Genomic DNA, 72,089 nt, shown 5'->3' with positions numbered 1-72,089 from the left:
CGTCCATCATGTCGCCGCCCAGCGTGTTGGGCGGCGTCATGCGCTTCTCCTTCTGCCGCCGGTTGCAGAACCACACGCGCACCACCTCCTTCTCCAGCTGCAGGCTGTCGGCCAGCGACGTGATCTCCTGCGCCGACGGCTTGGGCTGCTTGTGGAAGTGCTGCTCGAGCGCGCCCTTCACCGACACCTCGATGGACGTGCGCTTCTTGCGCTTGCGGCCCTGCGCGGCGATCTTGTCGATGCTCGTGGGGCTGCCCGTCGTCGAGTCCGCCTCCTCGAGCCACTTCTGCAGCAGCGGTTTCAACTTGCACATGTTCTTGAAACTGAGCTGGAGCGCCTCGAACCTGCATATCGTGGTCTGCGAGAACACATTCCCGTAGAGCGTGCCGAGCGCGAGCCCCACGTCGGCCTGCGTGAAGCCCAGCTTGATGCGGCGCTGCTTGAACTGCTTGGCGAAGGCCTCCAGGTCGTCGCTGGTGGGCGTGTCCTCCTCGGGCGCGTCGCGCTCCAGGTGGTGGTGGTGCAGCGCGTGGTGCGGGCTGGGCTGCATGTGCTCGCGCAGCATGTGGTGCTGGTGCACGGGCACGGGGTAGCCGGCGTGCAGCGCCACGGGCGAGCCGGCGCCGTAGTGCGAGGAGACCACGGGCGCGTGCCAGCCGTGCGCGCCGTGGCCGTGCAGGCGCGGGTCGTGCTGCGGCGGCTTCACGTCGGGCGGCGCGTGCGCGTGGTGCGAGTGCATGGCCCAGGGGTCGCCGCCGCCGGGGGGCAGCGAGGCCCAGGGGTTGAGCACGGGCGCGCCGGGCGAGGGCGAGCCGCCCGCCTGCAGGTGGTGCTGGTACTTCATGTCGGCCGGCTCGGCGGAGCGCGGCGACGCGGCGTGGTACCCGCCCAGGTTGCCGAGGTCCAGCTCGCCGGGCATGTACGTGGTCGCCGCCATGGCGCCGTACCTCAGGTCCACGGTGGACGGCGTCTTGCCGGCTCGAAGGCTCTCGAGCCTTCAACTGGCGCCTTTGTTCGCGAAAACTGCGCGTGTATCGCGCTGCACTGCGGTAGCGGCGGAGGCCACCTCACATCACCGGTCGTCGGAGCGCGGAGCGACATGCGCGTGTTCGCGCGGCGGCAGCTCTCAGCGGACTGCGGTGGCTCGCGCAGTCGCGGCGCGCCCGCCGGCGGCCCCGCCCTGCGCCCCCCGCGCCGCGCCCCGCGCCCCGCGCGCCGCCCGCTAATGACGGTGTAATTACTGCGCCCCGCCCTACCCCGCGCCCCGCGCCCCGCGCCCGCTGGAGGTGGCTCGCGTTTCAGCGCGGACGAGCGAAGCTCACTACCGACGGCCTGTAGCGCCATGTTCACTGCTTACTTGCACTTACACATGATGAAACTTTGTTTCTATTGAAGAAATGTTCAAGTTTTAGATAGATATTTGGGTACTTTGTTTTTACCTTATTTACAAAATAGAAAAGTAAATATCATATTGGGAAATAAATACTTATACTTACTTATGATATTTAATTTTTGTGCAATATAATTTAAAAAGCTTATACTTATACTGGATATATTTTCAAGATAGTTTTTCTTATTCTTATAAGATTTTTTCAACCAGTAAAATACATTATTAAGTAATACCTTTTATCTATGATTGTTATAAAATTAATTTAAAAAAAAATATGAACATTAAATTTTAATTTTTTTTTAACTGTGTTTAGACTTTAGGCACATAAATATAAAAATATGTATCTAACTAGACAGTTAATAAATTTATTAATGTAGGTACATAACTTAGATTAATATTTTATTTTATTAGGTTAGGTCATAGAAAAATAAAATAATCTTATGGGGTTCTACCTACCAACTTAAAATTGTGTTGTCATTATTTAACATTTTATACTTGGTAGGTATTTTATTATCGCAATTTGATTAGGCACCTACATAGGTAACTACTCAGTCTACTCACCTTATTATAATTTAGTATCAACTTCGTAAACATACCTATTGTGTAGCTAGGGTTAGATGGTTAAATATATTTTTTTAAATAAGTACCTACTAAGAAATAATAAAACTAATTTACCTTATTTTGCGTTCCATTTTCATTCCATTTATTCTCCTGCTATTTTTTTTTGTTTAATTAGGTACTTACACAAACTTATTTTTTTATATTTCTAGTTAGTTGTTTAGTATCAATTAACTCAGCGCAAAATTTTTGGATATCGGACTTTGTGAGCTAGATCGATTAATAAACTAAATGTAAGGAGAGAATCTTGCTATATCTACAATTTACCATCAAGCCGTTTTTTAAGACACGTCGCGTCGTTACCGTACTAATGCAGCTGTTTGTAGTGTACGCAGAAAAAATAACATAAATTTAATAATAATAATAATAATAATAATAATAATATGTGGGGACATCTCACACACGGCCATCCGACCCCAAGCTAGGTAGAACCTGTGTTATGGGTATCGGACAGCTGATATATCTACACAAATACATAGATAGATAGATACTAAATATAAATATCAACACCCAAGACCCGAGAACAAATATCTGTGTTTAAACAAATATCTGCCCCAGCCGGGAATCGAACCCGGGACCTTCGGCTCAGTAGTCAGGGTCACTAACCACTACGCCATTCGGTCGTCAAATTTAAATTAATATTTTTTTTATTGAAACATCAATAATTGGGGCATGGCCAAAATTAGTACTACTTACCCTACAATACTTAATATTTTTAAAGAGAAATAAAAATGTAATCATATAAGTTATTTAAATTGCAAAATCGTGCCAAATCAACTTTTAAACGACGCAATTATTATGCATAATATTTAAGTACATTATATCATTTAAAATTAATTTAAATATTTTCGTTAAGAACTAAAAATAAAGCATTAATGTGTAAGTTCGTAAAATGCACAGCAGCAGGCATCATCCAATGCCTAGCACATTTTATAGCAATCTGAGGGATGAGACACAGATTTTTTTTTTATTTATTTATTAGGAAAACAAACTAAACTTTTGGTAGCGGAGGCCAAGATGCACTTTGGGTCAACGAGCCATCCAGAGTGAGTGAGTAAACTAATTTACAAATTGCAAATAAGATAGCAAAATTTTTATGTTATAAAAGATTCCACCTCTAAGAAAAACAATCCACATATTATAGCTACCTGAAAGCCTTTGTCAAGCAGTGTAGATTATGAAGTATCGTAGCTTCGTTTTATTAAATAAAAAAAGGGGAATTATAAAACGAGCGAACAAAAAAAAACTTTGCGACTGATGATGACATATTGTTTTAATAACTTGAGCGGTATGAATTTGAGTAAGCGAAAAATTAACTAAACTGACGACGAATATTGATTTATAATAAAATCCAGAACGAGCTTACAAAAAGTGGATTGTGATATATCCATTTCAGATATTAAAATTTTATCCGAGCGACTTAATTACTAAGTGAGCGACTGGAATTACTAAGTGAGCGACTGGAAATACAGAGAGGGCAACTTCAATATTAAGCGACGAATCGTTGCAGTCTTGTGAGTTGTAGTACGGCTCCTGATACCTATCAATGTTTCTTACTATTAATAAGAAGTTTTTTTTAGTTGACTGAAGCGTCTTATTTTATTTTTTGTTCATTTGATTGAAATAAATGCATGCATATTACTTTAATTTTACGGAGTACATTGTTTTATTTAATTACCCTTATATTTCAATAATAAAATTTCTCAACTAGTTAATAGAATATTGTTTCTTCAAATAGTTATTTCATATTATTTTTATTTTTTAAATGTGAGCTCATTATACGCAGAGTATCATCTGCTCATTAGTGTATTTTTCAAAGTGGTTTTTGTATTCGAAACACTTCATTTAAGATAAAATGCCGCTCAGTATAAAAAATACATTTGCCAAATATTGAAAAAAATGCAGGACGTAACGTTGACACTCAAACAAATATTAGGTCGCACAAATATTATGAAGCTGCTCATTTTGTATTTTAAGTAACTCAAATTAATGTTTGTAAGTTGCTGTTCTGTTGATTTCTCGTCACTCGCAGTCAGTCGCTCACTTAGTAATTCTATAACCCAAATTAATTAATTTTGACACTTAGAACTGTAATTTACAGTCACTCGTTTTATTGCTACCCATAAAAAAATATCTACCTAGTACCTAGCTACCTAATGATTTAGAAGGAAAGTGTTCTGTGAAAAGTGGCGAAGTTAGGTCTGCAGATATCTATGAAAGTTGTAAACTCCACAAGTCCCAGAATTACTTTGATTTAATATTAAAGTTTAAATAAATATACTTAACATAAATAATTAATAACAAAGTTTGTATTTACAGAAAAGAAAAGTAGGATCATATTTATTTATTAAAATGACGCAAGTAGCGCTATCTAGTATTGAATATTGGAACTAAACAACATTTAGATGGAAATGAAATGCAAATCTTATGTAAAATACTATTTGTTGTGATCGTTAATTGAATCTTTTAAACTTTTATTATTCAGTAACAGTTACGTGTTAAGGTTTTATAAAATTGAAAGTAAGTAGGGTACTTAGCGGGTTTTGAGATTCACATCTATTATAATATTATTACATTTCAGGTTCAATTTAGTTTGATAAGTATAATTGGAATATAATTAGTTTATTATAATTTAGAATATACTAATATTAATCATTTATGTTATTTGGATAAACAAATTTCGTTCATAATGTTTTCAAGAATATCTGGTGGTGACATCTAGCGTCGGGTAGCAAAACTAAAAACAACAAACTAAATAATTTTGAGTAAGCAATAATAATTTTAAATATGAGATGATGTTAAGACGCCTCCTGACCGGATTTCCTGAGCCTGGTGTCCGGTGGCTGCGTGAGGCGGGCGGGGACGCAGTGCGGGGCTCCCCGGCCGGCGGGACCTCGGCTAGTCCTGGCGATGGTGTGACTGATGATGTTTCGACTTTATCTATTCATACTTATCTATTTGGAATATTATAATAATTTAAAAGTAAAATTTTTGATTTTCCAATACATTAGTAGGTATATTATAAGGTAGGTTTATTATAAGCATTTAGTAGCCGCTGCTATTATGCCTACATTGTAAATTTTTCCCATTTTTTATCGAATATAAAAAAATATAACAAGGAAAAACTGTTTGTGGTAAGTAGGTAATTAGATATATTTGCGCATTTTCATGCCTAGGTACTTAGACCTATACGCGGGCATGTACACTGTACAGTGATGCTGTAAAAAAACATCGATCGTATGCTCGTAAATATGACTATGATATGAAATTCAGCGAATAGTTGACTGTGTTGAGGCCGTGGAAGTAATAATAAATACCGACTACACTTCCAAAGTTGAGGCTGACTGATGACTGTGAGCCCAGGATGAGTTTCTTACAGAATCACCGGCGGACTATTGCATGTACCTGCCTCGCATGCATCCTCGGCCGTATAAGGAACCAGCCATAAAGCCATCTTTATCTGATGTAGTCATGCTACACCTCTAAAAATAATAATTTTCTAGTAAGAAAATATATTGAATAAGATGGTAAATCTGTGAGATAATATTCAATTGCGCGGGGCGGGCGCGGATTGGTTCCGGCGCGGGCACGACGTGCCAGCGCAAGGGATACGAGGTCACTCTCACATTACAAAAAATATAGGTACGAAAGAGAGCTGTCATGCAACCGCTACGTTTAATACATAATATAATACATACCTACTCGTTTCATGAGTTAGCGTTGTGGTTACCGCCACCGAAAGCTTTGAAACCTCGTTTTCCTAAGCTGACCCACCTCTGACCCACACCTAGAGTGACCTCCTCAGCGTGAATTGATACAAAACGTGTAGGTGTTGCCTATAATATCACTTTAGAAAATACTTATTTTTTGTCTTCATTTAAATGAAAACTAATACACTTTTCTAGCGCTACTAACTGAAATTTTGGGAATATATCATCATCATCATCATCAGGTCCTGGGATCTCTAATCAGGGACATAGAGGTCGAAGTGTAGATTGGGAATTTATGGTAGCAGAAATATTGAATAAATCAAATATCTGATATTTTTTTCATCAATGTATGTCATTGATACAGGGTGTTGCAAAAACAGTATACTAAGCCGAAACCTACATGTGCAGCATGTTATACCTATCTAAGCCTGAAAATGAAAGCGTTTGTCAGAATTTCAAAATGCTGATAAACCCATGATATTATTATTATAGCACTTTCTTATTGAATTTTTATCTGCCTAATCCTTTTCTGGGGTATCCAATAAGACTGCGTAGTTTCAATATAAAATGTAGTAAATTATCGAATTGGTAACGCAAAAAAACTTTTAATAGATAATAGGTATAAATAAGTACTCATAAAGTCATAAAGTCAGAAAATACTTTTCTGAGTTGCGATGAAAACGTTTTAAACAAGACACAAGACTACCTACAAGTTTCTGCTGCTACCTATTAGCCTGCAGGCCATGCTCATAAAGGAAAGTCGCCAAAAATGATATAAATTACAATTAAACTTGTACTTTTACGAGTAGGCTCCGCCGACAATCGCTTGTAATTATTTTCAATGCGATATCGGTAAAGATGCGTGTAGGCCGCGGGGCACTACACGCTACCAAATCAATTTGTACCGCGGGCCCGACCGGTCGGCCGACCGATCGCCCGATCTGTGTGCCCCACGGTGACGAAACCTTGTTGAAGTTTTAAACCTACATTCTGACCATTCAATGCTCATGTATTAAAATAGTTGTTACTGTAAAGAGCTTCTCCGTTAACATTGATCTGCTAGCAAATGGACAACTAACGGCTTTACTGCATTAAAAAAATACATTGCAGGTTTGTGACCTTAGGTATTTGCCAATCCCTGTATAACCACTGCTCACCTATGAAGTACCTAATTATAGTTATTCCATACCTATCGCATTGCATAGCAACATAGATGTCGTGCGAGCATCGCAAGCTTCACTAGGCAGCGGGTTCTGAGCCACCGGCTCCATAATTATACGTTTAATGAGCTCTTACTCGATCATCAACACCTCCGCCACTGATATTTCTTATCGAATACCTTCCAGTGGGAGTTCTCGTAAGTAACTGTCTGTTTGTCTGCAGTTTTTGCTCCAGCTTGGTATACGCCATGTCTATTGTGATGACTAGTGATGAGTGATGAGTGAGGAAAATATTCATACATGATTCTTATTAGTTAAGTTTACGACAAATGTTATTGTGTTGTCATAAATGTAATCGACAAACATAAATTATTACCTAAGTTATTATGTACCTATGTACTACCTACCTGTCTCTCTACCTCTGAGGGTAGAAAATAGCATTGCACCCACTGAGCAGGTATTTTTCCTCCTGCCAGACTATAACGTCGACAGTCACAGCGCAAGTCATAGCGCACATCGCCTACGCAAACTGTCTGTGTGGTAAACCATACTTCTCCATGACTCCCGTAATTTAACTCTTATTAGACTCACGATAAGAAAACTACAAAGTAAACAGTCTCTTACTGTATAATACACAGCCAGCTATAGAAACATGCGAACTGCAAAATTAATTTCCCTCTGCTTATGACAATAGCTGTTTGTTACCTAGTCTATAATTATCACATTTGTTTGAAAGCCTTTGATTGAAAGCTTTGGTGACTGTGACTTATGGTGACAGCTAGTCATCTGTTTAGCTTGAGTTTATAAATATGAGTTTGCAAGCCCTTCCTGTGTTTAGTGCAAAATTAATATTGTACGACTATGTTACTTGTGCATACCTACATACGTGAAATGAAAAATGAAAATGTTTATTTAACGTAGACTTACCACTTCTATTGGTATGCAACTGGGCGTCGATGGCCAAAATCAATCGGGAGGTCATTATTGGTTTCCTGTTACGACGGGTGTTTCTGTCAACTGTATCCTTATCTTTAGAGTAAAAAAACCTTTTAATTTTTGCTAGTTTTGCGTCAAATTATAATGTAAATTACTTTAAAACATTCGCATTTACATACATGCATTACCCACAGTGAGCATTGAAAAAGTACCCGTGACATAAATATGGAACGGCAAAGGCAAGTGGAACTTTTTCATTTTTCATTAGTAGCATCGTAGGAGGAGCTGTTTTTTAGAGGAAAAAGACTGAAATACAATTAAATCCTAATTTAAAGTAAGGATACTTCCATTGGGCTCTGGCGCGAAAAGTCTTAATAACAAAACGTACCTAACATGTATATTGTAGTTTCATGTAGGAATCGGAAATACTATTTCTGCTAAAGGTCTACTTGTCTGAGTAAATTTAACTTCACAACATACAACTTATGTTGTAGTTGTATGTTGTGAATGCTATACCCCTGACCGTAGCTAGGCCACTTTAGTTTACGGAAAACGAAATTTCTGACACTACCTACTCCATTGACAGGTTCTCTTCTGTTTTTGCAAAACTAGAGCGACCTCGTGGCCGCTGCTGCAGCCCCGGCGGCGCCGGCGCAGGTCGGGGGCTCTTAATTACAAGCTGCTCGGTAATTAGCGGCTGCCACTGACGCGGGCAGCCACCGCGGGCGCTAGGCAAGTATTTGCCCAAGAAAACAACACTTTAAAAATCATATAATAAACAAGATGCTAGCGTCTCTATAGGTACTATGCTAAAAACATTTGTTTTATCATCATATTACTAGCGTAAGGACAAGGTCCACCGATCAACAAAATGGCCCCCTTGCCCTGGCCCCAAAATCTCATATATATATCTGTCATAATTTATTTGAACTGGGGCCAGCGTGCTGGTGAGTCTGGTGACATTTTCTTACGGCAAAATGGTCTGACGGGCGTATCCTTCCATTTGAAATCATTGTTTATCATAGTGACTCTAGTTCGTATACTTTTAAGAATAATATACATCATATCAAATATCTAAACAGACACTAGAAGCACTTACTGTAGTGGTACTCTCGACGCGCAATCCATTGTATCACGCTTGCCTTCGAGTCATTTGGCACTCTGGAACACGCCACCTTGCCTACCGTATTTGGTGGTTTTCGGGTGATCTATAATGTGGCAAGTTACTTGGCGACCCTCCTTGCGGGGTGAAAGAAGTGGCGGGGGCGAGGTAGCACGACATGCTACACACGTAGAAAAGTGTGCCCGGATTAATCTCGCGATAGCTTGTAACTATTTCTGACGTAAGTAAAATTTTATTCTATGAGTGTTCCCGTAAATGTCATATTTAGCTTAAAAAATATAGTTTGACAGCATTAAAATTTGGATGTTTACCTTCAGAATATCTACCAATTTGAATTTATTTATGTAAAAGTGTTTTATTTTGTAAATCAATTTCCATGTCACTTTCATGTTCACTCTCTGTTTGAACTTGTTCATCGTCGTCGTCATCCTCATCTTCATCATCGTTTTCATTAACTTCAATTATAAATCTAAGACAAAAACCAAAAAACATTATACCTACTTTGAAGTATAATGTACTAGAGTACGCCAGTCATATTAGTTCAGTGTACACATATAATATTTTATGTTTAATTTACATTAAATTATAAATAAATAATAACATACCTGTCCAATACATCGTCAAATACTCTATCAGATTTATAATATTCGTCTTAATTTTTTATGACGTGGTCGTCACAATTTCTCCACTTTTCAGGCGAATAATTAGAGAAAAGCAACTCTAAGTCTTTTATCTCTTTATCTAAGTTAGAGTCAATCAACGTTCTTGCGAGCTCGCCTTTCACGTACCGCCACACAAGTTCAATAGGATTTAATTCCGGGTGGTATGGGGGTAGGCGAAGCACGATATGACCATTTTCTTTCAAAATTTCATCAATTTTGTAATTTTTCTCTGTGTTTTGCTCATTAATTACTTTCATTAAATCACATATATTTTGGTTGCTTTCCTAGTTACAAGAACTGACAACTGACGCACTGTCATATGGACTCTTCGTCTTTGTTGTTTACTTTTTCGTATCTGACTGCGCAGTACCAACCTTTAGGCGCGTAGCATGACCGATCCGGTACGCTGTTCTACAAGAAGCCCCTATATATTGAGACATTATACGATTTGTTGTTTTTAACGTTATTTTGTTGACGAATTATAGATACCTAATAATAATATAACGATAATATTAAAAAAGCCTCAACACTCATCCTAAGACTAATGGTCTCAGGATCAATGATCTCATGTGGGTCGCACTCAAATTATGACAGACTATATAAGACATGTGGCCGCCTCGGCTGCGCGGCCGAGACTGCTGTAACAATGACATGCAGTGCACGCGTTCCCCTCCACCACTACCCCTCCCGCTACCCGCTGTCGTCTTGGGTACCTCGTCCCCTCCGCGTCTTTCACCCGGCAAGGAGGGTCGCCAAGCAACTTGCCAATCTATAGTCTAAATTCGGTTACGAACGCAAGTTGGTACTCTTGACCGCCATTTTGACAGTTGTCAATATTGAACAAACTGGATATACGCAATCGCTAAGGCAAGAAGAAAAAAGTAACTTTATTACTTGTATTTGTACTTGTGAGTGGCGATTTAGTGTGGTTTTGTGTGGTACTGGTATTTGAGACTAAAGATGCTGTGTTATGGCTTATTTAGCACTACGAATAGCGATTTAGCGCAATGCGCAGCGAAGAGATATCCGGAGGCGCAAAAATCAGCGGCGAATGGTGAGATATTTGGACGAAGCAGTGGAAATGGGACAGGCGGAGTTCGTCGATAATTACCGCCTCACAAAAGAACTTTTTGATGAACTATGTGGAGACATAGAGCCCTTCATGAAGGAAGGGTTTAGGCCTAGTCCACCACGCTGGCCTAGTGCGGGTTGGTGGACCCCAACACAAGCAAGCTTGTGCTGAAAGAGTTTATTTATTTATTTGAAGACCAACAAATGATACACTTGTTACATACATCAAGGCTACATAAATAAAATACAGTACAGGCCTCTGACTAGGATTAAGGACTGCTGCCGAAGCAGCAACCGGGTCCCACAGCTTAACGTGCCGTCCGAAGCACGGAAGCGTCCAGAAAAGAACCACTTGAAATTGGTCACCCATCCAATGGCTGACCGTGCCAGTTGTTGCTTAACCTCAGTGATCAGTTACGATCACTGAAGCCCGCTCGACTACAGACGCTTCGATAGTGTCAACTTGACACTATTCACGACAGTTTTTGTTATTTTTTCCTTTTCATTCATTCTTTCACAAAGTCGATAAAACAGTTTCAAACAATCATAACCAAATTTTAAGTGAAACCGAATTGTAACCAAATAGACTTCAAGAGTACCAAATCTAAATTGAAATTGGTTCTGACTCGAGCACAATATTAACGCAATATGAATAACCGTCTTGCGTATCAAGAGTAGCAGTACTGATCTAGTATTTGTCACCGACACGCCAAGAAAAAAATTGGCTGATATAAGTATATATAATGATGGGAATTAATAAAATGAATACAAATTTCGAATTCAGAGATGTTATGGCATGTATTATGCATAATACCTACCTATTTAGATTAATATATATGGAAGGACATATTGCCTACATAGACAACAAGTTTGCTGCAAACCTACTCAATATTTCTGTGGTTGTAAGCAAAATGTCACATTTAATAGCGGTAATTGTAATGCATTGGACATTCCGTACCTCTAACAACTTCATTATACAAGTCACAATCAATGATGCTAAACTACTCGTATACAAGAACGCACCATTCAAAGGGAATGCTCGATATGAATTCAAATGATATGTTATTGCATTTAGTAAACTTAAGGGTTTTATAACCTAAAGTAGGCTTGGCATGGGCTGCAGGTATTACCAATAAAAAGATATTTATAACTGCAAAATAATTATATTTTCACGTTTAAAAGACTGATACTGCACAAAATATTCCATTCGCCCGCGGCTCCGTCGACCAGCGACCGTAAAAAATACACTCGCCGATTATTGCATATTTCAGCCTTATCGAATTTACGATAAAGATCAACCTTACATCAGGCAGAGTCTCGACAAATAGCCGTCACCGTCCCGTCCCGCTCCGCCGCGCAGAGATCCACTCACCAACATTCAATGGCGATGGCAAATCGAATGCACATGAAGATGAGTTCAGTTAATAATTGGCAGTATTTGTCACCGTCCGCGCTAGTGCCTCCTCCTGGACCGGGCCCGCTTCATCAGGGAGGTGCTAATTTAAAACATATTGGGTTATTAATAACGCTCGCAGCGAGCAACAATGTCGATTATCAGCGATCCGAGTCGCGACCACCGCGCTCACCAATTACACCACACAATTTATTTACACAAGCCGGTGACCAGAACCAATTGCGTATCGACAGACTGATTAATGAGAGCAAAAGGTCACCGATGTTCCCCGATGGTCACAGGAAATGATTTCGTTTAAGACTGATCGCCTGTCAGCCGCGCAGAGGACATATATGGCTCCCTGGTCTTGCAAACCAACTCATGGATAACTATAGGAGATTGGCCTTGCTCTGGGTATCCATGTCTTTGTTTGGCGTTATTGTTAAATTTTCTCACAACATGGTCCCCAATTTCTAATCGTCAAAATTGGCATCGGCAAAACAAAATAAGCATCGCAAAACGATTGCATCTTGGCGGCGGCGGCGGCTAGCGACTGCGCCCGCGGCGATTACCAGCCAAGTTTATCGTCAACAGACCTCTATTACCTTTGATTATCGAACTTCGAATTTCGCTCGCATTCCGTAGGACGGCTACCGTATCATCTTTCATTATGTTGCTGCCAAATTTGTTGATTATATATCCAGAGTGAAAATAACTGTAGCCATTTCAGGTTGAGTTGGTTTTGGCGTAACAACGATTGGCGGTTGTGGCGTTGTGGGACTGAAGCTGAGAAAGTTAAATGCAGTTTATTTCATAAGAATATAATTAGTGGGCGGAGTTCAATCAAACGGAGCAGCGGCTCCCGTGCCGCCGCCGCCGCCGCCGCCGCCGCCGCCGCCGCGGAATGCGGGCACGAGCGGCCACTCATTATACTCACATGTTTTTGATTCAACTAAGGATCCCAGAGTTCCATTCAACGTTCCATACATAGATCTGATGATCAGGCAACATCGTATTAGATGAATACATAGAAACTCTGTATTCACACAGTAGTAAATAGGTAAATATTATGTGGAATTAAATTATATCTTACTGCCATCATGAACACTTTTACACTCATCACATATAAGTAATTCAATAGCAAGTATTCCCAATGACAATGTTGGTTTGTTTCAGTCCAAATTCTGTTTCCATTCTACCATCTACATTCTGTAAAATCCCGCAGCTTTCATTGAAATATCCAATCCATATCCAGTTAGTTTTCTGTCACCGTACCTAAGAGCGATGATGCATTCTACTTAAATTCACTGGCGGCGATTAGAACCCACTTCTCTGTCTTAAGAAACGGGGTTCACCCCACTGAGCTACCACCGTTAAACTCTATGGTTATGAGATACTATTCACTACGCGACTGCTTGCAGCTACAAGCTCGCGCTAAGCACTTGTGATGTAATAAGCTACTTAAGTTTCATGAAAACACCACATTTAAATAGGTGTATTAGGTAAAAGCTCAGTGTAAAAGCTGTGGAATACTTGGTTTCCATAAAGCAGGTTTTGCTTTATTCCTTTGAAGCACCTCTAATGATAGTAGGTAATAATGACATCGCCAATTTACATGCTTTAGATTTAGATGATCGAATGGGGAATATCAAAGGAATAACGTAAACGACGTTAAAAGCTACAGAAATTAAAACATGTGCGCGTATAACAAACTGGATATGGATGGTCGTTTTAGTGCATCCGTTCTCCGAGACTTTCAGTAGGTACTTAGACTTACAAAGAATTAATGTCGTAGTTATTAGTGCGACAATAAATATTATTAGAATATTACTCGTATGATCCGAGCGCTCTCGGACAACTTCAGGCAATCAGCGAAACCAGATCACTCTACATTTTCAGGAACGTTTAAGATTGTCTCGGACCGAGCGTCTCTTATCATTTAATCCTCCGCTTTATTGTAGCATAGACCTTAGTGCATATTGTATAGTAGTTGTTGATAGCCGCCGCCGCCGCCACCGCCGCCGCCGCCGCCGCCGCCGCCGCGCCGGTAGCCGGACACGTCGCGATGATATTAATACTCGCCGGCGGATCGCCCACGTACCATCTGCAAAAACAACAGATACGGGCACGGATATTCTTATATGTAAAAACATTTATAGGATTTTTAAAAGAGTTTAGAATGAACGATTAGGTTCTTACCTATAACTTAAGCTAAAAGGTATCTTATAAAATTTTAAATTTAAAAATTATTTTTACTGTACTTTTTTAATAAGGTTTTGACACTATTATACTATTTTTTTTGTATCGGTGAAAAAACCAGAGCTGCTGTACCAGCATTTATCAGTGTCATTGCTACTGTTACACGGCCTTATGCTTGTCTCCCTGTCGGTACCTCGCTGCGACGAGCCGACAATCTGTTACGGCGGCGATCAGGCTCGGAAATTGATAGGAATTATAAAAATAATACCCCCCCCCCCCCCCGCTTTACCCTGCCTCGCCATTGCGATTAGCCCGCGCTTAGCGACCGCACGGTAGCAGCTAGCAGCTGACTACTGCTCGCCGCATGCTAAGTAATAGAGCTGCCAACGCGGGCATGCTGCAAAAACGTATTAGGTAAATATTTACAATCCAATAAACGGTTAGGAAATGTGCAAGTTTGCTTACTTTTAGGCTGTTGAAGAGTTCAAAAGCTTGAAAAACATTACGAATCTTATTTCGATATGATTTAGGTCTTTATCGCATTAAGCGCACCTTAATTTTTACCTGACATAACAACGGCGATACGAAAATTAGCGTTTTATTATGTTACTTTAGCTGCTATAGGTTTAATCAAAATCTTCAGTTGAACCAACTTTTGCACTTTTATAATTTTAGATGGATAAATAATAAAGTGTACCACTTCGGCGCCGCCACAAAACAAAGAAGCAGATAATAATATTTTAAAATAACATAATCGTCGAACCTACCGCTGCGACCGCGGGCAGTGCGCCGCGAATGTTTCATATCATGTCATCATTTTCTATATTAGGATTAACGATTTCAAAAGCCTAAGTGTATCTTTGCCCAGCAGTAGGAAAACAAAATAATAAGCTTTTCCAAAAAAAGGATAACTTTGTAACAGTTGGTATACTTACCTACGAAACCTCATTAATTTATAAGGGAGGACTAAGAAACTAGACTTAACAGACTGAACTTTATGCTTTTTAGTATATTATCCTATAGCTGAATGACAATAACTAAAGACTTATGTCATGTTTGTCTATCCGTCCCCTTGTTTGTAGAACTTTAACTATGTATTAGTTGATAGTCGAGGGGAAAACTCAATTTAGTAGTTTCAGATTAGTTATTTTTATACTTTTTAAAGCTATAAACCCGTAAGAATTTCATACCCTATATTTAATGAAAGGTTACTCAATTTGATTCGTGTACAATTTACAATTTTAATTCTATCACTGCCGTACTCTGATATAACTTATCTAACCTATCTAAATCTGAAAGTTTATGTTTAAAACTTTGCTGTCGTAAAACAGTTTGGCCAACATAGGTAGGTAGTAGGTACCTACAACTCATACGTTGTTTCGACGTATGTAACAAGTGTATCATTTGTTGGTCTTCTAATAAATAAATAAATAAATATCACAGTGCGCGCTGGGCCACGCAGGTACTACTGGGTACTAAAGGTCCCAAGCGCAGCCTGCTAGCTCGGACGCAGGCCCTCTCCGTCCTGCGTTCCGAAACTCATTTCATTCTAACATTGTAAAACCGTCGCTAAGGGAGCGCTGTACAAATTTATTGTAATTGTTTTGTTATTGTGTCGCGTACGAGGTAGGTTTCCGAATGCGCTACTCGACAATCTTGCGTAATATCTATTGTTGCAATTCATTCTCTAGATGCCATGAAGTCCGATATTAGATACGAAACATAAATATTTTACTATGTAGAGGTATTTATATAAAGTTCTTACTACAATTGCTTGATGTTGCTTGCGATCGATGTGATATACTATAGTTTATAGTTATACCCAAAGTAATCGAACTTTACTTTGAAAGTTTTTCTAAAAACCTTAATTTGTATGCCTTACAAACACTGGCGATGATAGATTTCACGTATCAAGTACAGTACGAGGCAGCCAAATACTTACCCGTCAAAATGTTTAGATTTTTGACGTATGGAACAATTTTTTTTTAAAGCTCAGATGTTTTTATTTAAACATATAGCTATCAATTAGCCTGTATAGATGGCGCCAGGTCCTCAGTGGCCCCACGATGAGTCGAGATGATCCGATAGCTGCGTGACGGGACGACTGACTTCAGTACCTATACCTACCGACCTACCTATCTGCCTGACTTACTCGTCATGAACTGCCAGATAGCATCTACTGCGACAGTAGTGCCACTGATTGGACTATCTACAAGACACCGCTAACGAGTTCAAGGTTAATTTCATTTATGTAGTCTCCATTCACTAGCTCAAAATTGAAATTTAAATGATGTTTATTCGGCTATCAAATATCAAGCTAAGTAGGTCTGTTTTCACAGTACCCATAGACAATAGTCGTGATGTGTCCATTAGTGTCGCGTAGGGAAATCCGTGAGAGTGCGTGGTGGTGGTGGTAGGCACGCGGCGGCGCTAGCGCGAGGTGTCAAACATACTAAACACACTCACTGTGTGTTAGTTCTGGGTTTCCCATCGCTGCCGCTAAGCTGCGCGGCCGCTGCTGGGACTTGGGCGCTTGCCAGTTATGCGACCGTAACATAGAGTTAGTATGTCATTTTATGAAATTTCATAACTAGAGTATTAAATAGTCTTAATTCCACTTCATCAACCAATAGGCCATGAATGATTTTCTTTTCTACAAGCTCACGGTCTAAAAGCCGTTCAATGAGACTCCATTGCTAATAAACTTTATTTTAAACGTTTCAGTGGTTCATGTGTGCTGAAGAAAACAAACGAACAGAAATAGTAAGGATGGATTCAGTAGAATAATCTGAGCATTGCAGTTGGCCCTCAGTAGTAGTCAGTGCCGTATCAGGAGGCATTTTGTATTCACAAGACGACGCTGTGGGAATGTGGCGCGCGGCATCGCGAGCGTCGCGGCGGCGGCGGCGGCGGCGGCGGCGGCGTGGAGCGGAGGCAGTGGCGGTAGTGGTAGCCGGGGCGGTAGCAGGGCGGCGGCGCGGCGGTGGCTGCGCAAACATAAAATAATACAGGCTGTTCCAAAAGGGTATATTAAGCCGAAAGGGGGAGGGGGTGACTCAGGGGGTCATTCTGAACAACTTTTGTTCTACGAGTTTTTCAAATTCACGAAAAAAAAACCTTTTCCATAGAAACTTTGTTGGTTACGTGACTTTTTACAAGGAGAACTTTTTTTTTCAAAACTTGTAGAACAAAAGTTTTTCAGAATTACCCCTTGAGTCACCCCCTTTCGGCTTAGTATACTCTTTTTGCAACACCCTGTATAACAGAACAAGGGGGAATAGTTATACAATTTACTGCCAAAAGTTTATGCTATCCACAGATTGGATCGACACACAGAAGTGGTGTCCACAAATTAATTCAAATTGGATGCAACAAAGAATACTTACTGAAACTTATTGTCAACTCCGAAAAAACTAGACATGGCCGTGAAATTTTGATAGCTTATACATAAAATTATCATATTTGTGTGAAACTAAAAACGGATCTGTCCAAAACTGTAAACTGTGGATATCTACCCAAATCTTTGAATAAATCTTTAATATTATGTACCTACCTATCTCCCAATGATGAAATCTACAAGCAATGAAAATATTCCATTGAAAAAAAGTTATAAATCGACATCACTACAAAGATAAGAAACGTTTTTGAGTTCATGAAATTCTAATGCAAACAATTATTCAGTCTGAGATCGGATGCGTCAATCAATTGTCTCGTCTGTCCTATTATTGCCCCAATACATTATTGGAAGTTAAAGGTGAAAAGTAGATTACAAGAGTGAGTGGAAAAGTTGAGCCTGGTGAGATCTCGAGCTCCGTCCTATAGTCCTTATATATTTAATGGAGTATAAGGTATAAGGAAGGAAACATACGCTTATTTTTTCCTGATGGACATATACGAAATTTATATTTTGACATCCAAAGATAAGTTTCTAAAACTTACGGTAGACCATAGAGCTAATAGTTAAAAGAATCATTGAACGAAATTAAGATAATTTTATGCTGATTTCAATAAGATACCAATTAGACCTCTATCTCTTGCATACACTCAAACTATGTAGGTAATGTAGGTAGTATGCCGGTAGTGTCTTCAATTTTGAAAAGTGAGTTGAATAATAAAACTCTACTAAAGTAGCGCACTCCTGCTGACTCCGTATGATCTGAGAGCGGCGCGTGCGCATCTCAATAATTTATTAATTTGCGTCGATATCGGCGCGATCTGCTTTCCTCGCATACATTGTGTGGCCGTCACGTGGCCTCCTCGTCCCTGAGCCGTCAGCAGCTGCCACATACACGGCTATTATACTTTCATATATTCCCGCCTCGTAGCGACACACTATAGCTGGTTAATATTTGTTATTCCACTCTCTTTACTAATAAAAAGTTTAATTCGTCGTGTGTTTCATGTGTTATAATATTTACAGCAGTTACGTTTGTTGACTGCTGATGTGGAAGGACGATTGCCAGTTATTAAGTAACTAGTGGACCCGACATGATGTGTTGAATGCGTCGCCACTCATACTTGTAGGTACCCGGCTACAGTTTAGTGTAATATGTGAACAATATACTGCAGGTAGTAGCGTGAGCCTGCCCGGGCCGGCAGGATGCGGGCGACGTGGTCGAGAGACGTGACTCGCTGAGGATTCTGTCGGGGGTACACCATACAAATTTGACCATAAAACCTTAGATACTGGCTGGTAGTCAATGTAGGTATATCACAAATATACCATAATATAATTGGGTACATAAATAAGTTATAACTACTATGGATTACATAACATAGTATCTACTATTCTATATTCACAAATGTGACAATATAGACCTATGCAATCCAGTATGTGACTGTGGTGTGCTTGAACGTACTAAAACTATTAAATACTTGGGTGTGCTACTGGATGAACGGCTCTCTTGGAAACCCCATATTAATGCTCTGTGTGGACGAGTAAGACGACTTATACATATAATGAAAAAGCTCCGACCGGTCGCTGATTTTGCTCTTCTGCGTAATACCTACTATGCCTTAGCCCAATCATTGTTACAATACTGTATCACCTCCTGGGGAGGCTCGCCGTTAACCAGTATGCTTCTTCTAGAAAGAGCTCAACGAGCTGTACTGAAAGTCATGCTGTTTAAACCCTACTTTTTTGCTACCTCAGAACTTTACTCCCTGTGTGGTGTACTAACAGTGCGACAACTGTTCATAAAAGCAACTGTTCTACGACAACATCTTAACCAACCGTATACACCAAATTTAAGAAAGAGAAGAAAGGACAGAGTATGTACCATTAAAAGTCATAGGACGACATTTATGCAAAGGAGCACTTGTTTTCTAGGACCATACCTATATAATAAGATAAACAAAGAAATTGATCTATTCCCTCTTAATTATTCTAAATGTAAATTCAAACTAAACACCTGGTTACAGAAACTAACTTACAAAGATACAGAAGCCTTGATGTCAATACAAAAATAAGCCATCAGCTTAGGCTAGCTAAAGTAGGTTATTGTCATCAAACAAGACTATAGGAATTGTATTATAGGTGTGATTCTCTATTATTATTATATAGGATGTTGCAAAAAGGGTATACAAATCCGGAAAGGTTAGTTAGGTAATAAATAATTTATAAGTACTTAAGTACTTTTATGTATTGTAGGTTATTATATATTTATTTATATATGTATATGCAATAAATATATGTATAGGTGTATATATTTATATATATATTATCATATTTATATTTAATCTCTTTTTCAATAATATTGTAAACTATTATGTTGATTTTTTGTAAGATGCAACTAAAATGCTTAATTATTAGTAATACTATAAGTACTGTCATACCTACTGAACTAAAGTTTAAATCATTTTAGAGCCTTACTTTGGAGATTTTTTTGTAGTAAATTGTAAACTTCTATCTCTAGTGTCAAATGGAAGGAACTGAAACCTATGATACAGGTTTAACCTAGTTTAGGTTTTCAGTGATCAATTATTGAACTTAGTAGTTACAAAACCAATGTATATTTGTACCTTAGTTGTAATATTTTCTTTCTTTTGCCAAATAAACGATTTGAATTGAATTGAATTGAATTCTGTATATAACATAGTGAAAAGTTTTATATAGCACCAATCAAAGCAATCAGTTTGAGGTTCTATATTTTACAAACCTCTGCCATTCCTCAAAGTGTTAAGACTACGCTTGCAACAAGTGCGTTCTGCCGATGATGACAAATGATACTTATGAACACTGACGGTTGGACAGACCTACTGATTCGAAGTTATTCAGCATATTTGGACAGAAATGAAGTGATTAGAGATATACTACGAGTATTTACCTAGTACAAACACATCTGCCGGACGACCGATGACCATCGGTAATGGGGACATTGGAGGAGGACAGAGTGTTGTGGCGATGGCGCTCTTAACGAAAAGCCTCTCGCTGATAATAAAATAAGTGGTAGTGGAAGTATCCCAGCACGTCGCGCGCGCACGTCGCGGGACATCTCCACTTCCGGGGATGCTCGCTGCATGGCGATCACGCTCCGTGCACCGCCACCATCCGGGGCCTAACGACAGAAAAACTCATATAAATTCAAACTATGTGTTAAACAAAAAATATACCAGGAAAATCGCAAGTAAGTAGGCGCCCCACGACGCACGGTAGCACCGAGCAAGGCAATAAACATACGTCGCAATCCACTAACAGCGATTGGAATAGTTTTCCTGATGTCCGGCGCAACGCCGCGCCCATACCTAATGGTCGCTAATGCCGGCCGCCGCAGCGCACGGACAAAGACGCTGCTGACCATCGAACACGATCCGAATACCCATTTACATATAATTCTTATTAAAACACCAAGCCGCTCGGTCACCACGCTAATTAAACAATTTGCGTATCCACTAGCGGACATTTGCGTAACTGCAGAAAACATCGTAAGCGACGAGGAATACGCCAGTGGAATCTGATCCAGCTGCGGGAGGGTGTATGGTGGGAAATGCAACGGAGGCTCGGGAAGTCTTGGCGGAGAGGACTAAGACATCGCCGGGTCGGCTGATTGGTATTGTAATGTATGCTAAGCGGCGGCGGCGCGGCGCGGCCACAATTAGGCAGCGGGACGTCCCGCGTCGTGCAATTAGCACCGTCCTGCATTGATCAGCTGCATCTATTGACTTGTTTATTTAATCACGAGCTCATTACACATTCTGGCGGCCCGTGAGAAGCTCCGAGCGGGCTGCGGGCGCGGGCGGGGGCGGGGTGCGGGGCGCGCGGGGCGGCTGCTGCGGGGGCGGCCGCTCCGGAAGAACGCCGTGACGGTGCACATTTCCGATTCAGTCCACGTTATTAATAAGGAAGAGCGACTCGTGAGCGCGCTCTGAACTCCTGCCTTAAAACCGACACGAACAAAATAGACGAAAAAGGTAAGCGTGCGGTCGTGACGGGAATGTCGCTGATGTTATGTATTTCAGGTCGGACTCATTGTATTTTAAACCGCCATTGTTTCGTATTTCGCGCCTGCGCTCCTCGGCCATGGATCGCTTTTATTTTTGGACTACAAAAATGTCCATCAAAACCTATACGAAAGCCTTCCCATAAATAACTTTACCGTTGCAGCAACGGCCATGATGAACCACCAGAATAAATCGTAGCTACCATCAAATTTTTCAAACCCGACGTACCTAAGTTTAGCTGGCCAAGCAAACTGGACGCGGTGCGAAATCACTTTTAATTCATGTAACGAGTGATGATCCCACAGTCGCCATCAGTGTTAGCACGACTGATTAACGGGTCTGTTTCTGAGTAGCGACGTGAGAACTGCGGACGCGACCCGCGCGCCGGCATGCCGACATTGCCAACCTCGAGGCGTCGCACCACGCGCCGGTGGGACTGCGGGACAGGGGAGAAGTATGCGAATATCGCATGCCAACCGATGACGGCTACCCGAATTCGCGCACTACCATGCAAAGGACCCATTCAGGCTTGTGGAAAATAAATCTATTATATTATTACTTATATGATAATATTATATTATATTATTACGTATACGGACAATGCATGAATATCGAGGTCCATAACAGAATCGTCTGAACTTCATGTGGATTATGGATTCTGGATTACAAATCCGTGAGAACAACAGGAGTTGAGACTATTGTTGGGAAAAAACCTGTAAGTAGTCGGATTGAAGATGCTCGGCGGATAAGGCACTTGTGTCGGGCGCCCGGCGCGGGACAAACGCGCGATCGCGAGATACCGCGCCTGGGAACCGCGCTCCTGGAGCCCTGGTGGCGGTACACTTGTGCAGTAGTCCACCTCTACCCGGCAACAACTATACAATATAACCGTTTACGTATAACCTTCACAAAAATATGTTATGCCAATCCGCTTTCTTGGCAAAGGGCAGTTGGCGCGGTTCATTACCATTCATTGCGGCTGCTCCATCAGGCTGCCTCGCACTCGCTCTCATCTCAGCTGATCTCCAGTTAACGCTCGCGCTGGCTTTCTTCGGCTCATTACTATGAGGCCGGTGCAGATCTGTGGCGGCGGCACAAAGCCTATCTGCGCATCTGTGGCGTGTGATGCGCGCGCGCCGCCGCCGCCGCCGGGTAACACCGGTAACTAATACTCGCTAACTAACGTGATAGCATCAATCACGAGCCAGATTAGTCGGCTAACAAGGATTCTGTTCAACTTTTTACACCGTTATCACATTTGATAACATAAAACGAGGCGACCGTAGTCGAGCTAGCTTCAGTGATCGTAACTGATCATTTAAGTTAAGCAACACATGGATTTCAAGTGGTTGTTTTCAGGACGCTTCCGTGCTTCGGACGGCACGTTAAGCCTTGGGTCCAGGTTGCTGTTTTGGCAGCAGTCGCTAAGCCTAGTCAGAGGCCTTTTGGCAGCTTGAAAACATTCTGACAGTCGAGTTGCCCACTTACCCGACAACTCTCTCAGCAGAAGCTTTCTTGTGTTGTTATCCACCGCCACCGACCCGCAATAGGCCAGCGCGTTGGACTAGGCCTAAAACCCTTATTTCATTGCATGGTAGTCATGACGTAAGCCACGCTTACAATATTGTATGAGTGAAGATCTTAGGTTAGTTAGGCAATTTGTTGGAGATAATAAAATATTTGACTTTGCTCATCCTTTTGAAATAATAGAGCTGGTCTCAGTGGCACGGAGCTGGCGCCGCCTCGTGCGGCTCGTAAAGCTAACGGGCCTGTGAACTAGCCGCACCGCCGCCGCCGGCGCCACTCACGAATACTAAACACAACCACTACATGTTTGTTCATCCCAAAACTACAAACACTACACATGACGTACCGAGCGCGCGATGCCCCGATAGCGCGCTCGTTCGCTAATTTGAATCTCGAACAGATCTGAGACGTGCGCCAGCGCTCCCGACTGTGTACCGCGGCTGTTGTTGGGACACTTCTTCAAACTCATTAGCTAGTCGGTGTTGAGCGCCGAGGGCTGATCAAACAGCAGGCGGCGGCGCGGGCCGACACAGGTGACAGAGCCACAGGCAGCGCCGAATGTTGACTCTCAGCTTAACGAAATATACACAAAACATTTTAAACGACGAAGTTCTCCTTCAATTTATTTATCTGCTGCCACGGATTGTCAAAGCTATTCGGATCTGACAGCGGGAGCCTGGATAACGGTAAAAGTTCAACAAAATAGTTTGGAATGTACAAAAAATCAGATCGAAATACAATCGGCGAGTTCATCATTTAGGGACAAGACAGACGCATCATATCAATACCCTGATGGAACGCTAAAGGACGTTTAAAATACGAAGTCATTGTCTTTTTTGCGCGTTCGTGAGCCGCGCGCCGCATGCCAACGAGCTGCGCCTGCGCCGCCGCCGCCGCCGCCCCGCTGCCGCCGCCCCGCCGCCCCGCCGCCCCTGGACTACACTACTTCTACCACAACTAACTATATAATATTCTTCTACAGGTTAGTTATAGTTTAAAGTATTACCAATACATAAAAAGTTTAAAATGATAGGGCCAAACTGAAAAAAATACCACGAATATATCTACAAATACTTTGACTTTGAATATACTTAGTTAGAAGTAGAGAATGGCAGTGGAACTATTTCTAATCTCCATAAAAATCCTTAATTTAATATAGTAGGTAGCATAACAGTGTACCAAAAATTACACCCAGCTATCCCAAACCGGCCACAACTATCTTCGAAATTGCATTTCTAAAATTTCCTACTCATCTGCAAAAAAGAACTGATTCAAAAATATAAGAATGGATCTACAACCTCATATTAATGCAACAGTGAGTTTTATTTAACTGTCGTAGAATTTAGTTTTGCCTGAATTAGTGATTTTTGTCGTTTCGGATCGCGCAGGAGTCACTCCGCTGTTCATGAGATGATGATTTCTTTATCATTGTATTAATAAAGCGACGTCGACGATTCCAACTGATTGTATCGCCTCATATTTATCTTTAATTTGTTTTGTTTTGTATGGCCAACTTCATTAAAAGATCATTAAAGTTTATCAGTTCAGTTCTAAAAATAGTGGAATGATTCCCGACGGTTAATGATTTTATTTATCCTTTGATTATAAGTATTTATCATACCTACGTAGAGGTAAATGATGACTATGAAGGCAAGAGGAAATGCATTCAAGTGCTGGTACCTAAGCATTATTAAATGTATGAAGGTGAAGTCATCGTCTAATAATTCTACAAACGTATATAATTGTAATAAAATTGTATGGTTACCACTTTACCAGTGTGACAAACTAGAGAATGAAGCTGCTTATAACTAGTTATTACACATTTATGGTCTTCCCCGGTGACTGTCTTACCCCACCTTACTATACCTACTTATGTGAAGTGTCGCACATACACTTGCAAGACCATAATATGAGGGTTCTACCTAGAGCCGCTTTCGGACCTATGCTATTATTTATCCTGGTATTAAATATCAGTTAAATTATGTGGTAACTTGTTATTGGCATCACCACCAAAAGCCACCACCTTTAACATTATATACAGTATGGAAGATAAACAAAGTGTATTTATAAAGGCTGGCAATTGTTCCAATTGTGTCGAGTTTGTCAGTGGCTGACGCAAGGAGCCTGCTCATTACACATTCCGCGCTCGTCTATACAATATTTATGTCAGTCAGTCGAGTTTTTTCACTCCTACCCACACACACGCGCGCCACGTATCGCTTGTGTGTGCTGGCACAAAGACCTTTCCAACCAAGTCCTGCCTGACACAAGGATCGCTCTCACTTCCACTACGTTTTTATATAAGTAGAAGGACAATTTATAATAAAGACTTACGAAGTTTTAAATATGAGGGTAGTCATCATAATACGTTGAGAATAAAATAGAGTGGCTTTGTTTCACGGGCGGATAGACGAGACGAGGAAATGAAAGGATTTTATTTAGTTACGGAAATTTAAAAATATGTGCACTGTTGTTCTTGTTGTTGTAAAAAAGTATACCTATGGATAGATGGATGGATTTTTCACGGTTAAACGGATGTAGGAAACAGACATTAACGTAGTCTTGGATTAATATATAGGTAGCCTATTTTTATCCCAGAATTTCCACGGAAATTCCTAATTTATAGCTGCATATTATTATCATGCACTTTTCTTTGACTATCGATAAATTTTCAAGAGCGTTATAGTTGCTATATATATCCTAGAAAATACGTTCCGCCCGCCGCCGCAGCGCAGCGGTGGAACACGTTCAAACACAATGAACATTTACTCACATTCACAATACAACTTTATTACCTTTAAATCTCCTATTTGTATTTTACTCACTATTTAAAACTACACTTTTAGGGTTACATTTACATATATACAACAACGGATTCCTATGGCCAACATTACTTTCGTGTGTTTGTAAGTGTTGGTGAGGTGCTTGACAATTACTATCAAGAAAATAACGATCATGTAATTATACCTAAGCAATAGGAATCCTGTCGTGAGTTTTTTTTACATGTTGATTGCAGTAAGTACATTGTGCGTCTAATTGCGCACAGTCTATCCCACTCTAGCGGCAATTAGCGGTACACACGCGGCCTGCGCGCGCGCACGACCGTCGCTCTCATTCATATTCATTCGGCTTCAGCTGCCGCTGATCTTTGCTATGTCTTGTGTTTTTCAACATGGCTTTGGTATTTATTTTCCTTAACAGTATTTTTGCCGAATGTCATGTCGTCTCCTTATTAGTTATTCAAACTTGTAGGTTAGACCAGCAGGAAGGAATTATACGAAAAGTTCACAGGACCTTTTTTTCTTTGTAATTTTAGGGAGCACAATATGTTATTTCTTTATACTTTGTCTTCTTTTGAAATTACTTACCCATTCATCCTAGACTACACTTTAGAAAATAGTGGATAATATCATACCTGCACCTAATATTTCATTATTACTTCCTATAAGTGTTATCACTTTATATGTAGCACAACTCATGAGAATAGAAGATGATTATGTTACAAAGAAAGTGTTGGAAATGAGACCCGAAGGTAGGCGTAAGAGAGGAAGACCAAGGAAGACGTGGCTTTATTGCGTGAAAGAAAATATCAGAGAGTGTTGAGTGAATGAGGATATGACATATGACAGAGGATAGGGTAAAACGGCGTGTCGTGACGAACAAAGCCAACCCTAAATAAGGATAAGGCAAGGAAGAAGAAGAAGAAGATGTAGCACAACTAAGCTGTCAGACTCGTAAACACCTTAGTTCTAAAAGCTCTACCCCTAGGTACATCTATAAGTTTGTTAGGTACCAATGGTATGCAAGTTTATACTTTTTTATAAGTCTTGACTATAATACTATTCGGTCCGTTCTTCATTGGCCTTTGATATACGGTCGCATTGCATATGATTGTGATGGATATTGAGGAATTTTAAAGCCATATTTCTTCTTGTGACTGCATGACTTCAATGAAGTTAAAGTTTTGGATTGGAAAAAAATCTCAACACACCTACTTACCTATTGGAAAAACTTTTCAAATATTAGCTACATTATGATGCTTGTTTTATATTGAACTACATACATACATACATATGCTCACGCCTGTCTCCCAGACGGGTAGGCAGAGACTATGGATCTCCACGTGCCACGATCCTGACATACTTCTTTCGCTTTCCTCCACATTCATAAGTCTCTTCATACACGCACGTCGGTTTCGGAAACTCCTAATTTGGCTCTTCTTGAGTACCTATGTCGCCTATCTGGTCGACATACTTTCGCCTAGGACGTCCTCAACCGACACAACCATTCATCTCCGCACAATAAATTTCTTTCTTCAGTCTTCTTTCATCCATCCTTTCAATGTGACCAAACCATCTCAACATTCCCTGTTCTATTTTGGTCACTACGTCTTCTTTTACTCCATATTGAACTCATAACTAATAATTGTTTCTTAGAGTCACCTGTGTCCACCCCTCGCTTGCTATTGCTACAGTCAGTGGTTGTTGACAGTACGCGACAGTGAACAAGCGCTCTGCGGCTAATTGTCATCACACGCGGGTCAAGGGTCGCATTCCGCCAACTAACCACACTTATGCTCATTAACATAGAGCTGCAATTAGCATGTCCGTGTTTGTGCTGCTGCCTCAGCGGCTTGTTGGCTCAGACAATATCTGCTAATGTTGCAGCTCGGTTTATGTTCAGCATATCTACTAGGTACATATAAGGATAATTATACATATAGTTATAGAATATTAAGTAAGTATCTGCTGTACCAATTTCAGCTATCTCGATCTTAATACAAATATATTGAGAAAGTTATTATTTTTCTTTAAAGGAAGATAGAAAAGATGTCAAATTGGCAAATGTTCTCAAAAGCTTGCAAATAATCCTGCACTCACCCACAAGCCTTTGATGACACTAAAAATAGACAAACCATACGACCAGCGAAGACGATACCACCTGACCAGCGTACGTGGACCCGCGCCGGCCCGCGGGGCGGCCCTGGGGCGGCGTGCTGGTGGCGGGTCCGCGCAGGCTGGTGCACAATACAATAAGTAGGCTCAAGTACTGGCCGTGCAAGTGAATGCCATTGTTTTTCACGTGTCGCGTTTTTTCATCGCATTTCGGCGGCAAGCGTCTGCCAATGGCGCGCGAGCTGGGCGCTGATTGGTCGAGCGGGGGGGCGGGCCGCGCGGTCACTTCGCGCGTTTTCGCGACTCTCGGCGTGTTTGTTTTCGAAATGCGTTCTTCAGATGCAGTTGAAGAGCGTCGTCGTGATGGATGGCGCTCCAACACTCGTTAATTAATCGCGTGCGACGGAACCCCGTGTTTTCTTTGATATGAACTCGGGTTAGTTAGCGGTGGCAAAAACTTCAGAATGGCGAAAACTTCACCATTAAAGAGTTCATTATAAAGATTTATTGAAGTTTCAGAATTATTACCTTAATTGTAAATGAGCATGGTATGCGCTCTGAAAACTAAAAGACTTGAATTTTCTCGACCCATATTTATTCATCGCCAATATTCATCACATCAGTGCACTCGCGTGTTTGTCGATAAAGCTATAAAATTTTCCGAAGCATTGAATGTCGATGATGGATCGATCCGCCCCGTGACCAATTAGACGCGCTGGGCGTGACGTGACTAGCCTGCGCACCGCCACGCCATGCCAGCGCCGACGCTTCCGGCGCACGCGCAGCGATGGCGGCTGAAACCAGACGTCAATTAAACTGATACTGTGAGGTTTCTCACTATCCTTGCAATCTATCGGCACGAAGTAGAAGAGGAACAGTTAAGGATCTCGATCTATGATCCTTTATTTATGTAGCATGTAGCGTACTTATGCCTCACTCTTGGGAAACTTCATTCTTATATGTAAAGTAGTTACCGACAGTTCGCAATCATTCAGGCAAAAAACTATCAAATTGCCCCGTGCTAATTATGGAGTACCGACTCTGGAGTTTTTGGACAATAAAGACTTGCTCTAAGGGAAATCATGCCTACTCAAAATATTTGCTTCAAAGTCCAACTTATAACACTTCACAGTCCACCACCCTCCATCCCCAGTCTCGTGCTGCGAGAGTTTCTCAGAGCTGTGAGCCCCTGGTCCCGCAGCCGGCGGTGGCGGTGGAGGCACTCGCACACGCCTCCGAGCCTCAATTGTTTTCATTTATTGCGAGGGGAAATGGTTCCCTGTATTTGTTTTAAGTTCCGCTGACAAATAAAAACTTAAAAGGGTTCAAGGGGTAAAGAAAGGATAACCGCCTGAAAGTGTTTGTAAGTGTGACATGAAAGTAAAATGAAAGTTTGGAAGTGGCAACCCATGTGGCTGTCATATATTATGTAGGTATACCTCTAGTAATCTGACGTTTGCCGAAACGGAATATATATATATATATATGTATATATATATTAAACTTGCTCTATCTGGCTTGGAGATTGTACAAAACCCATTCTTGTAATGAACATTTTTTCATGTTTATCTCAAAGAAGTCTTTACTGATGAAAATCACAAGCCGTGACCAATGTAAACTCTGTCGTATCTCTCATATTAGGGGGGTACGAGCTCCCAGTAGAAGGCAAGTTCATCTGTGGACCTCTCCGGAGATGTGAAGTGTCTCCGGGGCGCAGATATTTGCATCACAGACAGAAAACTCCCGACGCCTGCTAATAGACACTTGGGCACGGTTTTAATAACACTTGTTGTTATGACGATTTCTAAAGTATCATAACAGACTGTAGGTAAAATAATACATAAATTACTCTTCCACCCAAGAGCCAAGAGGTATGTTATACCAGAAGTGTGTACAGTCAGTGTATATCTGTGTCTTTTTGGCAACGTAGCTCTGAAATAGATGGTAACATTTGATGATTTTATTTGATGCGTGCGTTATTTAGTTTGGTGTGTTCTCGCCAGCCCTAGTTATGACTATAATATTTCATTCTACACATCGTCTTCACTTATGTCTCATGAAAATCTGTTGAAAGTTTTAAACGGTATGCCCGACTATGTTGAATAAAAAACGAGGCTTTCATACCTAGTGGAGTTACGAAGGTATTTGGTAGGTATCTGTGTAGTTCCTTATTAATCATTTAATAGAGGAAACGTGATAGTTACATTATGTAGGCTATGTTAAATAAAGAAATTGAATATTTAAACTACTTAATTTTGGTTTGGTTCGAGTCTTAAACCCGATGATCTACATTCCTGTACGGACCACCAACGTTTTAGAATCAGTTAATCGTTCACAATCTTCCATTTGTACGTAGCCAGTATGTAGATATGCCATTTTGGGCGTTATACTTGCGTCAGCTGATGTCATCACAGATAATTATAATACTATAAATAGCAGATGTGATCTGTGTCTCGTCCCATGCGACCGCGGCCGAGGGTCCATGGGAGCTACAGCCGCTCCCGTTTACCTCACGAAAAACGAAATTTCGGGGAGCTGCTGCTCTAACCACGACTCTATCTGGTTGTGTTAAACATGCAGATTGCTTGGCAGCTGTCGTTTTTCGCTCTGTGTGAACCTAGAGTAGCCCCCTAGCTGGTCGTGCGCCGGCCGGAAGCACGGAAACTTCATAAATAACCGAGCGAGGCACGCGCGTTCCCACCGGCACCAGCGCTGCAGCCGCTGCGGGCACCATCTAGGTACTCATTGTTAGTAGGTACAGGGAGCCCTCCACATACGTCCGGCGCACCCTGTCTAGTCTGTTTTGGCTAATCCTGTCACCACGGAGGCCTTGTGAACGGTATGCAGCATGCTAAGAAAAAGAATTCAGTTGTAGCGGTCAGATTCAAAAAGCTTAGCCACCCGTAATGATTTTTAATAATTAGTATTCAGGCATGAAAACCACAGACTGTGTGCCTGTAAAATGATATAATTTAGAAATGTTAATATATTATAGAGTCAAGCCCAGGAGAGGAGAAAACCTTTTAAGGCAAAACGAAGCTCGCATGCAACAGCTAGTTATAAAAAGTTAAAATAAAAACATATCAAATAGAGTCACTTTCGTGTGAGAGTACATTCAGCAAATAAGAGCCAGCTCTTTTATTTAATATTGACTTTAACGAGTTTACTGACTGTGGAAGTCAAACATTTTCAAACTGTAATAAAGCGCCAACTCTAGTGGCTGCGAGCGACGCAATGAAAAGTGTAAAACCAACAGTGACACGTAATATCTGACGCCCTTCACCCCTCGCCGCGCTCTACTGCCCACACAATACAGATTACTATCGCCTGGTGACTTTGGGCAATCTTTGTTGGCACAACTTACCCCCGCGTGGCTGCGTCCCCCGCTCGGCAGTACTTAATGAAGTGTCAATCAATCAGTCATTCATTGAGTCGCGTGTCGATGTAATGAGCGATTTGTCAACAAACAACAACACGGCACGGTCAGGAGCAACTTCAAAGCCCCAGCGGGGGCCCGCGCCGCCCCGCGCTCGCCAGACCAGAGTGCACAAAGAACCGATATCCACGTCAATAATAAAGCGGTTTTGTTTAATATTTCTTTCTCCATTATGCATTGATTGGGATCCTGTTAGTTAACATATTCCAACGACTAAACGGGGGTTGCATTGTTGTGTTGAAGTTAACCGTAAGTCACTGTTTTTGTTCTCTTTATTCAACTCGCAATTTAGGAGCCTGGAAGAAATGACAAATGGATGCATATTCCTTACCCCTTCGTTGTTTTGCCACCACGTATTATTGCGAATAATTCTCACCAGCAGTGTTTAAAAAAAATACTGGTGGTATAAAATTACAACTAAATACAGAGCAATATTTTTATTGATTGTTCTCTTTCTGTACCCATCACGTCGCGTCGCGTTGGATCTGCCTCAGTTTTATCAGGCAGTCCGGCGGCGGTGCGCGTCACTCTTTAATACTCTTAATACTTAGTTGTTCATTAAACTATCTAACGCATACGTACATTAGCGAGGGCTTGACGAACGGGGGAAGACCTCTATTTTATTAAGATTTATGTTAGCTAAGTAGTTCTGAGAAATATGATCCTCTTTCCTACAGATGTAAAGACAAGATTTTTTTATTTAATTGGTTATTAACAAAACTTTGATAGGAGTTTTTTTGTAGAAATAACTAAATGATGTCAACATCAGTGTTCCCACTACACACCCAGCACGGTGGCTACAGAGTACAGACCCGTCACTCGTCTCGCCCCCAACAATGGCGTCAAAACGAACCAAATTGGAATGTCGTTAGTTGTAATTAAAAGTCGTTGAAGCGCGAAATCGCGAGCACCCTCGAGCGCCGCGCCGCGACAACAAGCGACGCGACGCGACAACAAGCGACGCGACGCGACACGAGACGTCACGCGCACGGCGAGCCCATCACGCGAATCTGCATCCTGACACCCGCACCCTGTCACCCTACCTCGCACGCAGCTCCCACGCATGCATACTTTCTTCCTCGTTGTTATCCAGGTAGAAATAGGACTATTCTATAAAAAAAACCTTTCATTCTTGTGATTTATGTCCTACCACAATGTAGCGTTATTTTTGTAAACACCGTTTAACCCCTGCACCTGTGCCGCAACCGGCGGACTCACCGCCACTACATCATGGACGTGTTAATAGACATCGAATGGCAACAAAGCGAGATCTAATCGCCTCTTCTATAGAAGCTATAACTTTTTATTAAGACGTGGCACCTGTAGTCGGGATGTTCGCTTTTTATACGAAAAGTCTTAAATCATGTCCTAGCTACAACCATACAACCCTGTTCGGATCGTTTGGGCTACAGTCGAACTTATTGTGCATTCGCGCACTGACGGGCCGACCTTGATTTACATGAGAATCTTCTAGAGATAAATAAATCCTTTGTTATATAAGAAACAATAAAAGTACAACGTGATAATGATATTGCCCCCGAATCATAATGTTTACAAATGTAAACATTTTATTAGCTCAATGCTGACGTGAGGGAGCAGGGCACCCGCCCTGGCCCTGAATATTTGAAGAGTATTTCGCCTGACAATAACAAAGTGGCGTTCGTCAAAGTGATCGTTATCGCGTCAACGATCACTTAGCATTGGTCAAACGCATCTCATTCGAATAATTTGGAAAAACAGTGTTAATATGTATGCGTTCAGACGTAACGGCGGAGATTTCGAGAACTCATCAATATTTGATCTGAGATTTGATTTGTAGATCTCCCCTCATTGCCTATTCTTGTTTGTCAAATGTGACAATGTGAGCCTCGCTGTCCGGTCGCTGCCGGCAGCAGTGAGCTCCCTCGCAGTCGCCACTTACTAATTTACACAAATGTGTAATTTATATTGTCACACTGTCTCCTCGGCGTCCCATAAGATCTTTTAAAGTTTACATTATTGTTTTAGATCTCATTGTACTCTGTCCTAAACACAACACTGGTGAAAATTTATTAAGAGTAGTAATGAATCCCTACCCAGCAAGGTACTAACTAAAATACGTGTCTGTGTAAAAATATGCCTCCTCCTTTATGATATGGGCAGAATAGTTGCAGGTTAGACGCAGGTTAAAACTACGCAGCGGTTGCAACTTACATTTAATAAGAGGTTACGTTAGGTACGTTAGAAAAAAAATGCTAAGTGCTAGCATTACTTCATTTTCGTAGACCGATGGACAGACAACTAAGTAATCCCATGAGGGTTCCGTCAACCGTCTACTTTGATTGCCGCTTCCTTACACCGTTTCGTGCGTTTGCCTTACAAATTCTGCCACATTTGGTGCTACAAATGCGTATTTCAAACCATCCCCCGGTGACAGATCGTCGCATGAGCACGTCGCTGCACTTCCGCGAAGGTGTCGCGGTACCTGACGCTTATCTGATGCTGATCACCGACACTTCTGCGAATCAGAACCATGATTTACTGATCATTGTCCTTATAAATTACGACACATATTGCTAGATTGCAGTTGATTTGCCTCTATCGTAGGTTTGCGGAGGGACTAAGAAAATTTGGGATTCAGTTCAATTATGAATTAACAGTGAAGATATAAATGCGTCTTCGTTGTTATATGGCCATATTGGATTTATATTTATCAAACTTCTCTGTAGTACTTATATAAGTAAGATAGGTTTTTTAGTTTAGTATCATGGTTTGGTGTCGCGGCGACGGCGGCGGCGGCCGCGCGGTTCAAAGCAAGCGAACAATGCCCGCTGCTAACTGTTACAAACAAAACGTACCAAAAAACACCGAATTCCGATTCCCAAAAAGCGACCCCGCGGACAACCTTTTGACAGGCGCAATTTTTTCCACTTCTTTATGGTTTAAGAAACTTGTGATATATGGCGGGAGCATTGTCCCTCCGTGAGACTCCCTGTGATTTATCTACTGCACTACTGCAGGACGCGGACTGGATTTAATAAACTGTCGCTATTATAGACGTCATTTACTACGGTTATTTGTCTGATGCCATACAAAAGAATTCAACGCGCTCCTACTGACGGTCCATATCGACCGTCCTGTTAATTAATCTCCATTATAACATACAACTTTGTGCTTAAGTTTCTTTTTCACCTGAAGATACTCTGATGTATGAGGCTACGTTGATAGTGCATCGTAAACTCTGTGCCATCTATATTTCATCCTATCTTTATGCCCGTGTAGAGTTCCCAAAAAATATAACATTAATTTCAGCTGAATACTAAGTAGCTATATCAAACAGGATGAATGACCACTACTAACTATGATTAGTGCAAACGGACGTACACTCCATTAGTACTAGAGTAATGAATAGAAATGGAATCAATCAGCGCGATGGATCCACGAGATAGTGCTGATGGAGACACCGCACTACATCTATGTACATACTACCTAGGTATACAGTAGGTACCTGGGCAGTTGCGCGGCGCTTCATAACTCATTGTTGCACTCAAATGTGTTTAGAGCAGTTATAAGAGGTAGAGCTACACTTAGGGGATTGTATAAATAAATAGCAATCAAGGATAAAATAAAGTTAGGAATACCTACCTACTCTTGAACAATGTAACATATCCCAATATATAGTAATATGATATGACAAAACACTCAATTAACTTAAGAGGCTTGAAAATACGAAAAATAACAATATCATAACATTTATAACATAGCAAATTACAATAACGTACGTACCTACTTCATACCGTTTTGAGTAAACAACCAAGAAACTGACTGTTCTTGCAAAGTTTCAGCTCCATATAGTTGTGACGCAATAGTCTTCAGCTGAAGGCGTCCTTCAGCGTGAGTCGCGCGCGGGTCACATCACTCACGCGCGCCAATTAAGATAACAGCGACACATGCCCCGAGCCGGCCCCGAGATATATGGCTTATTGAAATTGGTTATGTAGGTACAAGCAGATGATATTGCGATTGCACAATACATTATAATGTGGCTTTATTGTAACATACGATATGTGGACGTTTAAAATTAATCTGCTACTGTTGATTGAAAAAAACTTTACTGTAGCATGGTGAGAACTGAGAGATGGAGATAACCACAATACAAACCGTAAAGTAAGTAAACGAGCGCATGCATTCTGCGCGCAGTTTCTTTGCCTCTCAGCGCGCCATTTCTACCCGACATTAAAAATATGATTGCGCAAGCGCCGAGGGCAAAAAGAGGAGCTTATCAATGAACAAAACGTTCGATGGTCATTGTGTCGGCGGCACAAAGCCGCTGCCATAAGTTACAGCGGGCGAGCGCGAGCGCGCAGACAAATAATACAAACAGCGGCCGCGGACAATAGCGCGGTCAATACGGTAGCGCGCATTAGCATATCGCGCATCGACCCTCCCGCGGCCTGAGACCGGCCACTAGCAATACACTACAATACAAGTGCAAAAAGAGCCCCTTTCGATTGGAAATGTAACCCTAAATGCACAGGAATTAAGAACAGCCCATGTCTAACGCATACACTCCGCAAATCCAGAGTTATTCCATGTAGAAGCTGCAGTATTTGTAACAACAGTATTTCTATCTGATACTGTCGGTATAAGCTAACCAAATTCTAAAATTTAAAATGTTTAATTGACTGTATATTTTTTATCGTATAATTTATTGGGTTTTGATGTGATTGTACTGACCTACAGTGATTGTACTGATTTACAGTGATTGTACTGATTTACAGTGATTGTACTGAGCTACCATTTTATAACTATAATTATTATTATGTAGTTGTATTTCCATCTCGAGAGCATGGGGTCGTGGACATTTCAAAGACGCTATACCCTGATGTAGATGGTACTACGAAATTACGAAATAGCACATTTACGGTTATCATTTAAAAAAAGCATAAGTAAAAGTTGATGATGGATCCCTTCTTCATTGTTTATGTCTACCATTCAATGGCACATCATCAACACACAATCTGTCTCGAATAAATAATCTTTGTAATAAATAAGATAAGAAAAGATAGTCAATACAAAAAAGTTAAAAGACTGCCTTCCAAATACAGTAGCTAGGTATGCCATTATAAACTTTATCTTTAGTGAACACAACCACTTTACAGTCAATAAACTTAATTATACATTAATTCGTCGACACAAGAACCGAACAACGAGTCCTGAATGTGTAAATTGAATTAGAGGGAACAACGAAAGAACATTAAATTATGGAATAATTATGATATATTGCGATTAGCGCTCGCATCGATCGCTTACACTCGATACATATTCATGCGCCATCCGCGACTCGAGCCGAGATCAACTCGTCCATCAGCCACCAGCCCCAGCGCATCTGTAAATCTAATTACAGCTCCGAATCCAGTGAGAGGAACAAAAACTGCCGCGACCATTACTCGTACTCGATTAAACAATATCATTGAACTCTGTGACAAATTATGTGTGGGTTGTAGAGGGGATGCACTCGCAGAGAACATGGCGGGATCATGATAAAGTGTCGAATGATGCTATTATATACGCAACTTTGAAGTTATCTTCAAATCAAATCTTATTTCAATGGTGTTGTTTTTACACATTGTTCACAATGTATGAAAATCATGCTGACAATCTTTGAAATTAAATTATTGATAGATTTTACCAGACATGGTGAAGCACACGCTTAGCTGAATTAGAATACAGATTCCTAATGAACTGGAAATTGACTGCCTTGAAGGGATTCCATTAGTGAACCTATTAAAGTATTACTTCCTTAACATAATGTTATTGTTATAATAATGTTAATGTTATAATGTTATTTTTATAATTATGTAACCAAGCCACCTAAATTCTAAATACCTACAGGCTACCTACGACACGACACAGACTTTTGAGGGGTCCATGCTAACCTATATTATTTTAAATCTCTTTCGAATATTTTAAAGGAGATTTTGTTAATTGTTATACTTAATACAATATGCATTATTATTATTTATTTAATTCAGATAATATGATCCATACAATGTGTTAGTAACAATTATAAACTAGTTTAGTTCTTAATGTTGTAAATATATGGGTTTGTTGAACATTTTTTTCTTTTATCATTTATGTCATGGGTAGGTTAATTATTGTTGTAAAAGCAATAAGCAGTGTGCATACAGGTGCCCGGCGCTGCTGGCGACCAGGGTGCTTGGCGCAACGTGGTCCCGGGGTCGTCAGCGGCGAGTGGCGCGGCCCTCTCCGCTCCGCTAACATTTGTTTCCAGCTTTTTGCGTAAGTGTCCGGCCCGGCCAATTCCCGAAATGGCCGGTCTAATGTTTAATTCAATTGATTTCATTAGCCAGAGTTCAGGCGACGTCGAGCGCGATACATATGTATGTGGGTATCGCTAATAAATTGGCTTGGACCCGAGTTTTTGTGGATTTCATTTTATTTGTTTGTTTGTGCTCATATTGCTGCGTATCTAATAGCACAATAGGAATTTAACCGTGGTTAACTTTATTGACTTTTTTAAAAACTTCACTGATTCTGATGAATTAATTTATGTTTTAGTAGGTACACAACGCTTAGAGTAAGCACCTAACTTAGTTATTATATATTATTATATGTATAAGCAAAATATAAGCTACAATCATGTAAATTTGAGATCCTCTCCGAGCGGTGCGGGCGCGCTTCACATTCAATCAACATTCCATAACAAAGGGTTTAGTTTTGAATTTTGACCTCTGGAATTTCAATCCCATTATTACTATGTCTGGGTTTATTTTTTCCCAAAAAAACATTTCTCTCCACTGCGCTATCCAATAAATCACGTCAGTAGACAAAGTGGAGTATTTGTAGTGTGTTAGAGTTATTGCTCGCGAGTCATTTGCTAAAAAGCTCAAAAAGCTCCGGCGCACGTGACGTCACTTCCGGCGCGCGACGCACTTCCGGCGCGGGCGCCTCCCGATGTTTCAATACTCTTTATAGTTATAATGTTGCGTGTTCTAGAGAAAAAATATATATTTTGGAAGTAAATAAAAGGGGAATTATAAAACGAGCGAAAAAAAAAAACTTTGCGACTGATGATGACATACTGTTTTAATAACTTGAGCGGTATGAATTTGAATAAGCGAAAAATTAACTTAACTGACGACGAATATTGATTTATAATAAAAACCAGAACGAGCTTACAAAAAGTGGATTGTGTGTGAAATCCATTTCAGATATTAAAATTTTATCCGAGCGACTTCATTACTAAGTGAGCGACTGGAAATACAGAGAGGGCAACTTCAATATTAAGATAGATTCGATTTTTCTAAGTGAAGTTATACTTAGCGAACTACTAAAAAGATCACTTTGAGCAATGTTTTGTATGCTGCTTTATTAATGATTATTGGTTACTGATATTCTATTTGAGGGCTTATGTTTTTTATTTTGATACGCTTTTTTAATGAAAAATACAGATTTTTAAATGCGCGTGAATTCGAATGGGGGCGGGGCGACGAATCGTTGCAGTCAGGTGAGTTGCAGTAGAGCTCCTCATACCTATCAATGTTTCTTAGTATTAATAAGAAGTTTTTTTTTAGTTGACTGAAGCGTCTTATTTTATTTTTTGTTCATTTGATTGAAATAAATTGATGCATATTACTTTATTTTTACGGAGTACATTGTTTTATTTAATTACCCTTATATTTCAATAATCAAATTTCTCAACTAATAGAATAGTGTTTCTTCAATTTCATATTATTTTTATTTTTTAAATGTGAGCTCATTATACTCTGCTCATTGGTGTATTTTTCAAAGTGGTTTTTGTATTCGAAACACTTCATTTAAGATAAAATGCCGCTCAGTATAAAAAATACATTTGCCAAATATTGAAAAAAATGCAGGACGTAACGTTGACACTCAAACAAATATTAGGTCGCTCAAATATTAAGAAGCTGCTCATTTTGTATTTTAAGTAACTCAAATTAATGTTTGTAAGTTGCTGTTCTGTTGATTTCTCGTCACTCGCAGTCAGTCGCTCACTTAGTAATTCTATAACCCAAATTAATTAATTTTGACACTTAGAACTAATTTAATTTGACACTTAGAACTAATTTTGTAATTTACAGTCACTCGTTTTATTGCTACCCTAAATAAAAATCTAGGTAACTTTTCTACTTACCCACCATACATGAAAACTATGAATTGACGTAAGCCTTAGGAGTAGGGTTTCGTTTTTCCCGACCTTTTTCTGTTCCCGGGAAACGGGAATTATTTTGAAGATTTCCCGGGAATTCCCGGGAAACTGGAATTTATTTTAAATGCTAGGTTTTGCTATTTTCGGGTATTAAAAGTCTATAAAATAGTCTATTAATACTCTTACAATTAAATCAAATATACTTTTATCACTCGTATAGGTAGAAAAAAGCAACAGTCAGATAAATTAACAATCAAAATTACATATAATGATTTATTTTACATGCCAAAATCATTTGTTTTTCTCAATTGTAAATTAAAGAATAACAAACGTATTATAATTAACAGTTTGAAAATAATATTATTATGACATATAATTAAAATAGATAGATATTGAAATAGAAAATTAATTACACTTGAGGTAATGTTTTAGAAAAATTAATTCATTCAACGATTAATCGCTCAACCTACTTCTTATTTTGGTTTTTTCTATGCGTTAGTAATGTTATAAAAATAAACGCGGACATAAAAATAAATATGACAGGTGTCACACTAGTGTTAGCTTTTACATACTCTTTGGTCACATAATGTAAAAGCCGATCAATTGTTTGGTTTTAGGTAGGTGGGAGGACCAATAGATAAATAAAGATGAAAATATTGAATCAGGAAGAGAAGGAAACAAAGTGATGTAGATGAGTCATTTATCTTTGCAATGCAGAGAAAACAAGAACACGTATGATTTTCCAATAATTTGCAACAAAACCAAGTTTCTGATCGTTGACGACAAACCTGCCGATATTTTTTTTGGTTTAAGGTAGGAGAAACAGATAGATAAAGACGAATATATAGCATAAAATCGATTAAAAATCAAACCCAGGAATTCCCGGGAATGCTATTTTTTTCCCGGTTTCGGGAAGCACAAAGCGGGAACGAAACCCTACTTAGGAGTAAGAGCTAAGAACCGCAAATTATCACTTAATGAACTAGTGGTTAGTGAGGTCGTGTTACGACCTTTTTTCATAATTCATCGTCAGTGGTATTGGTATGGTAACCTACCTAAAATAGGTATTTTGTAAAAAGGTAGGTTACGAATGTTTCCGATGCCATAAAAAAGTAATACTCGTCATTTACCCCAATAATAAAGGGCAACAAAACAAACAGCTTAGAACATAACTCAGTGAGTCGGAGGGACGCAGGAAGGTAGTTCTTTAGGCGACGGCGGCGGCGGCGGCGGCGGCGGCGGCGGCAGGAAGCGACGCTCGACGACATTACGCACAGATCATTAACTGCCACTGCTCCTCTATTTATTGCCGCACGCTTTGACAACCCTGTCCTCCTAATACCCAACACCCTCTCCCACCATCCACTATCAATAACCGACTCTATGTTCACGCACCAAGGTGCAATTCGAGAGAAATAGTGCAAGTTCAAAAGTATCATTTTCCGGGGGCTATCAAAAAGAGAAATAATCATTCGGAAAGTTATATTGTCATTATGATATGATGTCTTGATCGCGTCCCCGACGGACATTCGCCACGGCCGGGGCGGCGGCGGCGGCGGCGCTCCCGGCTACATCACTGTGCTCGGCCGATTGCGCTGAGTGAGTGGAACGTTGTTAATGATCTGTTTAAACAATTGTTACATTTGATTATTTTATGTTGTTATAGATACTTATTCGATTTGAAGAAGAGAATACAGAGTTTTATGAAGAAGTGAATATTAAGTTTCAGGTTCGTAGTATACGACAAAATCCCACTGACCGCGACTTATCCGTGCGACAAACTACTGCGTACTTCGACTCAATTTATACGGTTGATTTCTTAAAATCATTGGTACTCACTTATTATTATCAGTTTTCCCGTGAAGTTTTCAATAAAAAAAAACTGAAATGTCAGAATTCTACGGAATAAAAAAAATATGTAACTGAAAGTCGGACTCATGCAAACGCGCATAACTTTAATAGAGGTACAGCCAGCGTAAGTTTGTTTTGCATAAGTAGGTAGTATTTGTATTAAAAACTGGGTTAATAATTTTGCGGTTGGTAACAGGGCAGTTATTGTTATTTGAAATTTACCCAGTCGTACTATCAAATAAAAAGTCGTTTAAAATTAAACATTAATTTTAGTTAAGGTTAAATGCAACGCCAACTAGCTACCTAATTGAAAAAAAAACATAACTTCCGTTTCAAAGCGTTTTTCCAAAACTGCCACTTTCATGCTAATTTTTGTATATAACCTGCCTGCCAGTACCCAGTAATGCCAGTATCCAAAGATATGACTTTTCATACCGGAAGATATATTTTTTTCCATTCGCGCCGCTAGTTGTGTTTATACATATTACATATACCTACATATTATCAAATTATATTTGTAGTTTTACTCAAAGGTGGAGACATAATATAAGACCTAAGTTATCTGCACAGACTTTAATGACGGGGCCTTTGTGAAATGGTGGTAGATTATGACTTTTGACAAGTACTTCTAATATTCTACGTCGAAAAAATAAACGATTTCATTTCATTTCACACTATAAAGAAAAAGCTAATAAGAAACCGCAAGCGTAGTATAGTTAGAAACTACTTATGTGTGTTATCCTTGCGTTATTATAATAAAATGATTATTCATTTGTACATATTGTTAAGTTTTCCAAAGAAAATAAAATATATAAATTAAATAAATATGCTCCGTATATAAAAATAGGTATATATAGAGAATTTAATCTGTGACTAAACTTTGTAGAGGGCGGGGTGTAAAGAGATAAAAACAAGTAAGAGACATCTAGCGTCAAACCATGGTATCTCTTGATAGCTCGTGATAGTAAGTAAGGTGCACGTACGACGCAAGCCCTACGCAAGCGGCGACTACCAACATCGTTTGCTATTTAAGTTAGCTCGAGCGAGGGTGAGCTTTACTGCTAACAATGTAGGGTGGTAGTTCAGTACATTTTGTAAGGATGGCGCTGTAATCGTTTTATATACTTTATAAAATAAAACAAACTACTCGAAAATGAAAAAGTAATACCTAACCTAGTAGTAAATTTTGCAATAGAGGTACAAATAAACTTAACCGATTTTAATTAGCATATACTATTTTTATTAGCATTATAATTTATTAAACAGTTATCAGTGCTCAGAACCAACTTACAACACTACCTATCACCAGACAAAATTCATTTGCTACCCTCACATTATCTCATTCTATTAGTCTCGCGCTCGTGAAAGTTTTTAAAGTTTTTATTGCTGGTTTGACCTCATTCCTCGCGAGGCGCGATCGCCATAGCAACCGCAAACGGAAAACCGGAGACAAGACAAAGCGCTAAACTGTTGACGGATCTCCATGGCAACGGCTACTTGTTACTTTGAGGCAAACAACAACATCCGCGGACAGCCACCTTGACCGCCGGCTGGCCGAGCGATGACACCGCGCTCCGTGATCGATTGTTCCGGCGTTCGACATTCGAAAGTGACAGTAGTTGTCGTGGCGTCCCGCAGGCTCCGCGGGGTGTGATGTGCCGCGGGCTGCTGGCGTGCTCGGCGTGTGTGTGGTGCGTGCAGGTGCAGTGTGTAGCGTGTGCAGGGTGTGCCGCGTGCAGGCATGTCGGTGTCGGTGCGCGTGGTGGAGGCGCCGCGGCCGCGCGGGCCCTACACCTACTCCAGCTCGCCGCGCGCGCTCTATAACAACGTCAAGCTGAAGAGGGACCCGCCGTGGTGAGTACCACAACTTTTGTATGCTGTGCACTTGAGATGATTGCTGATGGTTGTAGGGTGCTTAGGAGAGGATCACATTTGTAGCAGTCAATACAATAGAACAATGGAGCGCTGAACTGTTCAGGATTAGTAACTAACTGAAGCGAGTCCGACGAAAGACTTCCTATTGATATCCGTTTATAATACCACTGCTACAAGTTTATCCTCAAATCTTTCATATGGTAAGATAAGATCACACCAGTTAATCCCTGAATGAGTAAATATGACAGAATTGTTTGGCTTACACTTCTACGACCAAGATATAAATACCTAGTTATAATTATTTTACTGTACCTACACTCTCACGCTACCTGCGTTTGCCTGTTCGTGATCGTCTTGAGTGGAGACCACGAACAGGCAAATGCAGCGTGGGACGCCCTCCTGCTGGACCTTGGGCGGGTAGCCGGTACTGGTTGGATGAGGAAGGCCGAGGACCGAGTGTTGTGGCGCTATGTGAGACCTAGTGTGATGAGGCCTAGAGGCCTATGTCGAGCAGTGGATGATTATTGGCTGATGATGATGATGATATACCCTCTCACGATGCGCATCTTCACATCCACTACATCACCCACGCCGCTGTGCATCCATGCACCTGGCTCCCAGTCCCAGCATGCTTTAGAACAGGGTGGCCTTGTCCCAAGAAGTGCCCCAACCCCCAACACATCACTCTCTTGTCGGGTCTCCGCATCCAACCACTAGACCTGCCTACAGCAGTCGGTCCAACACGCTGGAAGTCGTCTTGTGTTACATTTGTCTCCTCGTGATTTCTTCTCGTATACATACCTATCTACCAAAATGGTTGTCTTTAGTTAATATTTTCTTTTTTAGTTTAAATATTTACGAATAATGTGTAGGTACATAATACTAAAACTGAATCATAAATATTACAATCATGGCGTATAAATAAACCAACCAAGCGCGTGAAAAATGCGTGCGCGATACTTAGGTAGGGTAACGTAACGTACCTTGGGACGCTTGTACCTCGGGACATTGATTGTATTTTAAAAACCGGCTAAATAAACACATTAAAATTCTATCCTAGGTATAGTATTTTACTCGCTTGGCAAAACTAGTGAGTCTCGTGATCATACCAGCATCGAGTGTGTGTTGAAGACAATATGAAGTTTTTTGGAGTCAAAAGTAGCTTTTGTATAGTTTTTTGTGTTGCTTTATCTCATTGAGGCATGCTCAAAATAAAGACATGGATGTCACGTATAACTTTTCAGTTATTTAATTTTATGACATGGCAATTATCTGAAAGATTCCTATTAATTAAAAATAAAGATATTAAAATTTTGGTTAAATATTGCTTTTTTGTACCTTGGGACACGGTTAAATTTGTACCTTGGGACACTGTTTCCTATGGCTTTGTACTATGGAAAATGCAAACATCTAAATAACGCCTTATATCTCTGTTCTTATTAGTGCCAGAGTGAAACTAGACAGAAGAGAGATGCAGTAAATCAATAAGAACAGAGATATAAGGGGTTATTTAGAAGTTTGCATTTTCCATAGTACAAAGCTATAGGAAACAGTGTCCCAAGGTACAAACGTGTAACGTACCTTGGGTCAAAACAAGCCTTTTTGCTTTTATCTTAATTTAATAAAATCTGGCCACACTAAAGCTTTAGCACAAATACTAGTGATAATAGATTATATATCCTACCGAATAAAGAAAATTTCACATCAATATCTTAGTTGTACGCTGCGATAGCTTCATTCAAAGTTGGGGTAGTCGAAAATGTCCCTAGGTACGTTACGTTACCCTACTAATTGAGTACAATTTAACCAACAATCAGTGAATGTCAGAGCTCGCGAACCACCTTGAACCTGAAGTGGCCACCCGCGTTACTAGTTAATGATTCGTCTAGCTGTCGTGAACCAGTCGCTGCTCACTGGACATACCTAGAGTATTACCTGCCTATTGTGCCTATACTAAAATCAAATCAATTAATTACAATAATATAAGCTGTACAAGACAACACATTCAGTCACTGAAAGAACGGAGTCATGCCAACTGAAGCTTTCATTATTTCCCAAAAGTACATACCGTCCTCGGCATTCCTCCGCTACCGCTACCATACTTGTCTGTGTTTCTGCTGAAGCCTATATTTACCTAGTTATTCTTTTATGCTATGACCATGTAGGCTAGTGCCACTGTACTGCCCAACATTATCAGCTCATTACAGTCCACTTTTAAACTTGAGATTCAACCAAATTAAAAGGACATAGCCCTCACTGTACGAACGTATAAACTTATAGAATTACACATGTCACGGACGGATATAAACGTGTTCTACTGGAATATTCCCAATAGGTATGAACAGCCCACGTATGAATATCAAAATACCCACCTAGTCGCCACTGAAATCAACACTGCTTGATTCCAATGAACCCTCACAAATTGGAGTAACTTACACGAGCCAGTATAGGGCGTTCAGAGTTATTTATGTTGGTGAGGTTGAATTATTAATATCTTTTTCTCCACCAAATAATAGTTAATCCAAGGCCTCAGCTTCCAGAAAATGTCATTCAAATCCAACTCAATCTTTGTAATACTACGAGTATTTGTTTGTCCGCACAAGAAAACGCGCTGCGAGCACGCGATCCGCGCGTCTCGTCGCCTCGTCGCAGCTCAGTAGCTCAGCTTGATCATGTGAAATCAGCATACTCTTGGCCATTTCAGCTATCTACTCCACAATGGGTCGGTTCCCCCTACTCTAGAATAAGACACTTCTCCCGTTTCTAGAATGGGACATTTCACCGGGCTATTTATAGTCTCCACTCACGTGAAACCTGGCGGAGGGGATAGTAATACGAGTACTCGTAGACTGTTGAAAGTTAATTTCAGCTACTTAGAAAGAGTATTAATACACGCAGAACCACGCCAGAATTTATATCAGTGGTGGCATCAGCGGCGGAGGCAAAACCTTCACCTTGCGACCGCGTTGCCATGGCGACCACCGCCACGCGCGCCGGTCAAAGACTTACAACTTGACTTCAACACGTGGACCCATATAGGGGGCGTATGTTCGGACAATCAACTTAGTTTAAGAATACAACCCATAAGGAATGAGACAGTGATTCTCTGCAATAAAACAACAATCCGCTCTTTCCTTATTGCCGTAGAAAAATATAACTTCCTACGTTGAATTTTAGAGGAGGGAGTTTTGGTGCGCTATTCTTATAGCGTCTCGAGAAAGACTTGAGAGCTAGCATGTGTTGGGAGTGCTGTAGTCCATGCGGGTTGAACGGGCGTCGCTCGCATTGCTCGGATCGCTGGAGTCCGCAGCGGCAGCCGCCGAGGGAGCAGCGAGGGTTCACCTCCGTCACCAACTGGATAGCATGCACCTGCCTGACCAACACCAGATTTAGTTAATAATGTTTTAACTACTCACTCACCTTAAGATGACTACAATAATACGACAATCACGCACAAAGGTTCTACATAGTTCTGTTTCGAGATATGCTCTCTCTCTCTCTCTCTCTCAGCCTTCCGTAGTCCACTGTTGGACATAGGCCTCTCCTAACGATCGCCACCCCAAACGGTCACCCGCCATCTGCATCCAGCGGCTTCCCGCTACCTTCCGCAGATCATCAGACCAACGGGTTGGGGGGCGACCGACACGCCGTTTGCCGACACGGGGTCTCCACTCCAGAACCTTTCTACTCCAGCGGTCGTCGGCTCTGCGGGCTACGTGGCCAGCCCATTGCCATTTCAGCGTGCTAATCCTTTTGGCTATGTCGGTAACTTTAGTTCTCCTGCGGATTTCTTCATTACGAATCCTATCTCGCAGGGACACGCCTAACATAGCCCTTTCCATAGCACGCTGAGCAACTCTGAGCTTGTGGATAAGCCCTTTGGTGAAGCACCACGTCTCGGCTCCGTAAGTCATCACTGGCAACACGCACTGATTGAAAACTTTTGTTTTCAGACACTGAGGTATGTTTTCAGTGAAGATGTGTCGTAATTTCCCGAACGCTGCCCATCCGAGTTGGATTCTACGAGCTACCTCTTTATCGAAGTTGGATTTACCTAATCGGATCACTTGTCCTAGGTAGGGATACTGATCAACAACTTCGATGTTGACACCTCCTACAGTTACGGGCGATGATGAAACATGTTCGTTCGACATGACCTTTGTCTTGTCCATGTTCATTTTCAGCCCAACTTGTTTAGAGGCATCATTGAGGTCTGTGAGCATTTCGCCCAACTCCTCCAGCGTTTCCGCCATAATAACTATGTCATCAGCAAATCGTAGATGAGAGATATATTCGCCATTGACGTTAATGCCCAGTCTTTTCCACTCTACAAGCTTAAAAACATCTTCCAGTGCACAGGTGAACAGTTTCGGAGAAATAACATCTCCCTGTCTCACGCCCCTTTGCAACTGGATCGGTTTTGTGCTATGTTCGTGTAATCGAACTGACATTGTGGCAGCATTGTACATACATCTCAACACCTCGATATAGCGATAGTCTATATGGCACCGCTGAAGGGATTGAAGCATCGCCCAGAGCTCAATAGAATCAAAGGCTTTCTCATAGTCCACAAACGCTAGACATAAAGGTAGATTATACTCCTCGGTCTTCTGTATAACCTGCCGAAGCGTGTGTATGTGATCTATGGTACTATAGCCTTTTCGGAACCCGGCTTGTTCGGGTGGCTGGAAGTCGTCGAGTCTTTGCTCGAGACGATTCGTAATAACTCTCGAAAACAGCTTGTACACATGGCTCAGAAGTGCAATGGGTCTATAATTCTTCAATAGGGCTTTGTTGCCTTTCTTGAAGAACAAAGTCACTACACTTCTGCTCCATGCCTCCGGGCTTGTGCCTTCGAGTATGACGGAATTAAACAGCCTCCGAAGTGCTATTAAAATCGGTCTACCGCCGGCTTTCAGAAGTTCTGTCGTTATTCCATCATCTCCCGGAGCTTTGTTGTTTTTTAGCTGTTTGAGAGCTATACTAATCTCGTCTAGACTGACGTCCGGAATATCTTCGGTATAGTGTCGGGTGAGTGGCGCTCGGCTGTCGTGAGCACCGCTGGTAATAGGGTTTTGTGTTGTGGTGTATAACTGTCCGTAGAATCTCTCAATTTCTCCCAGAATTTCGGGCACTGATGAAACGGTGTTGCCAGTGTCGGTCTTCAGTTGGGTCAACAGAGTCTGCCGAACAGATCGATCTCTAGCAAAGACTTTGGAGCCCTTGTTTTGCTCTATTGCGTCTTGAATGCGCTTGCAATTGTAGCGTCTCATATCGCAACGTCTTGCTTTGGCGATCTGTCTGTTTAGACGTCTGTATTCGACCATATCAACTGAAGACTGCAACCTCATTTCTCTCCGTTCTCTTATGAGACTCAGAGACTCTCCCATCTGAGAGTTTTTGAGGTCCTCGGTTGGTTCGGGACGAAAAATATTTCGATCCTACCTCTCGGACAGTTTCCACAAACCTATTGTTTAAATCGTCAACTGTAACGCAATTCTCTAAACATATCGAGATATGCTAAGTCATATTATTTTACATATTATGTTTTAAGTCAGTAATAGTATCCCATATTATTTATTTATGTTGTTCTTTAACATCATGCAGGTATAAAAACTTGCGTGTTAATGTGTTTGTTGGTGATGCAGGCGGTAATAAACTAAGTTAATGAGATTTGTTGAAAAAGGTCGTGATAAAGTTTGTGTCGTTTTTTTTTCAACCATTACGTTACAACATGCCTTCTAATCGTATACTCGCTTTTGGAAGTACTATTTAGGTTGTATGGGGAGGCTTTTCTATTACAGTTTTGTTATCGAACCGCGGCCGGATGTGAACATCAACATAATATATGTAAAAGTGGCCAAGTCCTAGTTCCTCACTGTTACTGGAGAGGCACACTTTCTGCGACCCTGTACTGTATGTGTGTGTTTGTGTGAGTGTGTGTAAGCGCACAGTTGACGAGCTGTAGAAAATGACTTCTGGAACCGAAAAACTACTACATACAAGGATAATTACACTACCAGTATATGTAAACTTTCTGACTGAAATTCACGTGATCATCATTGTGGTTTATTCATAGTTCACTATTATTCCTCATTTGTATCTTCTTCATCCTTATTCATCAGCCTGTAGTAAGTCCACAGCCAGACGTAGGCTTCTCCCAAAGCACGCCAGTGGATGCGATCTATAGCTTTCCGCATCCAATCATTACCAGCCACCTTTAGCAAGTCGACACCCCATCTATCCGGAGGGCGTCCTACATAATGTTTGCCTGGTCTCTAGTCTCCACTCCGGAATACAAAACATTACCTGATAAATCAAAAGTAATTATCCTACTGTACATTTTCATTAAAGATATCAGATAATATGACTTTGTGACCTACTCGATCTCAATCAGAACCGTATTATAAATAATGTATGTAGATAAGTTTATCGTAACGTGTTAACATGAATAAACGCGTGTGAGTGAAGTAAACACTCCAATGAGCTTACACTTCACTAGTAGGTAGTCGGCTGAAGGACATTACTCGAATATAATGAGTGAGACTTGAGTGAGAAGCTCCTACCATGCAAAAATAACGAAGGTAATTGGATTGGTCTAATTCATAACACACAAACTGACCATTCAGTCAAACATTGATGGTTTGTTATTTGACAAGGTACAAAAGTAAATACCTACCCAGCTACTTACGAAGCTGACCGTATCACCAGTAGGCCATTGACTGCGCCACTGCAGCGATGAAAAACCCTTTCATATTTACTGAGCACGGCGTTAATTACACCACTTTCAGCCCCAACGTGTAATTTGTGTTGCTGCCTGGCGCGCCCGTGCATTGCCTTTCTTGTGTGAACTAATATTGTTTCTTGTGTACATGTATTACATAAATCACTTAAATAAAGTTAATTAATTGTGTGCCTGTTTCACAATGTCTCAATAACTTTTATCAGTTTCTTGGGATGATGTATGATGTTTAGGGATGCCTGTACCCGTATCATGAAAAACCGCAGCATATTCTATTCGATAGTCTATTCGAAAGTGCTGTCAACCTGTCAACAACAAAATGGCGGTGTATTGCGGTGTACAGATTTGCGAAAGTTTGACAGCTATCATTCCATAGGTCATTGTCAGAATAATATCATGTACTCTGTGGTCATTCTTTTCGAAACTCATTCGAAAGGTAAAAAGTGTTCGAAAGTGCTGTCAAGTTGACAATAGTCGCACTCGCATTCGATTCTATTCGTTAGTTCGAATTTTCATGATACGGGTACTGGTGTAGTGAGAACATTGAACACGTGAAGGTCACGTCACGTCTACAGTCTCGGACCTCGCTCTCTTTGTTCAAACTAAATTTCAACTTTAAAGAAAACACACCTATCGTGATTTAAAATCTTGTTTTACTTGAATTTCGTTTACCTTGAATTGCAGAACTGTGTCTTATGTTTAGTTTTTAGGGTATAATTTATTTCTTAAAGCTGCTTGAATATATTAACCCTGTTTTAATAAAAGCAAATGAAATACGTCTAGGGGTGTCGAGGGTAAACTGGACGTATATCACCGTGCCAAAGAAATGGTGAATAATAGGTTAGTGTTATTTTGAACACTCATCGTATGAAAATAGATTTGGCTACGTTAATACGCAATAATACGAGTATGAACCACCTTATTACATGGTATAATAGTCAGTGTTTTAGATTAGTTGCCACGGGCGGCGTAGCTCGCCACTTAAAACGCGTGGCGATTTCGTAGCAAAGATTATAAAATTATACAGTCTCGGCTGACGCACTTCCGTTCCTATAACCGCTTGACCGTCAAGGTCGACACATACTTATCGCTAATTATCCATAGTGTACTTAGTATAATCATATATAATATTTTTATTTATTTAATTTGAATACAATTAGGTATTGCTGCATGAAAATGCTACTAAAATAGTGTTATGGTGATTGTCTATTTAGCACAAAATAATGATTGTTTGTGCCAGGTCGGGGTCAAGAGTGGCAGCGGCAACTACCAGTACTTAATTATACTAGGTTAGAGCCGTTGTCCATCACGTGACGTCACGCGGTCACCTGCCGGCTCTCACTACAAGACGTGCCCGATTTAGGACATGGCTGTATCAATAAATAAATTAAATACTTTAGTTCCGGGGTTAAGTAGGTACGCTGTGATTTGTCGTTATTGTAATACCAAACACTTGGCACAAGAGTCTTGTGGTTCTTGTAGACAAATATCAATCAAACCGTCTTTTTAAAATAAGTTTGCGATCTTGAGTCTAATTAAGTCGGCCCCTGTAACTTCAGAGCATATTAAGTAGTTGAGGGTTTGTTTACGGTTTTTATCGTGAGTCGGTGACTACGCGTGCGCTAGCGGGCGGTGTGGCCGGCGCGGGCTGACCGCGGGCAGTGTCCGGCGCGGCGCCGCAGAGCCATGCCGCCCGAGCGCGGCGCCTTCACTGTGCTGGAGCCGGGTGGCGGGGTCGTGCCCGTGCTGGCCGTGCGCCCCGTGCCGCGCCCCGCCCCGCGCCCCGCGCCGCGCCCCGCGCCGCCGCACTCCATGCTCGACCCCAACTTCTCCCGCGCGCTCGACTTCAAGCTGCGGCGGCTGAAGCGCGAGGCCCGCATGGAGCCGTCCCCGCGCCGCGCGCCCCCCGCGGCCCCCGCGCCTCCCGCACCCGTGCAGGACGCCGACAAGCCGCGCTTCGTGACCACGGTGAAGACGGGCCGCTTCCTGCCGCCGCCGCCGCAGTACGCGACGCTGCTGGGGCTGGAGTCCCTGTACCCCGCAGATGCGCCGCGTCCCCTGTACTCGTACTCGAGCCGGCCGCAGGCGCTGGCGTCCCGCGCACGGCGCTCGCTGCCCCCCGCGGCCCCTGTGGCCCCCGCCCCCGCGCCCCCCGCAGCCCCCGCGGCCCCGGCGGTCCCCCGCGCGCGCGCCGTGCTGGCGGGGGTGCGCGCGCTGGCGGCGGCGGTGGCCGGCATGAGGCCCGAGCGCGACCAGCTCACGGACGAGTAGGTCCCTTATTCTTGTATCTGCCTTCCACTGGTTTTCTATCACCGGATGTCAGTACTTGATGATTCACGCCTGCCTTGTATACTATAGCCGCAGAGTCGCGTATCTCACTCCGAACTGATACTGAATCATATCGGCAGCCGTTATCTACTCGAGTAGGTTATTCAACGTATTGACTTTAATAATAATCATGCCACATCTATTGATTAAGAAGCAGGCGAAAATTAAATTATTTAAATTGAATGTTAAACTCAAACACTCAGAGCAATTTCATGGGATTCGAATCCACGTGTTGGTCGTGAGTACAGCGAACCACCGCCGGCGGTCCGTGTAGCTTAGCTCCGTATTAATTTCTGTCTTTAATCCTACTAATATTATAACATGAAACTTTAAGTATCGATGATTGAGAGAATGTTTCTGTTACTCTTTCACAGGAAAACCAATACGTAATATTTGACAGAATAATTATTTATTTGAGTATCGTATCAACTTTACCTTAACCTTTGCACGACTAATATTCAAAATGCATACGATGACCCACATAGGTAGATACGTTGCACTCCCTGGGCAAGAAGAATATTAAGCTGCGTGTCCTGGAACGCCATGTCCGTACTAGAAGCTACGCGTACATCCAGGGGGAACCGCTATCAGTCGTTTCATTTTCCAGGACATATCCGACAACGCGTACCAATGTACGCACTGTCCGTACGCAGCTTTATAGATCACCTACTGTGTAGGTATCACCAAAGATTGTAAATGTAAACGTTCAAGTTATTACGTTATTTTGTTTGTACATTATATTAGGTATATTCCATACAGACTGTATCCCCCTTATTTATAAAAAAAGTTATAGGATGTTTATCTATTAAACTGTTTGGTCCCTCTCTGTCAAAGAACAATAATTTGTTCTGAGTTAGAGAGGGACAAAAAAGTTCAATAGCTAAAACATCCTATAACTTTTCTATGAATAAGGGGGTGTCTTTAAATCCATTATGCCTAACTGATGGTGATTGCTTTGCTCGCACAGTTGTTATTTCCTATGGCGGTTTCTATTTATAAAAGCAAAGTTAATAAGCTGTAGTTATGAGAAATTTGAACGACATGAACATCTGGAAATGTGAACTGGCTAGTTATCAATCAAGTTGTATTTAGCTCCGCAGCGGACACGCCGGCAGCCGCGACAGTTGCAGGTGGGTACGTGGCCAGCAGGAAATAGCGACATGATACATTGCGCTTCCTCAGAGGAAATAGCAAAGGTCAACTATGCCAGAATTAATTAAGTACTTACATACATTTTATCAGTTATCATTTCAGCGCCAGGTAGAAACCTGAATCTATTATTTGTCTCCTAAACAGTCCAAGTTTTTTTATGATTTCAAATTAATTAAATTTATTAATTAATTTGATCCCAGTTACCTACCCTAATCCAAAAGTCCATCCGTGAAATCCATCATCAGCTCGTAATCGTCCTCCGCTGGACATGGGCAGCAGGAGGCCACAACACTTGTTCCTTTTTTGTAATAATAGTCTTTTTTTTCTAAACGCACTACTTTTGTTGCGGTCCTATACCTGACCGTCAGTATGACCATGAGTATGCGTTCTTGGGACGACTCCCGACCCTTTTGAAGCGAGGATGAAATGAGAGGATTGTACCTAATACTAGTGTGTGTTGTTGCAGCGGCTACGCGAACGTGATGCACGAGCGGCGCGTGGCGCGCGGCAGCACCGTCGCCGCGCACCCGCACGCCGCGGTGAGTGCCCCCGCAGTGCCCCTCCGTGCCCCCATAGTGCCCCATAGTGTCACCACTAGTACATAGAGAACACTTTCTTTGGTGCACATCCGAATAGAGGCAATCCACTGGTCCTCCGGAACAGCTTTTATTCTGTGAACTTCACTAAATCAATTTATGGTGCTAGTTCACGATTTGTGTGACCTCTTTTCAGATGTGAACCTAGGAATATCCTGTATAGTAACACGCAGTCCACGATCAGTGATTGCATTCCCCTGGAAGATGATGTGAGCAAAAATAGAAAAGGGTTCTTCCCCCCCCCCCCCCCCTTTCCTTTGTTTAGTTAGACCCTAAGCTCATCCCCCACCCTTGAGAACTTTCAATATCATCACCTAGAAATATCAAGGCATAACTGTAGCGATATTCAAAATTACAAGAATTATTTACGGTGGTGGCCCGTTTTCGGCTTTATTTTTTCCGGCTTTATTATGAAAAAACATATTTTTTTATGATTATAATCTAATAATTTATATATAAATAATGTTTCTTTCAATTTAAAATTCTCCATTTAACTGCCAACAAGCATTGAATGACACAATGCCTCTGTCAGACTCGTTGAAGTGACAAAGTACAATTAATATGAATTTTTCATTCCCTTGTGCTGTAGTCATGAAAAGAAAGGCAATTTAGTGTCCTAACTGCAGCTGAGTCAGCTGGACTGTCCAGTCTTAATACTTGTAGCATAAGAGTCATTTGGTACCAAAACTCTATACCTCACCTTCCTTATCTAGTAGTAATGGCGTGACGGCGGCGGCGCTGGTAAGGGAAAATATTTATTTTGAAAAGCAAACATTATAAACGTCAGACGTTTCCAATACGAGTCGCTCGCGGCACGAGCTGCTCCACTTCAGCCTCGTCCTCATTACTGTTGCAGGAAACTACACTCACAGCAACTTTGTAATTTGAAATTCATTTCGATTGCCGGCCGTCGTACTGACGTCGGCTCACAGCAGTCACAATCCCACACGGCCAGTTGAATTGGGTCATTTCCTATCCAAAAGTCGGGTCAAGGCACTGCGGAATGCCGGACCTTATTAGCTCTGAAGTGGTTTATTTAGCGGAAGGACTAATAGTCGCGTGGTCGCCGCGAGGGTATAATGGTGTAATCGATGGGGGCCGCAGACAGCGCCAGTCAGTCAGTGGGGCATCGATCACACACGTGACACGTCACCGCGGCCGCGGTGTCACACACGCCAGCAGGGACAGGTGATCCTGATCTCAGACAGACGATAGACACGCTACCTGAATCACAACTATGTAAGACACATAAATAAAGTTAAAAGAAGTAAAGGGTTTATAAAAGAACCTCTCCAATCGTAACTTAATTGTATTGTCTGAATTACCTCCTCAACACAAGTAAAACGTATAAGTGTAGACAATATTGGAGATGGACCGTCTCTGTAACACAAAACATAGCTACGGACTGTAAAAGATATCTATGTATACCAATCATACTCTACCACCTTACAATGGGCTAAGTAAAGCCAATTTTCATGCCTATAGTTCTAAGTAGAACAGGGAAATCGATAATAATTACTAATAACACTCGAATACTTAATTCACATACGGAATTAATAACAATTTGTCCTAAAATGCTAAACAAATATTTTTTCCTTTTTAATAAAAATATGTGTGTGGCAACAATGAACTCTGTTCCCACGGCATCAAGGACTACATTGGCGACCGATGCTGCTCATTATGCACGCTGTAATGGAACGTTTCGACGGTACATTAGCGTAGCGCCACCGGCAACAACACAACATAATGCAGTGACATTAAACTGTATTGTAAAGCGGAAATTAGTGACGGTAACATTATTTACTATTTCCTTTACGTGACACTTATTTGCTTTGGCTTACTTCAGACGTGACATCTACGATGTATCCAACCATTAATTAAACGGGACCTTATTTATAAATCACTCATAGAACAACGCGGACTCGGGTGTACCCTCTGGAAGCGTCATAGCGATCTTTCTTGATACAAAAAAGTCTGCCAATTTTTGCGGGGGGAAATTTTACCGTTTACCATGATTATGTCTCATGGGACATACCATTATGAGTTTTAATTCCCAGCAATAAGGGTTACGTGAAGTGACATTTAATAATGAACTCAGTGTCTTCATTTTTCTTGCCAATGGATGTAACAATTATCGATAAGTGTTATCGATGAATTCGAGAACATGGGTTAGAAATACTAATTTCAAATTAATTAGGTATAGTTAAATTTAATTAGGAATGATTAATAAAGTTTTTGAATGAGTACAATGCACTGAAGTTGTCGAGATGTCAGATGTTTTCAAGCCGCCCCTTCGGGCGGCCTCTGACTAGGCTTAACGACTGCTGCCGAAGCAGAAGCAGCAACCGGGACCCACGGCCGTCCCGTCCGAAGCACGGAAGCGTCCAGAAAAGAACCATTTGAAATCGGTAACTCATGCTGTACCTACCAATGGCTGACCGTGTCAGTTGTTGCTTAACCTCAGTGATCAGTTACGATTACTGAAGCAAATTCGACTACGGACGCTTCCCAACTATGACCTTTTTTGTCGATTAATACATATCTACATGCCGCCGGTACATCACTATTGCATTTTTTTGACATTGGTTGCTAGGAAACAGCTAATAACAATAAACCATGACCAAATCTGTGATCAAATCGGGAATCCAGATATTCTATGAATTGAAGCTGTCATTTTAGTATGTAAACAAATCATTTTCTATGAAACGAACGCTTTGCCAACTAGATTGAGTCTAGTGAAAATTGAGACTGCAACTAGTTTTTATAAATCGGTGGGCCTTTCTGGCCTACCACCCCGCCAGAGGGGAACGTCTGCCTATTTCGTCTCCAGACCATTCATACTCAATGTAAATCACTTCATTTTGATGATGTAGGATGGGAAGATGACGGACCAATTCAAAAGTCAACCTCGTTATCTGGCCGCTTTGTAATGCAATTTCTGAATATTATGAAACGTATGTTTTCAAACGCGCCCCCCGGCCCCGTGTGCACAGTGAGGGGCGCTCACGCAATCACGCAACAGGGCTACTCTGGTTTCATGAAATACGAAGTTTCAGAATAGGTACAGGTAACGATGACCATAGAATAACGCGGAGTCGGGCATTAAGCGTACGCTAAAACAAGAGAATTGCCCTTTTGTCCCTGATGTAAGGCATCTTTATCGATGTAGTAAACTTTTTTAATATGCCACCATTATAACATCGCCGTATTTATCGCGTATCGTGATTTATGTGTGTTGACAACAAGGCATCTTAGCAGGTTCGTGCTTCTGTCGTTAGCCTTTATTCCACCGTTTTCTAATTTCGCATTAGTAACACAACTGTTTTCCCTTCCACCAGGGTGACGGGGCGGCGACGGCGGCGGCGCGCGCGCAGGCGTCGCGGCGGCGGGCGCTGGCGCGGCGCGCGGCCGCGGCCCGCCTGCGCCCCGGCACGCCGCCGCCCGCGCCCGGCCGCCGCCACCACCCCATACAGACCGACTACTACCTCGAGGAGGTGAGTCTTATATGCCTTATCACTAGTTGTTTGTGAACATAGTATGAGAGACAAAAGGATGTTCTACCCATGTGCCTGTGCAACCCATCCACCAGATACAAATACTTACACCTTACTACAGTATGAACAAATATATCTAATATTAATCGGTGACTATGACTAGGCTAACTAGGTAATCTAATTTACTTCAACATAGATGAACATCTTATTCTTGGTGCTAGAATTTTTGAATTGGCTACGAATTAACCTTCGTAGCGACGTCGTAGCCTCGTAGCGCTACGGCTACAATCTTATGCTACGAAAGGCTACGAAGCTTGCTATCGACGATCGGCGTCCTACACACGGTATGAAAGCAGCCGGGCAGTGCCGAAAAGAAAGCCAGGAAAAAGCTAATGAAGCCCCGACCGGCGGCGGCGGTGGCAGATTCCTTGACTCAGCTAATGGAGGGGCACACGCGAGCCAATCATTTACATCAGCTTCTTTCGTTTCGATTCTGTTTTACCACCTTTAAAATAGAATCGAGTGTTCTTCACACTCACATTGACCTTGAGTATTTATGTTCGGTTCAATAACAGCTTAGAAATATAAGTAATCTCCACGATTTAGGTAGTTCGTGAAAGTGTTATAAAAAATCTTTGCGTGTCGATGATAAAATCTTTTCATACGAAATACTTATAACAAATTGAATGATTATGTTATGTAAATGGGTTTAATTATTTTGTGTTACCTATTTGACCTCTGACGAAAATTTTACCTATGTATAGTTATTTTTTATCTAACAACTAATCCTTTCGACACGCTAAGAAGAACCTATAATTAATTTTGTAAAAGACCCATCACAAATACAAAATTCTATCGATAATTTTGTATTTGTGATGGGTCATTCGACTGAACACAATCATCAATAGAAATAATTTCCCTCACAGCTATAGAATAGTATAAAGTCATTAAGGGTTGACACCAGTAGCGCGACCCGTGACCTTGAGTCCCGATATTGCGTGAGGCCTGCTCGAGCTGCTGATGACCTCCAGTTCACAGAAACATATGCGTTTTTCCGGAGATTGTGACACCCACAATACTGTGGGAGTATTACATTCGAACGATGACTGATTTCGCGGAAATAGAAAACACAACTGAAATGTTAACACACATAGGTAGGCACACATACGTAGCTGCACGGACAACTTTAGCCATATCTTTTGGCGATACATTTAGCAGTTTCCGGTTATTGGTTGATGATATTTTATAATGTACACCGTCCGTAGGTACTTATATCTCCCTAACGTATGAATGAACATTTCTATATATTTTTCAACACTTCGTTTAGATGTAAATGACGTTATTATGGAGTATCCTGAAAAAAACTGCCACTGTATGTGTGTGTGTGTGTGTTGCAGCTGTTCGACAAGGGCGTGGAGATGTCGGTGGGCGTGCAGACGGACCTGTTCCTGGACCGCCCCCCCTCCCCGCTGCACGTGCCCGCCAAGACGGGGGAGGACGCCGCCACGCAGATCTACCCCGGGGACGTACGTACTGCACCGCTACTAATTATTTTGTTTTATTATATCAATTTATAATGATGACGAACCGCACCACAACAGCCGCATGAAGTCGCATCAACACCCGCCCGCGTCGCCTATTCAACTGCATGGTGTTGTGTGTGTGACTTCATGCATCCTCGTGACGTCACAGCACGCAGGCCCGGCGATGCGGCCCGTCTCTGGGCACTCTAAGACACCCTCAATGATATCATGGATTGTTTATAAAGTTGAGTTTAGACAAGGCACAAAAGTATATGTATACATGTTCTATATATCTTATGGTATGAGACTTGATAATATCACCTAAGTGTACTGATGTGCCAGTAATATCAGCAAGTGATGACTTGCGAAAGAGGCTTTAAAGTGATTGAATTCTGTGATATGCGAGAAGGCCGCTAGTGATGATTCACATTTGTTGTAGCTTTTATATCTGTAGAACAAATGCTTTAAATGAAAAAAATCTGAACAAGAAAAAAATCACAGCTATGTATATAAAATAAACGACGTAGGTATTTCCAAAAGATGATCTTTAATATTATATACTTCTAAATCTCCGTGGTTTCGTCTCTCTAGTTGTTCGACTTCGACGTGGAAGTGGCGCCTATCCTGGAGTCGCTGGTGGGCGGCACGCTGGCGGCGGCGCTGGGCGAGGCGGCGCGCGAGGAGGAGCTGGCCGCGCTGCAGCAGCAGCGGCGCCGCTTCCGCGAGCTGCGGGACGCGGAGCGCGCCGAGCGGACGCGCCTGGCGCGCCAGGACGCGCGCTTGCACCAGGAGAAGGTACGCACCTGCCTGCTGCACCTGCCGTGTGCCTGACAATAGCTGGATGAGGAAGTTGTGGAGCTCCTACGTGGTAGAGGCCTATGTACAGCATTAGATTATTACGGGTTACAGGTAGATAATTATGAGACTTCAAACACACTCTGAAACGTAAACTTTTTAGCAGAGGTGAATGATGCAGTTTGTACGCTAATGATGGTGTGTTGTGCAGGAGGCGCGCGTGGCGGAGGCGCGCGCGGCGGGGGCGGCGGCGCGGGAGGCGCGCGCGCGGGCGGCGGCGCTGCAGCTGGTGCAGGGCAGCGTGGCCGAGCTGCTGCCCGCCGCGCTCGCCGGCCTGCGCGACCAGGGCTTCCTCGTGGACGCCGCGCACAGAGGTACCACAACGGCACTCGATCGCGACTATACCACACGACTAGCGCAACCTGGCAGTCAGCGATTGCAGAAATCTGACTGGCCAATACTTTAGCCTAGCTTAAGTGTCAAAGATTTCAGACACTGGACGATGGACATGAGGTGCAGTCTGTGGTCAGGTCCACCCAGTGGCCAGGCATTATAGGTGGACTTAACTGCTGACTATAAAAGGATCCTTTAATTTATATGAATCCTTCGTACTGCTTCTGCTACTGCACGAATTTGGGTAAAAGTACTAGTAACAGAAATAATGAAACACGTGATTGCAGGCGTGGAGGAGGAGTTCCTGCCGTGGCTCGCGGGCGAGGTGGCGCGCGAGATCCAGTCCATCATCACCAGCCGCGACGTCGTCACAGGTACCGCGCCGAACATTACCCTATACTCCCAACTCCTACGGTAAAGTCATCAGCAATACCTTCACGATCGTATCCTTCTACAATATACTGGAGGGATTATTGCGACAGAATTACACATCATCAGGTCTGACCATCGACAGCTCAACACAGTAGTGTAGTGTGTAAGTAAGACTAAATCAACTATATTATAATACCTACATGTAACCCTTACTAACACATATGTATACTCTCTCATACTTTTATACAATATACGTTTAGTTCAGCATCAACCGTTCGTCTTTCAACTCGCCTCCGACCTACCTCCTTACATGGCGACCCTCGCCATTCGAGACGGGCCTAATGCGGTCGGCTAGTAAAAATTGTTGAAGCATTAAAAATATAGTGTCTTCGTGGTATACTATCGTACATTGTGTTGTGTAAATTATATAAATGGGGAACACTGCAACTACAATGAGGCCTCCCGTAGAGGACCTAAATCGTCAAGATATCCTCACTCAAATAGGATATTCAAACAAGATAATCCAGCACAATGAAAATTTGATGGGTCACGTTGCGAAGACCAACGATTACTTGTACTGGCTGATGTTCGTGCTAGCAGTTTTGGGAGCATTTTTTCTGGCAAAGTACGTGAACGACTGCATCAACGGGAAGATCGAGCGCCGCGCGCGTGCTCACGCGCTCCAGATGAGGAGGTTGGGCCAAGCAGAAGCGGTTTGAGTGTTAAAGTTCAGTGTTACGAAAATAAATAATAATTGTGAACATAATAATATGGGCAATATAGTGATTGAAAGTTGAAAGTGATTAAACAGGAAGATTTTTTAAGGACTGTCAGATTGCGTATGTAAGTTAATTATTATACATTTAATTACGAAGGTATTACCCACCCCCATAATTATTCATCATACTTATTAATTCTTAATAATATGTAACCAGTTAGTTAATTAATACTTGTATTGGAAAATCTTATTTAATGGCATGTAACTTGAACAGAGTATATGATAAACTAAAAGATATTCGTACATATTTAATAAAGATAGGGGCAAAGCGAAGGCATGGTTCTATTTTAACGAAAAAATTAGAGGAAGCCAATATTTTGTTATCGGAATATAATACTTTAATTGACGATTTTAGCGAGGAGTGCAAGTTAGGTCAGATAAGTAAGGAGGAATTGTGTTTAATTACAAATATTTCAACGAAGTTTGAGTCTTTATTTGAGGACGTTAAGAGTTTATGTTGTGAAACTGCAATTATGGAGACTTTTAATTTAAAAACCGCTTTGACCTTATTACCCATAATGACAGATCAGGAGAATAATACGAAACAATTGATTGATGGAATTGATTATTACAACACTATTTTGTCAAAACAAGAATGTAAAACTAATTTGATACAATTTGTGCTTAAAAGTCGACTATCGCAAACGGCTAAACTTAAGATGGAGTCAAATTACACAAGTGTGTCAGCTTTGTTACTGGATATGAAAAGTCTATTATTACCGAAAAAATCAGCAACGGCAATACAGTGTAAACTCCAGAATATTAGGCAAAACGAACTATCTGTTAGTGAATACGGAAAGGAAATTACAGAACTTTTTGCGGATCTCACGGTTTCTCAAGCTGACGGAAATTCAGATCACTATGCCATATTACGGCCGTTGAACGAAAAGATGGCAATTAAACGATTTTCCGACGGTTTGAGGAACCGACGGTTAAGCACAATAATTGCTGCACGTAATTTCAGCTCACTTCAGGATGCGATACAAGCAGCTCAAGATGAAGAAGTGTCATCTTCTGGAGATATCATGGGTATGAGTAATAATAACCTACCTTCTAGGAATTACAGAGGACGCGTATTTACAAACCAGAGAGGGTACAACCGTGGGCAACCGCCGCAGCGCGGGTACATGGGCCCGCCGCGCGGACACCCGGGCCAGCAGCGCGGCCCAGGGCGCGGCCGCGGGGGCTACCAGCAGCACCGGGGAGGTGCCTACTACCAGCAGCGCTATCCAGGTAATAACTCTAATTATTTTGGCAGGCCATGGAACTATGACAATGGGAATCATGTCAATATGATGAGTGACGACTCTCATAACACACCGGAGGAACAGCGTGAGCAATCATCGGAAACAATTCAGTTTTTTCGAGAATAATGAAGTAATATTTTCTTGTAGCAGTACCCTATTTACGAACCTCGCCCTAAATGGAAAAGATTATGCATGGCTAATTGATACGGGTGCGTCATTATCGGCTATAAAATGTAAACATTTATTGGAACATAACATCGAGTTTATTAAGGAACGGTCTTGCATAAATGGTATCGGCGGCACAATACAGGCTATTGGATATGTTTTTATTCAACTAGAAATAAATGGACATTGTTTTCAACATAAGTTCTTCGTATTTGACACCATACCATGTGTCACAGCAGGAATATTAGGTAGCGACTTTTTAGAGAAGTACAGATCAATTTTAGATTACAACACCAATACGTTAACCTTAATTGGAACGGATAACATAAACATCACTATGCCGGTGTTAAGAGTTAGTCATGACTTTCATGATTATAATTATTTAATCCCAGCGCGATCGGAATCTGTTTATTTTATCAAGACAAGTATGTCTGAGGATTGTATGGTGTGTACCCAACAGATATGCGATGGAATTTATATAGCAGGTTCAATAGTTAGGCCAACTAATGGAAAAATACCCATTCAAGTTTTAAATACAACGGAAACAGAACTATCTCTACATTCATTAGAGCCAGAAATACACAAGCTAAGTGATTATTACATATTTCAATTTGGTAGCAGTGGAAATAATGCAGATAGAGTAAAAAAATTACTGCCGCAAATTAAACTAGGACATCTAAACCAAGAAGAGCAGAGAGCTATAGAAAATATATGTGCGAAATTTGCTGACATATTTCATTTGTCGGGGGATAAATTGACCGCAACGGATATTTGTCAACAATCAATTCAATTAAAACCTAACGTAGAACCGGCATTTAGCAAACCATATAGATTACCCCAAGCCCATAAGGCTGAAATCAACAGGCAAATCACTGAAATGTTAAAAGACGGAATAATTGAACCATCTCAAAGTGAGTGGTCAAGTCCGATATTACTAGTGCCGAAGAAAAATGTTAGTGATTGTAAAATAAAATGGCGACTAGTTATTGATTATAGGAAAGTTAACGAAAGAATAAAAGATGACAAATTCCCCTTACCCAACATCTCGGAAATTTTTGACTCTCTTTCGGGTGCAATTTACTACTCACATCTAGACTTATTTTCTGGGTATTATCAGATGGAACTCTCCGAAGAAAGTAGGAAATATACAGCTTTTTGTACGCCACAGTGTCAAGTCACGAAACCAAATGTAAATTCAATAAATGAAGAAAATAATGCCAATACTTGTTCAGGGCAATATCAGATGAAAAGAATGCCAATGGGGTTAAAAACCAGCCCTAATGCATTTTCGCGCATGATAAATATTGCAATGTCAGGCCTAGCATTTGACAAATGTTTTGTCTATTTAGATGACCTCATAGTTTTTGGCCGAAGTTTGGATGACCATAATAAAAATTTATTTGATGTATTTAGTCGATTGAGAAAAGTTAACCTAAAATTAAACCCACAAAAATGCGATTTTCTAATAAGAGAAATTTTATATCTTGGACATGTTATTACTGCAGATGGAATTTTACCAGACCCAAGTAAAATTAAAGTTATGGCTGAATATCCCATTCCCAAAAATTTAGACGAAGTAAAAAGATTCGTAGCTTTTAGTAATTATTACAGAAAATTCATATCAAATTTCGCAGAAATAGCCTACCCTCTTAATAAATTATGTCGAAAAGATCAACCTTTTATATGGGACACTCAATGCCAAAATTCATTTGAGAAACTTCGGAACGCACTATTGTCTCCACCTGTACTACAGTACCCTGATTTTTCAGACGCTAATGAGTTTCAATTACAAACAGATGCTTCTGGCTATGCCATAGCTGGAGTATTGTCAAACAAAAATGGTAGGCCAGTAGCGTACACAAGCAGAGGACTTAATAAAGCTGAAACAAATTATCCGACAATAGAAAAGGAATTGCTCGCGATAGTTTGGTCCATCAAGTATTTTAGACCATATCTTTTAGGCAAACATTTTAAAGTAATTACGGATCATAAACCACTTGTTTATTTGTTTAGTATGAAAGACCCTAGCAGTAGGCTAACTAAATTTCGTTTGCAGCTGGAAGAATATAATTTCACCGTAGAATATGTAAAAGGCAAGGACAATGCACCAGCAGATGCACTATCCCGTATAAGATTGACTTCAAATGAGCTGAAAGAGATGAATGAAAGCGTGATGAATGTAATGACTAGAGCACAAGCGAGAAAACTTACTATAAATAATGACGAAAATACTACTCATTACGTCCCTTCGGACTATACTGTTTCTACAGACCAACCAAGAGTAATAGGAATTAATAATAAACCGAAGGAGTCTGTGGAATTGAGTTTTATAAATGAAGAGAAACTAAATAAATTAATAAAAGACAATTTAATTACGGAAAGAAGTTATCAAAATATATTAATGTATGTACCGTCAAAGAAAGTAATTTATATAAACCCATGTTCGCATTCACAATTCACGCGAGCCGTATTTGTGAAGGAACTTGAGGAATTTTGTAAAAAATGTTCTGTTCAAGCAATATATTGTATAAAGAATAAAGAAAGTAGTATATTTATAGAAACATTGGCTAAAGAAATAAAGAAAACAAGTGAGTGGAATGGTCCACGATTATTCGTTCTGCAAGGAATTCAAAGGATTGACGATAAAGACGACCAGCGGGTTATTTTGAACGACTTCCACTTATTACCAACCAGTGGGCACGCAGGTATAAGGCGGATGTTTAATAAAATTAGGAAATACTATTATTGGCCTGGATTAGAACGCGACATAAATAACTTTGTAAGTCGTTGTGATAAGTGTCAGAGACAAAAACATTCCACTTACGTTAAAGAACCAATGACAATCACAACTACCGCGCACACCGCAATGGAAAAAATATTTTTAGATGTAGTAGGACCGCTAGATCAGGATCATAAAGGGTATAGATACATTTTAACTATGCAATGCGAATTATCAAAATTTGTTCAGGCAGTTCCACTTTTGACAAAAAGTACTTCTGAGGTAGCACAGGCTTTTGTTAACAGCTTCATATTATCTTACGGAATACCAACAGAAATCGCAACAGACAGAGGAACGGAATTCCTCTCTTCTACGATGGCTGAGGTATGTACACTTTTAAACATAACTAAGCTACAGTCAACAGCATATCACCACCAATCAATTGGCGCTTTGGAGAACTCACATAAAAATTTAGGAGCATATTTAAGAATACAAACTGACAATCACCCCGAGTCGTGGAGTAATTGGTTGCCGTTCTGGTGTTTTTCGTACAACACTTCTGTTCATACAGAAACAAAGTTTACACCTTTTGAGCTTGTTTATGGAAAAAAATGTATTTTACCTAGTAATTTGTCAAATGGTACAATAGATCCATTATATACTTGTGACGACTACCCTAAAGAACTAAAATATAGGCTTCAGGTTTCACAGAAAGAAGCTCGTGATAACCTTATATTTAGTAAAACTGTAAGGAAAAATGTATACGATAAAAATAGTAAGTCTGTAGTTTATAAGCCAAATGATTTAGTAGTAATTAAGAAAGAAAATTGTAGCAAATTTGATAGCCCATGGACGGAACCATATACTGTAATCAGAGATTTATCGCCCAATGTAGAGTTAATAAAGGATGGTAAAATATCAATAGTACATAAGAATAGGACTAAACTATATAAAAGTTAATAATTATATTTTAATCAGGGATATTACTTGTCTAAAGATTTTAATTAATAATATTCATAACATGTGTACTACAATATATAAACATAAATGTATGTGTAATAAAAAAAAAAAAGAACACATAGTATAAAGTTCTTTTTTTTTTCCCTTCCGTGGGAGGTGTAGTGTGTAAGTAAGACTAAATCAACTATATTATAATACCTACATGTAACCCTTACTAACACATATGTATACTCTCTCATACTTTTATACAATATACGTTTAGTTCAGCATCAACCGTTCGTCTTTCAACTCGCCTCCGACCTACCTCCTTACAATAACTTTCCTGGATCGTGTCATGCATTTTGCTCCCTCATTACAAACTTCATTAAAGCTTTTACAGAGGCAGTGCTCTGAGAATGAGGATAATGATATTCAGTATAAGCCTATAGGACGTCCAGAGGCTTCTAATGCGAATGTGAATGTTGTTGTTGTACAGAGATGGTGCGGGAGGTGATATCGGCGCGCGGGGCGGAGTATGCGGCTTGCGGGGCGCGGGACGCGGGGCGCGCCTCGCCGCCGGACTCCGAGACCCCGCCGCCGCTGGACCCCGAGCAGATGACAGGTCAGTAGTAGCTACTATAGCTAGTCCTCTTATGCCTCATCCAGACTCTCGCTGAGAAAACCCGATAGCACCCGAGACGCGAGAGTGTTATAAGTTTCTCGCCTTCTCGTTCTCTCGCTCAGATATTCTCCGATCGGTGTCGGTCTTTTGGCCCGAGAGAAAGGGATTTCACGGGCGAGAAAAAGAATGACTCTCAATCTTTCTCCCGCTAACTTCTCGGGCTTTAAACACAACAGTAAAGTAGCTGCACCAAAGTCGACGTCCATGCCGTGAGTGTGGATGGTTCACCGATATCGCGAGAACTTCTCGGCGTGATTCTAGATGAAGCATTATCATGGTTGTATCTATAGTAGTAGCACATTATGATCTTAGCCACCACCACATTTTCATTTATGCTCTCACATCCTAGAATAAAGACTTATTTGGAAAATACAGTAAAATTTTAAACAACAGTTAAATTATTACTAGGAAAGTGTGTAACAGGCTATCTATAAACATAATGATAATAACTTACTCTATAAAAAATGTTTTAGCACCATAAACTCTACAATTAATAAAAGTGTTCACGTTGAAAAGTATAAGCTTAAATACAATTGAGTGGAGTGGTGAAGTGCGAGTACACTTGTCACGGCACCACGCACGTGCGACCTGCGCCCGCGCACATAGAGAGAGAGAGAAGCTAATGTTTTTATTGTTAAATGAATTAGCGCCACCTCGCCACGTGCCGGGGCTGCATGCAGCATTCGCCACGGCGCTGAATGTGTCATTAGAGCGCAGTGCGATGCGCATTAACCACCACACTGCGACCGACCGCACCGCCCCATGCATGAAGCTCAATCACAAGTTATTTGTCACAGCGTCGCGAAGGATGCCGCGCCGGAGCAGTTTGATCTCTATGACGTGTAGTTAGGGGTGAGTCGGGGCCGCACCGGCCGCAGCTGTCGCCCGCGCTCGCACAATGCCGCGATGCGCCGTGACGCCGCGCCGCCGCACGTGCGCCCACATATGATTGTTATTAAGCTGACACTCATAAAGCTATTATGATATGAACAGGCTCATTGGAGTTTAAATAATATTTTTGTAACACCTCTAACATTGTGTCCATCAGCAACGAAGCTTTTAGTTTCTATATAAATAGGCTAGGACTAACCTAAATCACCTGAGACAAATTCAGAGCAATATCGATAATAGGTAGTGGTTATAAGTATATTTACTTAAAATAAATATGATGCCTTTGCACACGGCTGGCATGGCTGTTCGAGATTGGCGTATGAGCATTGTAGAAGGTTTTATCCTTGGTTAAAATAGGTAAAGTGTAATATATGTATGACGTAATGGGCTCGGTGGCGCCGGGCAACATGTTGCGCGCACCCGCCGCGCACCCGCGCATTGTCATGTGTGCAGTTATTGCACATCATTTATCATTATTTTGCTATGTTGTCTATCGACGAAGCAGTGAGATAAAAATACAACTGAATATTTCTGGGTTGCGTAAATAATTAAATCAGATAAAGAATTACAAACCAACAAAAGGTTGCCTTAACAAGCTGCGTATATTTGCTTTAATAACAATAGCAGTAATTAAACAATAGTTGCATAAAATGTAAACGCACGTGCAGAGATCCTGGCGCGATAGCCGCCCTGCAGCATTAGCCGATGAGATGGCAATTGAGTGTCGCGATACGCCGAGATGCTATCAGCCGCTGTTGATACTGCGGCGCACCACGTGCCCGCCGCCATTCGTCGATGTGCTCCAATCTGTAATCACCATCTCAGCATAAGTCCATCCCTCCACTATGGATCAGGATTTTCCGATTATGGAGTCCATTTGTTTATTAAGTGTTTCATTCGGATGTTTGGTTTTGGCTTCGTTTAATGTTAGCATTTGTTTTGGATGTAAATAACATAAAGAAGTCATAAATGATTAATGAGAAGGGAAATTCAACCACAGCCTACAAAAGAGCCTACGGCGCGGCGTAGCAGGTTGGCGGCTCGTAGCGCTACGCCGCCGCCGCCGTAGCGCCCTGTAGAAGACATCAACGCGCGCACTGCACTTACCTAGTCATTTAATAATGCTCCATCTTTAGTTGGATCGTATGTCAATGTAGTAAAGTTACAAATATTGCTGAGCTGGACTAGTAACCTGACACGGCACGGACCCCGAGTGGCCGCGGCCAGTGCACTTCCCGGTACACATTTTGGCAAAATAAATATTATCGCAGCCCTTAGTGCAGTGCACATTAGCGGGCCTTCCTGCAACATTCCACTGTGCCGCGACATTCAACTGTATTACAAATCAATAGGGCATATTTTGAAATGCACTGTATTTGACTGCGATTAAAGTTACAGAAATAATTTGCAACAATTTGTTGTATCAATTTATACAATTAAATACCGTTTAGTGGTGGCATTAAGGGTGGTATTGGCGCGCGCGCTTTGTTGACGCAGCTGCGCGCGCGTCGCCTCGAACAATACAATAATAATGTAAAGAGCTTAAATGTTTCCATTTAAAGCACTTAATGAAATCACAATGTACGGATTAACTGCAGGGTGGACTCTTAAAAAATGATATCTTATTTAGATTTAGTTGTATAGGTAGGTACTGAACATAACTAGGTACCTTAGTAACTGCATGTTTTTATTTAATTAAATAAAAATAATAATTATTACCAGTAACAAACTTCTAAGCTGGCAGCAATTATCTGCGATAGGTATGTCTATTCACGATCGCAGGCTCCATTGCAAAAACCCAATGAACTATCTATGTAGATAGAGTAGAAAATATTACAAATAACACTTAGTGTACCTAGTTCAAATAATTATCAACTTATTGTGAAATCACATTTAAACACTCGAAGGTATAATCATAGTGCTGTTGCCTGCATGTGCCTTATATAGTAGATCGCAAGTATCAAGACGGGTGCGTCGCGCTACACGCGGCGGCGCGGGGCGGTGGTACCACTTATTGTTATTTTGTAATTTTAATTCGTTAGTTTATAATAGTGTGCACAAATAGCGAGTGCGGATTATGCACCGACCGGCCGGGCGGCGGCGGCGGCGGCGGCGGCGGCGGCGGCTGCTCACTCCGCGCCGCCCACCGACGTGAGCCGGATTACGCAATTTACTTACAGATTTAGAGTAGAGGGCGTCTGCAAAGTATACCTACTGACTACTTAATGACTTTTGAGTCGTCTTTTCCATAAAATGTACCTACATACCTACTTAATTAACGATGCTTACTGTGAAGGTGAACTATGTATATAGCTCGGTAGAGTAACAAAAGTCCGGTACCTCATTTCTCTTGTTATCAACCTATCCAATAAGTATAAGTACCTATCCACGAAAAAAACTGATTGACTATTATAATTCCTAATTTTTTGTATGTTTATGTTTTCCAGTTGAAGGAGAAGAGTGACGTCGGGGACGGACGAGCAAGATGCGGTTATAGAAACGGATATAGCCTTAGTGATAGAGACCAAGCGACATGTTGCCTTATCTTAGCAATTGAAAATTTTAGCATCTAGCATTTAAATGACTTGTTGAAAATAATGAGTCAGTATGAACACGCTTCATTGTGATTAGTGCAGCGGTGGCGGGGCGCCGTGGAGCCCTGGACCTCCTCCCGAGCCCAGAGCTGACGCCTCGGTGGGTGACGCGTGATTTTATCGACTAGACGGTACCAAGGTCTCACCATAAAACCTAAACACAATAAACAGATTTTTAGCGCCGTCCTACTTGGGTTAACCTTTTTTGTGGTAATGCAGACAGTAAAATATTGCGTCCATCGTCGGCGTAGGAGGAAATACACACGCATGCACTATGAGGCGCTCGGGCGGCTGTCAGCTGGACCACATCGCCCCGCTCCTGTAGCCAGTACCTACACCTAGCGGAGTACTTACTGTAGGAAGTTCTGTAAGTACTTACCTACCGAGTACCGACGAGCAGCTTATTATGATTAGATATTTGAATCCGTCCCAGCTGGAGTCAACGTGTTACTCTTATAACGAAGAAAGGAATAATAAGAACAATAAAATTACTTGATTTGGAACTTTAGGCACCTACCGAAAATGCCAAACTGCGAAATAAACTGATCATAGTAATACTTAGTACAAACAGTTATTCCTTAATTAATAAAACATGCGAATAATAGAGGTATCTTCGTTATCAGAGTACCGTGTAGCTTTCAGCAAAAAATACAGTAAGTTTAGAAATAACTACTTATATATTTTTATAATATTCAGTGTGTCACGCAGATAAATTATTATTTAGGTAACAAAATTTACGATTGAGCAAATCATGAATATATTATTTAGTAATCAGATCATGTATCTACGTGGCAGGGGTTCCGCTCATCTCGCATAATCTTTATTGACCAAAACTCATTTCGCATAACTCGTATGGTCTAAACTTTTTTGGCCGAACCATCACTTTGCCAAGACTTATGTGGCATAAGGCTCGTTTCGTCTAAAACTCTTTAGACACAATCTTTAAATACCTAAGTTTCGTTTGCTCAAATTTATGTTCGTCTATACCTATGTATTATCTTGTTTCTCGAAATGTTATCTTAATAAATAATATATTAAGTACGTAGTAAATGTACAAATTGTGGTATTTTTCTCCTACATCCCGAAAATCACGATATTGTATGATCAAAAAATCGAAAGTTAACGACCAATATAATTATTACAAACCCCATGAGATCGAAACCTAAAAATAGGTGCGACGACGAGCAAAGCGAGGAGGAGCGTGTTAGGTGCACATGTTC

The 72,089-nt window shown here is 41.3% G+C and overlaps 2 protein-coding genes across 3 annotated transcripts in view; one reads left to right on the top strand and one right to left on the bottom strand.

Annotated features, from left to right (window-relative positions):
• Positions 1-1,157, bottom strand: part of LOC119694939 (silk gland factor 3) — a 3,682-nt gene extending 2,525 nt beyond the window's left edge. Inside the window, exon 1 of the mRNA XM_038122619.2 lies at positions 1-1,157. This exon is cut by the window's left edge and continues 2,525 nt beyond it. Within this exon, the coding sequence (XP_037978547.1) occupies positions 1-937 (937 nt within the window). The 5' untranslated portion in view covers positions 938-1,157.
• Positions 1,158-43,043: 41,886 nt separating this feature from the next.
• On the top strand, positions 43,044-71,656 carry LOC119694926 (radial spoke head protein 3 homolog B). Of its 2 annotated transcripts, none has more exons than XM_048628982.1 (9): positions 43,044-43,438; positions 54,148-54,220; positions 57,616-57,771; positions 59,169-59,297; positions 59,886-60,089; positions 60,301-60,463; positions 60,770-60,856; positions 67,199-67,324; positions 70,723-71,656. In XM_048628982.1, the coding sequence occupies exons 1-9, from the start codon at positions 43,326-43,328 to the stop codon at positions 70,737-70,739; spliced, it is 1,068 nt and encodes a 355-aa protein (XP_048484939.1). In that variant the 5' UTR covers positions 43,044-43,325; the 3' UTR covers positions 70,740-71,656. The 2 variants fall into 2 exon arrangements, with proteins under 2 accessions (XP_048484939.1, XP_048484938.1); XM_048628981.1 differs by lacking the exon at positions 43,044-43,438 and adding an exon at positions 51,829-52,468.
• Positions 71,657-72,089: the final 433 nt, after the last annotated feature.

The sequence above is a fragment of the Plutella xylostella genome, chromosome 22 (assembly GCF_932276165.1).
Source record: "Plutella xylostella chromosome 22, ilPluXylo3.1, whole genome shotgun sequence".
Taxonomy (NCBI): Eukaryota; Metazoa; Arthropoda; class Insecta; order Lepidoptera; family Plutellidae; genus Plutella; species Plutella xylostella.
Note: the sequence above shows the minus strand (reverse complement) of the source record. Positions and strands in the feature narration are given on the sequence as shown.

Excerpts from the sequence above, each read along its gene's own strand:
- LOC119694926 (XM_048628981.1), top strand. The coding sequence starts at position 51,888 with ATGCCGCCCGAGCGCGGCGCCTTCACTGTGCTGGAGCCGGGTGGCGGG. Across the intron at positions 54,221-57,615 it reads CCGCGCACCCGCACGCCGCG|GGTGACGGGGCGGCGACGGC; the intron begins GTGAGTGCCCCC and ends CCCTTCCACCAG. Across the intron at positions 57,772-59,168 it reads CCGACTACTACCTCGAGGAG|CTGTTCGACAAGGGCGTGGA; the intron begins GTGAGTCTTATA and ends TGTGTGTTGCAG.